The 72,089-nt window shown below is 37.8% G+C and overlaps 4 protein-coding genes across 5 annotated transcripts in view; 1 reads left to right on the plus strand and 3 right to left on the minus strand.

Annotated features, from left to right (window-relative positions):
- Positions 1-674: 674 nt before the first annotated feature.
- LOC131973887 (fibroblast growth factor receptor substrate 2-like) lies at positions 675-8,075 on the minus strand. Its single transcript, XM_059336009.1, is given in 8 exon segments — positions 675-1,719; positions 1,721-2,106; positions 2,421-2,584; positions 3,535-3,672; positions 3,875-4,061; positions 4,179-4,270; positions 4,366-4,452; positions 7,704-8,075. Coding segments are annotated over 6 exon segments (1,599 nt in total). The 5' UTR covers positions 4,245-4,270; positions 4,366-4,452; positions 7,704-8,075; the 3' UTR covers positions 675-1,061.
- Positions 8,076-9,697: 1,622 nt separating this feature from the next.
- On the minus strand, positions 9,698-43,655 carry LOC131973815 (receptor-type tyrosine-protein phosphatase beta-like). Its single transcript, XM_059335904.1, has 35 exons — positions 43,609-43,655; positions 41,071-41,291; positions 37,837-38,232; positions 33,997-35,642; positions 31,265-31,526; positions 27,758-28,069; positions 27,296-27,559; positions 26,407-26,670; positions 26,061-26,336; positions 25,687-25,953; positions 24,809-25,075; positions 23,024-23,287; positions 22,103-22,366; positions 21,247-21,510; positions 20,502-20,765; positions 19,526-19,795; positions 18,921-19,181; positions 18,564-18,830; positions 17,646-17,936; positions 16,587-16,865; positions 16,365-16,514; positions 15,152-15,416; positions 14,753-14,859; positions 14,239-14,344; positions 13,516-13,593; positions 13,335-13,352; positions 13,165-13,246; positions 12,578-12,668; positions 12,402-12,478; positions 11,851-11,985; positions 11,611-11,733; positions 11,306-11,469; positions 10,984-11,119; positions 10,392-10,512; positions 9,698-10,296 (listed from the first exon to the last, which is right to left on the minus strand). The coding sequence occupies exons 2-35, from the start codon at positions 41,120-41,122 to the stop codon at positions 10,274-10,276; spliced, it is 8,106 nt and encodes a 2,701-aa protein (XP_059191887.1). The 5' UTR covers positions 41,123-41,291; positions 43,609-43,655; the 3' UTR covers positions 9,698-10,273.
- Positions 43,656-50,694: 7,039 nt separating this feature from the next.
- LOC131973100 (leucine-rich repeat-containing G-protein coupled receptor 5-like) lies at positions 50,695-61,856 on the plus strand. Its single transcript, XM_059334951.1, has 10 exons — positions 50,695-50,756; positions 53,191-53,262; positions 55,796-56,011; positions 56,797-56,868; positions 59,802-59,870; positions 60,011-60,082; positions 60,203-60,274; positions 60,524-60,589; positions 60,779-60,882; positions 61,714-61,856. The coding sequence occupies exons 1-10, from the start codon at positions 50,695-50,697 to the stop codon at positions 61,854-61,856; spliced, it is 948 nt and encodes a 315-aa protein (XP_059190934.1).
- A 3,058-nt stretch (positions 61,857-64,914) lies between these two features.
- Positions 64,915-72,089, minus strand: part of LOC131973225 (zinc finger C3H1 domain-containing protein-like) — a 28,636-nt gene continuing 21,461 nt past the window's right edge. For both annotated transcript variants that reach the window (XM_059335162.1, XM_059335161.1), the window contains exons 23-35: positions 71,214-71,402; positions 70,088-70,325; positions 69,878-69,983; positions 68,845-69,043; positions 68,666-68,763; positions 68,486-68,590; positions 67,777-67,881; positions 67,555-67,693; positions 67,048-67,148; positions 66,759-66,860; positions 66,596-66,635; positions 66,259-66,321; positions 64,915-65,624 (exon numbers count right to left, since the gene is read on the minus strand). In XM_059335162.1, the coding sequence (XP_059191145.1) occupies positions 65,448-65,624; positions 66,259-66,321; positions 66,596-66,635; positions 66,759-66,860; positions 67,048-67,148; positions 67,555-67,693; positions 67,777-67,881; positions 68,486-68,590; positions 68,666-68,763; positions 68,845-69,043; positions 69,878-69,983; positions 70,088-70,325; positions 71,214-71,402 (1,662 nt within the window). In that variant the 3' untranslated portion in view covers positions 64,915-65,447. The remainder of the gene's footprint in view (positions 65,625-66,258; positions 66,322-66,595; positions 66,636-66,758; positions 66,861-67,047; positions 67,149-67,554; positions 67,694-67,776; positions 67,882-68,485; positions 68,591-68,665; positions 68,764-68,844; positions 69,044-69,877; positions 69,984-70,087; positions 70,326-71,213; positions 71,403-72,089) is intronic.

Here is a 72,089-nt window from a genome sequence, read left to right on the forward strand (position 1 = left end):
TTGAAAACTACACTGTCAGCAGAATGGCTTCAAAATAGTGAGAGTAATTTTGGAGCTCAGTGTACAAAATGAGCTTCTGTGACCTCTAGGATAATCACAGCCTGGTGAAAATTTACAACCACAAACTAGAGACCCAGAGCATTCAGAGGATGGATGGCTTTCCACACAAGACTGACAATAAGGGGGAGCACTAGTGCTTGCCATAGAATCGCCCCAAAATACAGAAATCTACAAAATGTCAAAGGTTTCTCAAACCAAATCACAGCATGGATGTTCCTCAAGGTCTTGGCGTCTTAATGTGGAATTCTAGAGGGATTTTTCAACATTTTTATTAATTTTTCAGTAAAATGGTTAAATTTAGCCCACAAATGTGTGTGTAACAAATGGTATGACACCCAAAATGTGGGATAAACTTCATATATACTCGTATCATAATGTTATAACCCTCATAGTTTAATTATTTTAACTTTTTTTTTTTTTTACAGATTTCTGACTATGAGATGTCAACACATTGCTGAGCTGCATCTCAGATGAATCTTCGAGCTTTCACATGATCTACAACACTTCTGTGTTCCCTGAATCAGTGGACTGATGTGATCAGTGAAGATAATAATCATGAAGTCGTTGTTTGTTGTTGTTGTGAGGTGAAGTGACAGATGAGCAGAGGTTACAAATAAAACAGAACAGACATTTATTGTGCCAGACTCTACTGTACATACTGAGACAGAACGTGTACCGTGTGTCCGCAGATACTGAATACAGCAGCATGTAGTGAATCATATAAAAGGCTAAATGGAATGCTTTGTTCAGTAATACTGATTTGTACCATATAAGAGAGGAATGAGTCACCACCCCGTCAGAGGTATTACATCACCGCACCAACAAACCGATATATGGCGAGTACCGAGGTTCATTGTGACGGTCCACCTGAGCAGGTGACCTCACAGGAAGTCATTAAGTCATGTCAGACGTGGTCAGGTGTGTCCCTGCATCTGAGAATGTAAAGAAGCTCTGTCCCTTCGGTCAGACATTAAGGCGAACAGGAAGTGGGCGGGGGCGTGTCACGCGGTGCTTTTGGTGGGCAGCTCTGTGCTGTTGTGTCGCGTCTTGCGTGAAGTGCCGTCGTCTCGCGGCCGGGCCCTCTGCAGGTTGGACATGGCGGCGGTGCGCTCGATGTCGATGAGGGCGTAGAGCTCGGTGCGGCGCGTGGGGGTAGTGGGGGGCAGCGGGGAGGTGGGGGTGCGTGGCGTGTGGGGGTTGCTGCCGTCCGAAGCGCCCTTGCTTGCCACGCTGTTGTCCATCTCCACCTCGATGTAGTTGAGTTTCGGCGGTTCCGTGTGACCCGGCAGCAGTGGCCGGCGGAAGTCGAAGTTAAAGATGGTGGGACCGTCTGTGCGGCGCCGGGCCGTGTCGGGCCGATGAGCGCTGAGCGGCGCCGTTGACACGTTCTCCGTGTTGACGTAGTTGTGCGAGGACTCGAGGGCGGCGGACAGCGGATGGGAGTAGGAGTGGTGCAGCAGGCCGTGGTGCGGGTGGTGGTTGTAGCCGTTGAGGGACGGCGTCTTCAGGCCGCCACAGTTGTTCTCCTCCTCCTCCGAGCTCGGCTTCCTCGCCTCCCACACTGGGGGCAGCGCCGGGAGGTTCTCGTAGTCCAGCAGGGCGGTGCGCCGCTGAGCCGAGTTGTTGACATTCTGCAGGTCGGGGGTGAGGGGGGGGCGGGCGGTGGCGACGAGGAGCGGAGGAGGAGGAGGAGGAGCCGTTGGACAGCGGGGGTGCGGGCTCAGCCTCGACAGGCACCTCGCCGGGGCTTTTAGTCTCTTGGGGGTCCTCGGCCTCTTTGGCCTCCTGCTGCCTCTTCTCCTTCTCCATCAGCTGCCTCTGAACCGGCGTGGGGCCCAGCACGAAGCGCACGCCCTGTGGCTCCAGCAGCACCTGCGGCTCCGGCGCGGCAGGCGGAGCCGGCAACTCGGCGCGGACCCTCGGGGGAGGCGGGGGCGTCGGAGGACACTGGGACTGTGGAGAGGTGGGACTCTCCAGCGGGGTGGTGACGGTCAGTGGGCTGGGCTGGTCCTCCAGGAGCCCCGTGGTGTTCACATAAGTGTGGACCTGCAGAGAGAACCACAGCATCATCACCATTAGATGGACATTTACAGATATATCTGTCCTTGTTCCGGATGTTCAGATCCTTAATTCTGACATAAAACCACCAAACACTTTATAAAGGTTTAAAAAATATATATGTAATATACAAGCAAAAAGCACAGAAATAATTGTTAAAATTAAATAAATAAATGTTTAAATAAGAAAATATTTCTGCATTATTTTGTCATTCTCTACAGATTTAGTTTTAATGACTCAGTGACATACAGGACATTTATTTAAATTAAAAATAGAAAATATAAAAAACACAAATGTCTCACCGCTTCGTCAGCGACCAGCAAAGGGTGTGTGGACTCTTCTCCCACAGAGGACAGACGGGTGGACGCCACAGATGGGTGACGGCTGGACGGGTGAGATGGCGCCTCACCCAAAGACGGGATCCTTGTCACGCCGTTAGGCACCGTGGGCACCGAGTACCCCAGAGCTACACAGAGACACACACAAACAGTACTTTAATAACTCCAGTTTGAAGTTCAGATTTGAAGAACTGACAATAAGATTTATTTGTTTGTAAAAAAAAAAAAACTGGGAAAAATGATTAATAGTTTAAACTGATTACTAGTTTTTATTATGGGATGTCCAAAAACTGAAAAGGTGTAATTTTTGTCAAAAAATGTCCCATTTTAGAAATGCCTTAAAATGCTAGAAATGGCCCAATTATGCTCTGTTAATAAATGTAGTAGAATAGTTTGTCCAAAAAGAGCAAAAAACCCCAACCATATGATGGGACGTCCAAAAAAACAACCCCCTCAAAAATATAGCATATTGATTTTTGTCAAAACTGGTCAAATTTTAAAATGACTAAAAATGCTTAAAATTGGTCAATTATACTCTGTTGATACATGTGGTAGTAGTAAAGTTTGTCAGAAAAATGTGAAAAAACACCATGTTATGGGATATCCAAAAAGGCCCCCTGAAAAAAAAGTCATACTATAGAATGTCGATTTCTGTCAAAAATTGTCAAATTTTAAAAGGCATAAAAATGAGTCTATTATAGTCTGTTGATACGTGTCATATGAACAATAATCACAATAGTCATTTGATAATAAACCATGAAAATAATCAGGAAAAACATCTGGACGATTCATATTATTTAACAACTGTACGTATTTGATCCATGAGACACACAAGTGATGGATGCATCATCATATCATTCACTGTATTATTACTTACTTGTTTTGAAGGGACAACTACTAGAATCCAAAATATTCACGGCATAGACACTACCATTAACTATTCCTTTACCACACTGTCCACAAAATAACATTGACCATACGTGGTGGTCTGGTTTAGAAAAGAGAACTTTATGGCACTTGTTGTGAAGCAGCATTTCACGTCCTGTTTTTGTCTGTGTGTGTGTGTGTGTGTGTGTACCTGCAGCAGGTGTGTGTGCAGCCTGCTGGTTGGTCTCCAGCACGGCCTCCTCCACCACACTGATGCTGTGACTGTGCATCACCTCCTGCAGCATGTTGAAGATCTCCTCGGCTCGAGAACATTTGAAGGCAAAGATACCTAAGATACAAAACAAACAACAAGCTGTGAGCAGACAGTATACAAACTGTAAACAAGCTGTAAACCAACTGTAAACAAGCTGTCAACAACCTGTAAACAGGCCATAAACAAGCTGTGAACCGACAGTAAACAAACTGTAAACAAATGGTAAACAAACTGAAGGTCAGTGAAGCTGCACAGAGAGCTGTCAAGGGACACGTACCTTGACCCGTCTGGCAGCGGCGCCCACTCTCAAACGAGAACAGGTTCGAGTCGTAGCCATAGCGCCGTAAGCACAGGTAAGGCCACCGGACGTCGTCACGGCGATGGGTGTGGAGGACGAGCTCAGCATCGGTTAGCTCCATCACACCAGAGCCCAACTCGTTCCCATCGTCGTCCACGTTTATCACCTGTACACGTAAAAAAAACAACAACATACAGTCAAAGACAGGTACATCACACTGACAGGTGTTTGTGCGGACAGGTAAACAAGACTGGCTTGTGTGTCCTGACAGTCATGAACTCACCTTGAATTTACTTTGATGATTATCTGGAATTGACTCTTTCTCTGGACAGCTTAAACAGCTACCCATGGCTTCTTCAGAGCACCATCTGATGTCTGCAGCACAACCAACAACACACAGTCAGAGGCTGATAAACAACAACAACAGTCAGAGATAGAGGCAGGTAAAAAACAACAGCAGAGGGTCCTACCTAGATCCTGCCTCCAGTAGCCCTGGTTCCATCCTCAGAGCCTGAGGGACTCTCATGCTTTAGTGGGTCTGTAAACATGAACAGCAGCTGCAGACACAAACACAGAGAAGCTCAAAGACGATCCGTGGGAACACTTCACACAGAATATTCACCCCACTTCAAGCCATATATATATATATATATATATATATATATATATATATATATATATATATTGTTTACTCTTTTTACATTTTACTGACTGTGTCCTTGTTTGTTGTTACACTGCAATACATATAATAATATATATAAAAGTCCTGCAGCTCTATGGATGCTTTTGTGCAGAATAACAGTTATAATGACGATATTCTACATATTGAACTATTTCCATGTTTCCAACCTTTCCTGTCCTCTCCTCTCTGCTCTGTGTAAACAGATTTTCAGTGAAATATTTGTCACATGACCGAATTAATCATGGCTTCACAGCGTTGCTGAGGAGCACAAAATCTCGAAAATCTCATGTTTTCAACAGGATCTGGTTAGTGTGAACGCTTCATTTTTGGACACGTTTTAAATGACTCATGTAGAATAAAGTGATTGACAGAAATATCACAATTTTAAGCTTTTTGGTTACTTGTTTGTAACTGATGATCTGTCAAGGATCGTTGGAAAATTCAAACTTTGGCGATAATGTCTGTTTTTACAGGGTTTTTTTCTACAATAAATTAGATAGATAGATAGATAGATAGATAGATAGATAGATAGATAGATAGATAGATAGATACATACATAGATAGATAGATAGATAGATAGACAGACTTTATTTATCCCAAGTTGGGAAATTACAGTGGATGTTGGGCGAAAGAAAATATGCGTTTCAGTCCTGCCAGGGGCTGGTGGGGTTCAGAGGACTTATTTTAACTCTTCAGTAATATGAAAAAAACAATGTTTTTATTTTCTTTACTAGAAAAAAAGAACATTTGAATGGTTGGAGCTGTTTGTTTTTGTTGTAAACAAAAGATTTGGTCAGAGCTGGGGAGTATTAAATATTACCCATATTTGTGCCTTGACTAAAGACGAGATTCCAAAAAGTTGGGATGCTGTGCAAAATGTAAATAAAAAGTGAAGTTGATCATGTGCTGCTCCTTTCTGATATTAATTCAGCTGAAAACGGCTCAAAGACAAGATATTAAATGTTCAAACTGATAAACTATATTTTATATATAAATAAATATAAATAGATGAACATGCCTCAACTAAGGATTATTTTAATTACTGACTGAACAGCGGATTTATTTTCTCGGTACTTCTATGTATTGTTAAGTCAGTTTTTAAAACTCTATTTTTTATTTAACGTAATGTAAAAACAAGAAAAAAACTTCCAAGTATTTCCTCAAAAACATTTTTTTGCCTTAAAAAATGAAAAAATTGATCACTTATCAGTTTAATAGTTTCTCTTTCTTTACTTTTTAGATTAATTAAATGTCCTGTACCTGCACGTGTCCATAATGTTCACATCTGACTGTATTCATTACTCTGTTCATGTAAATGTTAATCCTGTCATAATTATTACAATATCTACTCTTTGAGAAAAAAATGACACGCAGCAATGAGAATAAATTGATTCACACTGGGAACAGTTTGGATGTAAACAAGCTGCCAGAGGGCATTTAAAAAAACATAATAATAGAGTTTATTCATCAGAAACAGAAATGCCACAGGGACCTTGTCGGCTTTACATTTAGTTTATGAATCCTAACATAATCTGAGTAAACGTATGATGGACGAATGTTTTATAAACTCTTTTAGATGTCACAGAAGCATTCATAACTTAATAACATAATAAGATCTGATTTATCATGCAGACCTACTGTCAATCCAAGTTAATTCAGTTATTAACTCAATAGGTCAGCTACTGTGAATATAAAAAGTTTAAAAGAAAAATATGACTTTATTAATTTCATCTGATGAATAATGTGAATAAATTTAGTTTATTTCCAGGCCCCTGGCCTGCTGTCAGTTTGAAAAGTGGTCCCTGGCTAAAGCATGTTGTGTATTATGCTAAACTTAAATTATTACTTTTCATGTATATATATATATATATATATATTATGTCAATGGTATAAATGATCTTATAATGGCAATGGCATCATTTAGCACAGATATTTGTAGTTAATATATCATCCCAAATATAGATATATGTGGCATCTACTCCTCTCTGTTTATTGTATGTATTATTAACCCATTCTTTCTCTCTCTTTAAAGTTGTATATATCGTCACACTGTTAAAATAATCGCCCTAGTCATTTTTGTCAAAATTGGGGTTTTTTTGCGTAAATCATCTCCTCATGACACCGGCCACCTATGGTAAAATCGCCTACATCCTCATTTGATCAGATCATGTGATTTACCCCTTTAAGATCATCAGAGAGAAGAGCTAGAGGGATATTGTTTAGTTATCAATTTAGTTTATCAGTGTTTTATTGTTGACACTAATATTGGTAACACTTTACTCCAAGGTGTTAACATGACATGGGATGAGTCATGAACATTAATGCCACTTTGAAGTAAAATTAATGCTCATGATACTTGTCATGTCATGTTTCTGACAGGCTTGTGTGACTCTTATGTAGACACCTTCAAAATAAAGTGTTACCATATCTTGCTTAAGTCACAAAGGCATGTTGAAAAAACTGCCTAAGTCATTTATTTCTCTTAAGTTACATAATTTACACACAGTGTTATTACTATGCCAATAGCCATCCTTTGTTACGTCCTTTTAGAGTGAAATGATCAATAAATGTCATATGTGTCACTTTTGGTGAAGTTTTTTTGTGTTTCCTGCAAAACTTGAAAAAATGAGTTAGGCGATTATTTTAACAGTGTGACGATATCATATATATTTATACACACACACATCACAGTAGTGGTTTGAAGTTAACATGTGTGTCTCAGTGTGTTCTTATTAATGACATAAAGTTAAAGTTAAAGCAGTGAGGCCTTATTGTGATACAATGGGACACCATCACTGGTGTTAAAGCTCCCCACACACACAGTGTGTGGTGTGAGCTTCCAGTGCTCCCAGTAAACATTCTGCTGGTTAACTTTTGCTAACTGTCGCTAACTAACCAGTATAAGTAGTAAGTGAGAGTGACTGAGTCAGTAATTAGCCTGGTGTTAGTGTTAGCACGGAGCTAACTGACCTCTCTGCTGCTTCAATAAGCTAACACTGATTTCAGCTAATTAGCTCCGAGGCTAACTCCACTTAGCGTCCCGACAGCAGGAGACTCTTCGGGCTCATTAGCTCCGCTCTTCCGGTGAACACGGTGGGATTTAGGGTCAAACAGAGCCATACTCACTCAGCCGGTGTTCGGGATCACAGCCTCCAAACTTTCCAGACTTTCCTCCGTCAGCGAGCGCAGCACCCCGACGAGCAGCTAGCGTTAGCCCGCTGCTACTCCCGCAGAGCCTCCATCTTTCCTCTGCGCTGCTAGAGCGCCAAAAAAACAATCACAACTTCTTTCAGACGGCTCTAACGTTCCCGGAACACTTCACAACACCCCGAAAAACGGTTTAAATCCATCGGTAGTCCTCCAGGGTTCACAGCAGCGGGGCGGCTCCCGTCCAAATGCACTTTTCTCTCATTAAAAACAAGTTTTGTTTGGTGGGACCGAGTTTCTGATGCTAGCTGCGGAGCTAAATCACTGCAACTCCGTTCAACTTCCGAGAGTTCAATGTGGTGGAGACCAGCCGCTCTGCGCATGCGCCCTGCTTGCGGTCTGGGACGGCCGGGGCCTCTCCCATCGGAGCAGACAACAACTAATATAATTATAACTAACTAACTAATATAACTATAACTGTAACTATACATAGTTATGTCTGGTGGGACCTCTCCCATCAGAGCAGACAACAACTAATATAATTATAACTAACTAACTATTACTAACTAACTAATATAACTATAACTGTAACTATACATAGTTATGTCTGGTGGGACCTCTCCCATCAGAGCAGACAACAACTAATATAATTATAACTAACTAACTATTACTAAAACTAATATAACTATTACTAACTAATATAACTATAACTGTAACTATACATAGTGATGTCTGGTGGGGCCTCTCCCATTGGAGCAGACAACGACTAATATAATTATAACAAACTCACTATAACTATCTAATAACTATAACATAACTATAGCTAACTAACTAACTAACTAACTAACCAACTAACTAACTAACTAACTAACTAACTAACTAACTAACTCATATAACTATAACTATATCTCTTCAGACTGATGGTCTGCCTCTCCCAGCAGAGCAGACAACAATTAATATAATTATAACAAACTCACTAAAACTAACTAACTAACTAATATAACTATAACCAACTATAACTAACTAATATAACTATAACTGTAACTATACAGAGTAATGTCTGGAGGGGCCTCTCCCAACGGAGCAGACACCAACTAATGTAATTATAACAAACTCACTATAACTACCTAACTACCTAACTAACTAACTAACTAACTAACTAACTAACTAACTAATATAACTATAACTATATAGAGTGATGGTCTTCCAGAGTCACTTCCAGCAGAGGAGACAACTAATATGATTTTAACAAACTAACTAATAAAATATAAAAAAGATATAACTATAACTAACAGTGGTAGAAAGTCACTAAGTACATTTACTCAAGTACGGTACTTAAGTATAATTTTGAGGTACTTGTACTTTACTTGAGTATTTCCATTTTATGCAACTTTACACTTCTACTCCACTACGTTTCGAGGCAAATATTGTACTTTTCATTTAGCTGCCAGTTTTAGTTACTTTTCAGGTCAAGATTTAACATGAAATCATGATCAATTTAAAACATTTAAATTAGCCCTATCTTGAGCAAATTAAAATGCTGCTGACATATGCATCAATAGCAATAATCCTATAATATATTTAGAATTTATTAAGAAATCTGAGTAGGTCAGTTCTGCATATCAAGTACTTTTACTTTTGATACTTTAAGTACATTTTGATGCTGATACTTTTGCACTTTTACTTTAGTAAGTTTTGAATGCAGGATTTTTACTTATAGTGGAGTAATTTCACTGTATTAGTACTTTTACTTAAGTATGGGATCTGAATACTTTTTCTACCACTGATAACTAATATAACTAACTGTAACTAACTGTAATTTATTATAAATGAGGGACTACAGAGTACAACAAGCACAAGTACCTTGATTGTGTACTTCAGTAAGTTACTTGAGCTACTTTCACCGGAGCTGAAATCTGATAAAGTTATGGATCAATAATCAGAGAAATAGCATGTTTAATCTCCTTCTGTGGTGTTTAATGATACAGGATGTTGTTTCAAAATAAAGTACAGATAACTTTGTGTTGAAAATTAAACACATCTAAAATGTTATCTTACAAACACTTAACCTGCCGTGGCTCTAAACTACAACATTAATACTCTAAATGAACATTAGAAAAACATATTTTCTCTGTCAGCTTCTAAATATGATTAAATATAATTCTACATTTTAATTTAGGGTTATGTCACATGACACATTTCTGCTCTTCTCGTTGGTTTAGAGCTGAGCTCATCATCATACAGGGTTTTATAAAATCATGTAATGTTTTCTATAATAACTGTTATGTGCAAATATTAAAGCTCATAAAATAGACGATATATAATTTAAAAAGCAGCCGTTATATATATAAACACAAATATAAATACAAATAAACACATTCAATTTATATACAGTTCTTCTTCATTTTATATAAATAAAGTTTTTCTCTCTTTGAAAACATTTGATGCTTCAAATATAAACATATAAAAATAGAATTTCTGTTTTTTCCTCTAGTGTTCAACATACTGATCAGTAGTCAAACATATTGATCAGCGGGTCAATACAATCTTTAACGTCGGGTGCACAGCAGCTCTGTGGAAGAAGATCAATATATTCACATATCAGTTATTTAGACTCAAATGTTTCTGTATGTAACAAGCTGCAGCTGTAATTCAGTGGTCACTCACCTCTCTGGGAGTTGTAGTTCACATTTTCGTAGATGGGACAGAGAAGGTTCTCCTGTTCGCTGCGCAGCTTCTTTGCTCTGAGAACGTCACGAACGCATTGATGGAGGTACGCATACTGACACTGAGGAGGAGGAGAAACTACGTCATAATTAATACTACCATATCGCATCATATAACATAATATAACAAAATAAAATATTCATTCATTCATTATCCTCAACCGCTTATCCGCACTCGGGTCATGGCGGGCTGGAGCTGATCCCAGCTGACATTGGGTGAGAGGCGGGGTTCACAGGTCGCCAGACTATCACAGTGCTGACATACAGAGACAAACAAGCACGCTCTCATTCACTCCTACGGGCAATTTAGAGTCACCAATTAAACCTAAGTGCCGGAGTACCCTGAGAGAACCTGACACAGGGAAAACATGCAAACTCCACACAGAAGAGCAGCAGGCCGGAGTCGAACCAGCGACCCTCTTGCTGTATTACAATATAATATATAATAATAATATAATACATTATCATATAAGGTAAGATAACACATGTGCACTATGGGTCACAAAGCTTTGAGTCATGATTCGGTGCCGTACCTCAGTCTGCACCATGTGTGATCGGTGCAGCCGCAGGTCAAACACGGCGCCGTAGATGTCCAGCGTGTCCTTAGTGTCAAGCTGCTGCAGCACCCGATCCAGAACGATGAAGGTCCCCGTACGACCCACACCAGCACTGACATACACAAAGACACACACACACACCAAATTCCAGTCAGAAAAAACAGTGTGTGTGTGTGTGTGTGTGTGTGTGTGTGTGTGTGTGTGTGTGTGCGCGTGTGTGTATGTGTGTGTGTTTACCTGCAGTGGACCACAGTGTGTGTGTGTGTGTGTGTGTGTGTGCGTATGTGTGTGTGTTTACCTGCAGTGAACCACAGTAGGTCCAGATCCAGGACTCCGGTTCACGTAGTCCCGGACCGTGCGGACGAACTGGATGAGGGATTGCGTCGTCTCTGGGACGCCGTGATCCGGCCACACGGTGTAGTGAAACTGACGGACAAGACGAGTGAAGCTCAGCTGCTCCTCCTGACACACACACACAGACACACAATATAAACAACATATCAACATTCATATTGTTGTTGTTGTGTTTGTAAACATGTTTATGTTGTGTTTTGTAAACGGCTTCAATGTAAACTGTGAATCTAATTATTAAATATAACATACACTGCAGATGTTGAACTCTCGTATCGTCCACTCAGGAAGAACCGACTCCGACAACATCTGGACGATCAGGTCCCCGTAATACAGAGCGTCCTGGTCCAAGGGCCAGTAATGGTCACACTTCACCTGCACAGGTACATCGTCAGGGTCAGGTACAGGTACAGGTACAGGTTCAGGTACAGGTACAGGTACAGGTGAGTACTAAAGAGCCTCCACAGAGTACTCAGTAGTTTGTGTACTCACCCTGCCCTTCTCCACACACTGAGTGACCATCACCACGTTATGGACGTTCTGCTCCCAGACCATCTTCCAGAAATCATCTTTGGTTCCCGGCAGAGGACCCTGTGTCGCCACGTACTCCCGCCGGAAGTTATTCCCCTGAAACAGAGTTCACACAGAGTGTATATACATACATAAATATATACTATATATAGTATGTACTTATACTTCTGTAGTATACTCCCTTTGTTTTAATACCCCCGCGACCTAGAATTATCTTCAACTTACACTGAGGATAACATAACACTTTTTAAATTTTTTTATATTTTAAAAAAATCTGCTTGATTGCAGACTTTCCTGCAACTGTTTGCAACTGTTTTCAGCTTTGGTCATTTTAAATGGCATTTATTATTTTTCTATTATCTGTAACCTCAGTGCCTTACGAATTTAAATAAAGTGTTATATATACTATATGCATATACTTCTATAGTATATACTTTGTACATATACAAGCTGAAAACAATAAATTGGTCTATAGTAGAGTAGTATTGTGTAGAGTAATATTGTGTTCTTACAGGGATGTAGCTGGCGTTGATGTAGTCTGAACATGGATCATCGTCAACATATGATAACTTCACCCTCGTCGAGTCGTCTGGACACAAAAACAGACAGTGACATTGGAGGACTTCTTTTTCTTCTTACATGTGTGTTACCAGGTGTGTGTTCTTCTGCTGTGGTAGTGAACACTTACAGGGCAGGATGTTGTTGTACCGGTTCTTGCCGCGGTTCTCCGGCAGCAGCGCAGAGTCCAGCGGCTGATTACGGCCGACGTCCTTCAGGTCCTGGAACAAAACATGAGCTGATGTTATTGATAATTAGCGAGTCATTAATAAATGGTTTATAAAGCATGAAGTTCATTCATTTAAATTTTTTTTTACTGTGATCTATAATAAAGATTATTTGTTCAAACAATATTGTTTATCTAAATAATATTAATAGATGTTTTACAAAATATTTATTAACCATTTAACAGTTGTAGCTTTATTAACCAACAACAGACTGTAATAACCAGTGTTTATAAGAATGTATTAACATGAATGTAATAACCAGATTGTAATAACCGCTGTGATAAGACTGTTATAATGTGACTGTAATAACCAGTGTTTAATCCGACTGTAATAGCCAGAGTTTGATCAGACTGTAATAACCAGACTGTAATAACCAGCGTTTAACCAGACAGTAGTAACCAGCGTTTAACCAGACTGTAATAACCGGAGTTTAATCAGGCTGTAATGACCAGTGTGTAATAAGACTGTAATAAGCAGTGTTATAACTGACCTCATACTCCTCTGACAGCAGGTAGTGGGAGTCAGCCTGCAGTTTGTTGTAGTGACTCTCAAAGTTCTGAATCTTTATGGGACTGAAGGACAAAAACAGAGAGTTTTAATGAGAAGACCGAAAGAGATAGAGACAGAGACAGTGACACAGGTGACGTTTGTTTTTCTCACCTGGAGAATCGACGGTTTCTGAGGAACAAAAGGATGGAGAGACATTAAATATGAGTTTAAAGGTTGATGAATAACAAACAGGACCCACTTCAGAAGGATCTGAAGAGTCCTCCACAGACAATCTACTGCAGGAGTATCCTAAATGCAACCATACAGAATGTAAAATGTGTAGTATTTTTACCCTCTGACTCCCAGGTGGGCTCCTGGTACGGGTCTCTCTCTCCTCACATTCATTCTGACTGTCGCTCTCTCCTGAACTCTGAAACACAGAAGCATCACACAGGTGAGTAATCTGTTATTGATCCATGTGAGGACAGGAGAGGAGGGTGGAGCAGCAAGTTTACCTGCTCCACTTTCAACTGCACTGTTGTCCAATCAGAGCCTCAAACTCCCCCCACTCATCAAACAAGTGACATAACTTTTTTATTTCATGTCAGTTTGAGCTTTGTCTTTAATAACTGTGTCCAGCAGAGGGCAGCACATTAGTCCTTAGTGATCAGAGTCCATGAAAGCACCACTTGAAACTCAATGCCGGATTTTTTTTGATGATATTCAGCCAAGTAAAACCAGAGATATTGTCAAATATATTTAGTATAAAATGTTGAACTAGATATTATCCTCATTTTACCTGTTATATGTTATATATGCAACCTGTATTAATATTTGCAATATTTAAAATTCTGTGTTTTGAAACATCATTTTCAAGATGAGATTTTATGTTTTCCTTGTTTCTTTTGGGTTCAAAATTTTGATCAAGTAAGTCAAAGTTAAAAATTAATAATCAGGACATATAGGTGAGATTGCGCTGAAAAAAATGATACCAACATGGCATGGTATAGATTTTTAACTGATTTTTTTAACGGATATAATAGCCCAAGATTTCAGAGGATTAATGGACACTCACACTTTGCGTGCCTTCTGCCTGCAGACCAGCAGCGCAGTCACGGCAACCATCATGACGACCAGGAACATGCCGGCACTGACGCCCTCGATCACGCCGCTCATCGGCTCTAAAGGACCAGATGATATCCTCAAACATTCAGTCACACAAACAACTTTCATCAGTTGTCAACATGAAAAAAAAAACTCTGTCTCCTAAAGAGACGTAAAAATCCTACACTGACATTCAGATTTAACCATTATTAATAAATAATAAGCAGACTGGTGGTTTTATTCAGGTCAACATTTGTAAACATGAATCATCTCTGATAATAATAATAATAATAATAATAATAATAATAATAATAATGTGATGTGGTTCATCATATATTTGTTCCTGTTAGATCAGATTATTATTATTGAAATAATCTACTTTTCATCTCTTTCTTGTTCTTTTCTTTATTTCTCTGTGTGCTTCACTTTTCCTTATTCCTGATTTATTAATGTTAAACATTTTATTCAAATATTTCTGATCTCACCTGGTTCAGTGACGACCGGCAGTGACAGGAACGTGTCGCTGTACAGAGAAGACCTGATCTCATTCTGCTCTTCATCAAACAGCTGAGTGAACGCTCGGACACTGAGCCTGCACAAACACATATTAATTATTAATTAAACTACATAAAAGTATATATTGTATGTATATACACACACACACACACACACACAAACACACACACACAAATCATTAATGAATGAATGAACCGAATACTTACAGATAATATAACATGTATATATTCTACCTTAAAATATTAAATATGTGTTTGTTTGAAGAATGATGATATAATAATGATGATACAAATATAATTAATAAATTGATTATTAACATACAACATAAATACTATTATCAAAATTAAAACCTCAGTCACGTCGGGTACCTGTACGCAGTTTTGGGTTTCAGTGGTCCGTCGCAGAATGGGGTCTCTGGATGTGGTCCTGGGTCACTGCTGGTCTCACACGGCCCCCCCAGCGAGTCCATTCCTGTCCCGAGGCTCAGCTCGAAGCTGTGGGAGCTGCTGTCGAGTCCCTCGCTGCAGCGACTCGGGAAGAAATTTGTCTGGTAGGATTTTATGGAACTATTTGATTTATAGTCGAGGTATGAGGGCAGAGGGTGCTGCTGCTGTGGCTGCTCCTCATCCAGTCCTTTAATGAATATAAAAATATATTTTTTATAGATTTTGATTTATGAAGAAAAAAGCTGCTGCTCCTCATCCTAAAAATGTGTTTAGATTCTCATTAAAAACATTTATTTATAAAGAAAAAAGCTGCTGTGGCTGCTCATCGTTCACACAACTTGTACAATATATATATATATATATATATATAAACATGACAAACATTTATTAAGTAACAATTAATTTATATACAGTATAATATATATTAACATAGTCATATCAAATATGTAGTATTATATATATTATCATAGTTAAAGTATAATAGTATAATATATAGTATTGTAGTTATATAAAGTATAATAATATAATATATATTAAGGTAGTTATAAAAAATGAAAGTATAATATATATTATTGTAGTTATATAAAATATATAGTATAATATTTATTATCGTAGTTATATAAATTATATAGTATAATTTATATTATCATAGTTATATAAAGTATAATAGTAAAATATATATAAAGGTAGTTATATAAAATATATATTGTAATATATATTATTGTAGTTTAATATATACTACATTAATATATGGGTCAATGACGTGATCTAACCCAGTGTCAGTTGGTGTAACCAGTCATTTTTTCCCATAAAAATCTGATTATATACAGGAAGATAAATGTGAACTAAAATGAGGAAAAAATACAATGCACGTTTACATTGCAACACTATGGTATGTAACAAATGGTTGTTTTTAGAATATGTTTTGCTCAATATTGATGATAAATACAATGTAGGTGGATGAAGTATTTAATATTTATAATTTTTTTGTGGCTACACCATTTGAAATCTTGCCAACCCTCATTTGTCACTGACCCATATAGTATAATATATATATATAAACATAGTTATGTAGAATATATAGTTAAAATATATATTTACATAGTTAAAAATCTAACATAAACGTGTCTTGTACCGTCAGACTCGGAGACGACCACAGTGAAGAACTTGATGGCGCCGTTGATGTCACTGAACCAGCTGCAGTTGAACCTGAAGAAGATGGAGGACTTGGTGACCACCGCTGTCTGGTCGCTGATCCGGGTACTGATAGGGGGCACCGGAGGACCTGCGGGTAGAACAACGTGTCAGACCTGAAAGACAAACAAGTTCTTGCTATCTTCAGAACGTGTTGACTTACAGTCTATCATGGTGACCACGCTGTCCTGAGCCGCCTCACTGGTCGTCCGGTCCGACATCACCTTCACAGAGACCGTGTAGCGTTTGTGGGGCTCCAGCTGCGTGATGAGGTACGTGGTGGCGTCCTTGCCAGTGCGGCGGGAGTAGACCAGGACCTGCGAGTCCTCGTGCAGACACTCGATGGTGTATGAGTCGTAGTCGGCCTCCGGGGGCGCCCACGAGCACGAGATGGAGGCAGAGCTCTGAGGACGACAGTGGAGGGCCTGGACACGCTCCGGCTCTATGGCGAGACAAATACTCACACTGGAGTACTAGTACTCACACTGTAGTACTAGTACTCACACTGTAGTACTAATACACACACTGTAGTACTAATTCACAAGCTATAGTACTAATACTCACACTGTAGTACTAATTCACCAGCTATAGTACTAATACTCACGTTGTAGTACTAATACACACACTGTAGTAACAAAACATACACACACACACACTGTAGTACCAAAACATACGCACACACACTGTAGTACTAATACTCATACTGTAGTACTAATACTCATACTGTAGTACTAATACACACACTGTAGTACCAAAACACACACACACACACACACACACACACACACACTGTAGTACTAATACTCACACTGAAGTACAAACACAAACACGGTAGTTTTAATACTCGCACTTTAGTACTAATACACAGGCTATAGTTCTAATACTCACACTGCGGTACTAATACACAGGCTGTAGTACTCATACTCATACTGTAGTACTAATACTCACACTGTAGTACTAATACTCACCCTCTAGTACTAACTCACACATTGTAGTAATAACACACCAACTGTAGTACTAAAAATCACACTGCAGTACTAATACTCACACTGTAGTACTAATAATCACATTGTAGTACTAACACACACACACACACACACACACACACACTGTAGTACTAATACTCTTGTACCGGTGAGTGTTTTCTCTGTATTTCTTTAAACTTTTCTTTAAATTGTGTTTTGTTCCTTTGTCTGCGGATCACATAAAGTGTTACACCTACTGGTGCGGATGCTGTTGTGGATGGGCGTGCTGTAGGTGGGCGGGGCCCCGGGCTCAGTGGCGCCACTGACGCTGCGGAGGCTGAAGGTGTACAGGCGTCCGGGGAACATGCCCCTCAGGATGCGGCTGCCGGAGGTGCGGCTGTGATACGGGTTGATGACGGACAGCCGGTCGCGAGGACGCCACTGCAGGTCAAAGTCGTCGTAGTCAGAGTCCACGGGGCCGCTCCAGGTGAGCTCCAGGGACGTGTTGGTGACACCGCCGAACAGGAAGGAGGTCGGCGGACTGGGAGCTGCAGAGGGCGGGAAGAAGATTACTGATGACGGCTCAGACTTCCAGGATATTAGTATGGAAGAATTAATCCTTAATTATCTTTATTCAAGAGCGTAGATTTTTAGTTTAAAATCGACGCTATGGTTTAAAATGCAATAGATAGCAATGTACTTAACACCTCAAAAAAGGGTTAAAGGAACACACCCAAGACACGGCATCCGTCATTTGATTGGTCCACACTCTAGATGTTTCCCTATTGGCTGGTGAAACACACTAATTTAATGGCAGGGAGGGACATCCTTTAGTCTGAGCAGGTACCTCAACCTGAGAGGACATGCTTGTTCTGAGACATTAGACATTAGATTTGAGTGCGCAGACTTTAGATCTGAGGACATATTTGAATGCGAGGGAAATGTTTGTGTTCAAGAAGAAGAAATGTGAGCACAAGCATGTGATTTTTGAGTTCAAGCACACATTTTGAAAGACAGCAGCATAAATCTGAGTGCGAGCACAAAATGTAAGCATGAGAAGGAGCTGTGCCAATGAAAAGGAATAAAATGATGCTCTCAAACTGAAAATCTACGCTCTTGAATTAAGATAGTATAATTCTTCCATACATTAGGATATAATAGGAATAGCATCTCACCAGTTCGTCCCAGTGTGCTGGCCCTGTTGGTCAGCTCTCCACTGAGACTCAGCACCTCTGCACGGTACAGTCGTCCGGGTACGAGGCCTGAGAAGACGAACTCTGTGGCATCAGAGCCCAGCCGCTGCTCGCCGCGCTGAGAGCCCTCGGGGTCGTAGAGGGTCAGCAGGTACCCACTCAGATCTCCACTGCCATGGGTCCAGGTCACCCAGAGAGCGTCAGACTGGTTTCCACTGTGAGCCTTCAGAGACGCTACGACTGCCGGAACTGAAGACGAGATGGAGGGCAAAAATTAAAAAAAAAGCCTTTTTTTTACGAACCTGTGAATCCAAACTAAGGAAACACTGCCCCCCTTACCTGTCCTGGCCCAGACAGCCGATTGGTTGGTCTGCTCGCCGCTATGGGCCACCACCACTGCCCTGTACAGCGCTCCAGGTCTGAGGCCCTGGAAGGAGCACTGCTGACCAGAGGGGTTGCTCCGCTTCTCCTGCAGCGAGTCCTCTCCTTTATACAGGAAGACCTCGATAAGGTTGAACTCTCCATCAGGTGGAGCCCATCGGAAAGACAGACTGGTGGTGGTGTTCTCTTTAACGGACAGATCCGTGACAGCTGCAGGACCTGACACGGATAAAACACAGGAAAAATATTACAACTTCATTATTGCACGCAGTGGTGGAAAGTAACTTTACATACATTGAGTACATTTTGAGGTACTTGTACTTTACTTGAGTATTTCCATTTTATGTAACTTTATACTTCTACTCCTCTACATTTAGAGGCAAATATTGTACTTTGTACTCTACTACATTTATTATGGGGTATTTTTGTGTTTTCTTGTGTCCAAAAGTGAAGTGAAAAAATGATTAGGTGAGGTTGTGGCATGGTAAACCTTTTTTAAGTGGTATATACAAGCAGGACAAGAAGGCTTCAGAGACTCAGAAGGTTAATTAGTGAAGTCTTACGTGTCCGAGCCTCGGCGCTGACCCCCGGGCTGTGGACCCCCCCGCTGGTGGTCTGGACCAGGATCCTGTACTTCTTTCCCGGGGTGAGGTGGTCGAACCTGAACCTTGTGTGCCCGGCAGGCTGAGTGTCGTTTGCCAGCAGAACACCGCGGTCGTCCAGCAGCTGCAGGACGTAACCATCGGAGACGCCCAGAGCTTCCTGCCACCTCACCTGCAGGCTGCAAGTGGATCCCAGGTCCTCCACCTGCAGCTCCGCCACCGCTGACGGCACTGAGGACACATAATACTGCATCAGGTACTGTATGTTGGCACCACAGGTATACCACAGATGGATTTCATTCATCTGTGCACCTTGGACTAGGAGACAAAGTCTGTTAGCTAACTCTGAAAGCAACAGGAGCTACAGCTAGCAACAGACTGAACCCAACAAAGAACCAACTCTTCCAGTTGTTGCCTTGCATGCAAACTAACCATTCTCTTTCTAACCAGGCACCACACAATCACACACAATATACTATGAATCAGATTTTCCACACAGAACATTTTAGTACAGCATAGTACTGTGTAGTAGTGTGGAGCACAGTGTAATACAGTGTAGTACTATGTAGTACTGTGCAGTACAGCATAGTACAGTGTAGTACTGTGAAATACAGTGCATTGTAATTCAGTGTAGTACTGTTTAATACAGTGTAATGCAGTGCAGTATGATGTAGTACAGTGTAGTACTTTGTAGTATGGTATAGCACAGAGTAATGCAGTGCAGTACATTGTAATACAGTGTAGTACTGTGAAATACAGAACAGTACATTTTAATTCAGTGTAGTACTGTGTAGTACAGTGTAGTACATTGCAGTAATTTGTAGTACAGTGTAGTACTGGGAAATACAGAACAGTACATTGTAATACAGTGTAGTACAGTGTGATATAGAATAAAATAGTGCAGTATGGTGTAGGACAGCATAGTACAGTGCAGTACCTGTGCGTCCTGTGGCCGTGTTGTTGTTGAGCAGCTCTCCGCTGACCGACTGCACCGTCACGCTATACGTCTGTCCCGGCTGCAGCGAGCCAAACGTCACCTCGTTGTGGTGTTTGAGGACGGGCCGGACGTCCAGCTGTCTGTCCAGTCTGTACAGGAACACAGAGTACCCGTCCACATCGCCCTGACCGGGAGTCCAGCTCACTTTCAGACTGCTGCTGTCTTCGCTGTTACTGACGTGTATGTTTTTCACTTTACTGGGAACTGAGGAGAGACGGGACATGTTTACATCACAGGACAGAGACCTGAAGCAGCTGGTTCTAGTTATTCAGTGACACTATTTAATCTTTGCCATATTTATATAAACATAGTTATATTATTATATGATTATTATTCATCTTTGATAACAAAAAAAAGATATATGAAAACATGTGGAATGAGATTCACCGTTTTTCGTAAAAATCGAAGAAAAAAATCTGTGATCAAATTTCCCATTGAAAATGATGGGGAAACGTGAAATTTGATTTGAAAAGTTTTCAGAAACACCTCACCTTGGGTCTGTGCCAATCTTTTTTTTTTTTTTTTAAATCATTTTTGAAAATAAACGCCCAACAAACTAACTTAATAGGAAGTTAAGGATATGGCTGTATTGTAAAACTCTGGCACATCATCAACATTTCAGAAGGAATGTTCTAGTTATAGACTGTCCTACAAAGACAGAACAAATATCTCGTCCCCTTCTGACCTGTGCGGCCCTCGATGAACTGGGCGCTCTGGTTGGGGCCACTGAAGGTGGAGACCAGGATCTTGTAGAGCCGCCCGGGTGTGAGCGAGGGCAGGACACATTCTCCCACTCCGCTGCCTAGAGTGATCGGTGGAAACACCTTCATGTCGTTGAACAGCAGCTGCACTTCGTAATGATCCACGTCACCTGGAGCAGCGCTCCACGTCACCCGCAGGTCCTCAGTAGTCCATCCAGCCAGGGCCAGGGACCGGACGGCTGCTGGCACTGCAGGACAAACAGCAGAGGTTAGTCCATCTGCACACAGCTGTAATAACAACCCTGAACTCTCATATGCACTGACTTTCCATATGGACTTATTACTGTTCAATATTTCTTCGGCAATGTGCAACAATTTGTGCAATAAATTGTCCTTCAATGTGCAATATATCTATGAACACTAAATAGCATCATGGCAAATTGAATTGAAGACTGTGCCCCTTACCTCCCTTTCTTGCCTATGTTTTACATTATACCTTATATTTTTTTTCTTTACATTTACTTGCCTAAGTATGTGTGTGTTTATGTTTATATAGTATATCTTTTATGTATTTTATTTATTGTCGCACTGCTTCTGGAGTCAGCTCTTAAATCTCATTGTACATGTGTACAGTGACAATAAAGGCATTCTCTATTCTATTCTATCTAGTTTTTTTATTAATTGTAATTATTTTTTAAACCTGATCAGGCATCTATAAACCTATTCAAGGGTAATTTTGAAATAAAATCAAAGTTAAAATTGAGGCTGACCTTAGAACAGGCTGTTCATTTTACACATCTTTACAAATTTTAGTTTTTCAGAGGGTCAAATGTCACTCACAGGTCCTGCCGTGGGTGGAGGCACTTGTTTCGTACTTCCCGCTCCAGGTGCTGACCAGCACCGTGTACAGTCTGCCGGGCACCAGGCCGTTAAACACACACTCGTGCTGTGTCTTCAGAACCGTCTTGTTCTGCAGGAACATGTTGTTGTGTTTGATGAAGACTTGGTAGAAGTCAAAGTCTCCGGCAGCGTGGCGCCAGTAAACCTTCAGGTAGTCCTCGCGAGCGGCGTGGGTTGCTGTCGGGTTCTGGACTTGTGACGGCTCTGAGAGAGGAGAAGGGTTAAATTACACCCTGAAATACTGAATGAAGACGGACCTGCAGATCGCAACAGTGGTGGAAGAAGTATCCAGATCACAAGTTAAAGTCCTGCATTCAAAACTTACTGGAGTAAAAGTACTAAAGTATCAGCATCAAAATGTACTTAAAGTATCAAAAGTAAAAGAACTCGTTATGCAGAATGGACTCAGATTGTTTTATATATTCCAAATATAATATTGGATTATTTGTATTGATGCATTTATATAAGAATTGTTTTAATTATTTTTTTTTGTAAAGATAGGACTCATTTGAACTACTTAATATACTGTTATGAGGTTTAATTTAAAAAATGTCAAATCACTTTAAATGTATCATGATTTTTTATGTTGAATCTCAACATGAAAAGTAACTAAAGCTCTCAGTTAAATGTAGTGGAGTAAAAAGTACAATATTTGCCTTTAAAATGTAGTGGAGTAGAAGTAAAAAGTTACATAAAATGGAAATACTCAGGTAAAGTACAAGTAACACAAAATTGTACTTTATTACAGTACTCGAGTAAAGTAAGTAAGAGTTGAAGGCAATAGAGTTTATTCTCAAACAAGAATTAACCTGAGTTGATTTCCGGAGTTTCAGCAAAAAATGTATTTTGGGATGTACGTACGCGTCCTCTCCTGGACGAAGGTGTGGTTGAGGTGGGTGCCGCTGCGGGAGGTGATGGAGATGTTGTAGAGGCGTCCAGACACCAGAGAGTTAAAGACGCACTCTGGACTGGATTTTGAAACGGAGACGGTGTGAAGGGTTTTCTGGTGGTCGCTTAGTGTCACCAGATAATTGTCCACGTCCCCTGGAGCCGGACGCCATGACACACTCAGGAAGTCCATACGACCGTTGTTACTGACCGTGACCTCACCCACTGCAGCAGGGACTGAGGGAGGGAGACAGGAGGGGAGACAGGTAGGTACGCATCTAATGAAATGTTTATTATTATTTTGTATCACTTACAGATTAGTTTTGTTTAAATCTCTGTTTATTTTATTATTAAAGAAAAGAAGAATTAAGAATTTGGTCGATCACGTGGAATATTTAATTGAATTGTGTATTTTTTAATTTTAATTTTATCTATAACTGTGTATCAGTACTCACTGAACTGAAACACGGCCGAACGTTCAGTTCTGCGGCCGTACATGAATAAGCCAATGAGCTGAAAATTCAGTTGGATAAAGCTACAGTTTGCAAACTGAAAATTGCAATAACAATTATAAAACACACAGAAATACGAGAGGATTCATTGGAGCAAAACTAGCTTACTGTATCAAACCTTGCTAGCATGAATTACTAGGTTTAATTTTATCCAAAACGTATTAAAACACAAAACACATTTATATATGCAAGATTACTGTGAAAACTGACCTCATGCCTCTTCGGGGGCTAAAACATAAAACATTGAACTCCTTGACGTTATCTTTACAGTATCACTTCACTTGAGTTCGTTATGATTGACAGGATCAAGTCACTTTTCGTCCTTTCAAAATAAAAGCGTCCGTTATCAAAACATGCTTTTGCATAGTACTGCATATATTTTTAATTTTGCCTATGTACGCATGCTGCGATTAATCGATTAATTGATCGTTAACCTTATAGATGCTTGAGTTGGTAGTTGGTTTCCAAACGCCCATCCCTAGTGGAAACATTCAGCTTTCGTTTGAAGAAAAACGTATTTAAACCAGTTTTATGGTTTTTATCATAAAGTTTTGGGAGGAACCTGATAATAAAAACTGTCACGTTCTCACATTATATTTTGGTTTGTTTGATCTCTGAAAGTGACTGAGGAGAAATGTTCCAGCAGTAAAATGATTTAACAATGAAGCTCGTCCTGACAGGAAGTCTGACTGATTGGACCTTCAGGTTGTCTTTTGTTGTTGTCGACACTTCCTGAAAATTCCAGAAAAATTCCTGCTTTTCAATAATATCCTGCTGTTAGACTAACACACACACACACACACACACACACGCACACACACGTGAGCACGTCTTATTGTTTGTTATGTTGTTACATAATTTCTTGTCCTTGCAACAAAGACAATACGTATAAATAAACAGATTTCTAATCTGGAATGACTATAGTGAATCAATAGTCAATAAACAGATGTGAATAATGCATTTAGTGCCTTTTTTATTATTTATTATTATATTATTTGATACTTAATTAAACTTTAATGCAACTCTTAAATGGTGAATAAATCCATATTAAATAAAAAATAAGTATTAAAATATTAAATCAAAATAAAATAATTTATATGCAAAAAATAAATATGTATTTTTTTAAAGTATAAATATATCCATAGAAAATATTTTATAATTATTCGTTTGTATTTTGTTATTGATCTTTATATTTCTACATGTATTTTTCAATTAATATAATTTATTTTTACAGATTCAGTCTTACCGGTGCGTCCCTCTGCCACCGTCTGTCTGGATGTCTGTCCGGCCCTGATGGTGGTCAGCACCACCCTGTAGAGGGCACCGGGTCTCAATGCGTGGAAAGTGATGCTGGTGGCGTCGGCGTCCACGCTCTCATTCTTAATGACGCTGCTGTCGTGGACCAGCAGGACGCGGTACGAGTCCATGTCTCCGGAGGTTCGTTCCCACTGTGCCTGCAGGCTGTCGGTGCTGCCGAGGTTCCAGACCTGCAGCACCGAGACCTGAGCGGGACCTGAGGACACAGAGAGACTTTATACTGCTGTTTCTGCACTCAACTTCCAAGAGTTTCAATTTATTCACTGTGGCCTTGTTTTTGTTTTATATATTGCACTGCAATATATAAAATGTATGTATATATATATTTTTTTTAAAGTCCTGCAGCTAACTGATTATTCACAGTTTCCTTCTATGGAAAACAGTGGATTTTTGGTGATTTTTTTAAAGAGTGAAGCAGCGAGGGATCATGGGAGTTGAACATGAAAAAAAAGGTAATGGGAAAAAAAATTAGAAAAATATTATTTTTTCTTCAGTTTCTTGTTCATTTTAATGCGTGGTACAACTAAAGGTACATTTGTTTGGACAAATAAGCTAATATCTAGCTATTTTCTATGGTTTTCTTGATGATGATTTTGGTTATTATCAAGAAAACCATAGAAAATAGCTAGATATCAGCTCTTAAATTAAACTCTTATGAGCTATTTTTGTTGTTATCATTAAATTTGTCCAAACAAATGTACCTTTAGTTGTACCACACATTAAAATGAACAAGAAATTGAAGAAAACAAGGGTGGTCTAATAATCTTTTTTCCATGACTGTAGTTGTCTGGATTGAATCAGACGTACTGGTACGTGCGCTGACAGAGGCGGAGTTGCTCAGGTTGCCAATGTTTGTGGTCACAGTGATGGTGTAGCGGCGTCCCGAGGTGAGGAAGTTAAAGGTGCACTCTCTGGCCTCCCAGGGCAGGACCCTCTGAGCCACGGTGGCAACAGGATCCACCTCCTTGAGGACCACTGTGTAGCCGTCCCACTCGCCAGCCGGCCGACTCCACGAGACGCTCAAAGTGGATTCATCAGCATGACGTACGACCAGCTGCTGCACAGGACCAGGAGCTGCAGAAAATGATGTATTATCACACCGTATATTTTATTATTTTCATTTGAATATATTTTTTCTGGATGTGTAAATATCACTCAACATGAATAAAATGTGAACTGACCCAGACGTCCGCTGCAGAGCGCCGTGTTACCCAGAGTGCCGCTGTGAACGGTGACCTCGGCGTCATAAAGCCGGCCCGGCACCAGGCCAAGTTGGAGCGCTGAGAAGGCATACTGTCGGCTCAGTTTACTGATGGTCCGGTTCACCAGGACCACTGAGCCGTTCCTTAGCAGGATGCTGTAGTTCTCCCAGTCTCCTCTGGGCGGTGACCAGGTGAGCCTCAGCATCCCGCCGTTACCGCTGGTCGCCACGGAGAGAGACGAAACCGGCTCAGGGACTGAAACAGGAAGGGGGACATTAAAACAGAGACGACAGACTGAGACACCTGTGGTGGACATGTGCGCTACCTGTCCTCCCACTGGACCTGGTCTCAGAGCTCCGTCCTCCTGCCGTGGTACGGACTCTCAGCTGGTAGCTGCGACCGGGCATCAGATCCTCAAAGACCACCTGCGTGACATTGGGAAGTAGGCGGCGCTCCTGGGTGGTTGAACCAAGAGCCGACAGGGTCACCAGGTATTCGTCCACGCCCCCTTCAGGTGAGACCCAGGACGCCTGCAGACGGTCTGAGCTGCCAAAGTTGTCCAACCTCAGATCTGAGACCAGCGCGGGGACTGCAGAGGTGAAAGAAACGTATTAATTATTATTGTTCTATTATTATCATTCTTTACTTTGGTTTAATTCTTCTCATCACCACAGAAGTCGATGTGTTTCTCATCAGTCTCATCAGTCTCTCTGATAAGGACAGAAGGTGTGCCTCAGGGCTCATCTCTGGAGCTACTTCTTTTTTTTCCTTTTCTTTTAAAAAAAAATCTCCCCCAAATCTGTTCCGACTGTTTCGACAATTCAAAAATATGATACTGTGATTTAATTAACATTCATTTTAGCTTTACTTTGAAGGCTGTAGGCCTTAAGTAAAGCTGCACATTCATATCAAACATAGTCAACTGTCGACAAACTGTAAACCATCTGAGCCCCCAAACTTAAACAAAGTAAAGACATTCATAAAACACACCTGTTACCTGTACCTGCAGATCAAACAGGGAACAGGGAACAGGGAACAGGAAGCTGCTGATGACAGCATTTTATTGAATAATGTTGATTTGAGTCTGTACCGTTTTTCATTTTCATTGTTTTTCAAACTCTGTCTCATTTAAAACTATTATATTAATCTGAAAACTTTAAGGAAAAGTAGAAGAACAAGCACACACACACACACACACACACCAAAATACCCACCTGTTACGGCCTGTGTGGAGGTGTTGCTCTGCAGGCCTGCAGCCTCTCTTACCACAGTGACGGTGTACTTGGTCCCTGGCTGCAGGCCTTCCAGCTTGGTGGCGGTCTCCGTGTGTCTCAGAGTGACATTCTGCAGCAGAACCTTGTCCTGATCCGTCAGCAGAACCCGGACCCGCTCGGCTTGACCTGGACCGGCCCACCACGAGACACTAAGGCTGTCCGAGGACAAGGACACCACTTGCAGGCCGCATACAGGAGACGGAGCTGCAGGACGGAGACACGTTGGAGGAGTTAACATTCCCGCAGCTGAAGGAAGTTATGTTATTTATGAACAATTTTCAATTAAAATCTAACAATATTTATAGAAATCCCACCTGTGGGAGCCGTCCTGATCATAAATACAGTATAGTAATAACAGTATCATGATTATTATTAAAAGAATAATAATAATAAATTAATAACCTGTGGCGGCAGTCTTGCTGATGGGTGTGGCGCTCTTGTCCCCGGTGGTTGCCACCACGCTGACGGTGTATAGAGTCCCGGGGACCAGCGAGGTGAACCCGGACTGGGGGGCTGCAGAGTCCATGATTCTGGTACTGGTCCTAGACCCGGAGCTGGAGTCCTCCAGAGTCACATCGTACCAGTCCACGTGACCGGCAGACCGAGACCAGGACACCCGCAGACCTACAGGACCAGCATGGACTGCAGACCGGCTCTTACACTGAGCCTGGATCGGGTCCAGCTGGACCTCCAACCCAACTGGAGCCACGGGGTCTGAGACAGGACAGAAGATCAGAGGTCAGTTGGAGCGCCTGTCTAAAGATGTCATTCAACTCATTACATTTTATATTTCCATAAACAATTAAAATGCAATAAGTATCAAAAAATATTATTATTATTTGTTTTTATTTTATTATTATTATTTGTTTTGATTATTATTATTTGTTATTATTATTATTATTATTTGTTATTATTATTATTATTATTATTATTATTATTATTATTATTATCATTATCAGATCAAATAAACTGAATTCCTGAAATAAACTGACAATCTAACCTAATGTTTGAACCCACTGGCTGGATTGAAACATATGTCTTCGATAAAGAAATCACCAAAAAACACTGTTTATCACAGAAAGAAAATGTAAAAACAAGCATTATCATCAGAGTTTTGACTTTCCGACATTCCTTGAATAGATCATCTGTTACAAAAGTTGAAAAAGTAATTAAAACCAAGCTAAAAATTGTAATATTTCTGTCAAAATCACTTTATTCATCATCTCTCATTTAAAATTTGACCAAAAATAAAGCATATGCACTAACCAGATCCTGTTAAAAAAAAAAAAAACATTCTAAATTCTGCTCCTCACTGACACTGTGAAGCCATGATTTTGATTCTGCTGAGACAAACGGTCACATGACAAATATTCACCGAAAATCTGTTTAAACGGAGCAGAGAAGAGAGGACAGGAGAGGCTGGAAACATGGTTCAATATGAGGAGCAAACTTTTTTTCCAATATTTGTTACACTTGTGGGCAAAAAAAATATCGGAGAACTTCAACTCGTGCTTTTTCTTTGTAAATGATGTTTGAGCATGTTTGAGTTGTTCCCACTTCTAGCCATGATTGTGCTGATTCCATAGAGCTGAACGACTTATAGATTTTATATTTTGCGGTAAAATACAAGGCCACAGTTAGTAAAATGTAAAAAGAGCAAAAAACGCCATGAAAAGGCTTGGGGTTCAGAGGGTGTGTGTGTGTGTGTGTGTGTGTATCCTGTGTTTGTGTGCAGCTGAAGGTCGATCAGATTGTTTCGGAGACGTTTCCTTGTGCCAGCAACGGACAGGAAACTAAGCGTGGGGGCGGAGCCTCAACTGTGACCTGCTGTTAATAATGTTTCCTCTCTGAGGACACTTCACTGCTTCCTGAGACATCCTGTGGACAAAATGTCCAACGCTGACAGCACGGAGACAGATGTCCCCTGAGACAGATACAGGTCTCTTCTTAAAGTGAGACAACTAAAGTGTGAAAAGTACTAATACTAAAGTACTCGGCTACAAGTTAAAGTACTGCAGTTAAAAAGTAAAATTCTTTACTTCACAGTACATTTATGTATGTAGATAAGTAAAATAAGTAGACTTAAAATAATATTTGAAGACCTTGACAATTCCCAAAAACAAATTTAGGTGCCTAAAAATTCAATAAATTAGAAAGATCGATAGATGTAAGGATTGAAACATGTGCTGCAGCAGAAACAATGTGAGGAAACAGGAAGTTTCTGGAACAAACACTTGAGATGAAGCTGTTTGTTAGAGAGCTGCAGTGTTATTAAAGGGCTAGTACGCAGGATTTTATATTCAGCAGCTCTGAGTTGATCCTGATCTGTGTCATAAGCCATAGAGACACCTGTCTCCTCTAAAATATGGGTGTATATACATATATATACACACTCACCTGCCACAAGATTAGGTACACCTGTTCAACTGCTTGACAATGCATATATCTTATCAGCCGCATACAAGGCAGCAACTCAATGCATTTAGGCATGTAGACATGGTGATGTCGACCTGTTGAAGTTCAAAGTGAACATCAGAATGAGGAAGAAAGATGATTTAAGTGACTTTAAACGTGGCATGGTTGTTGATGCCTGACTGCTAGACAGACAAACTGCTGATCTGCTGGGATTTTCATGCACAGCTATCTCCAGGGTTTATAGAGAATGGTCCGAAAAAGAGAAAATATCCAGTGAGCTAAAATTCCTTGGTGATGCTAGCGGTCAGAGGAGTATGACCAGACTGGTTGAAGATGATAGAAAGGCAACAGTGACTCAAATAACCACTCGTTCCAACCAGGTTATGCAGAAGACCATCTCTGAACACACAACATGTCCAACCTTGAAATAAATGAAGACAACACCAGTTGCCACTCCTGTCACCTATAAACTAAATAATAATAAATATAATAATAAATATAACTACAACTACAATTTGCACAGGCTCACCAGAATTTGACAACAGAAGATTGGAAAAACAACATGAAAGCATGGATCCATCCTGCCTTGTATCAAGAGTTCAGACTGCTGCTGCTGGTGTTATGATGTGGGTGATATTTTCTTAGCACATTTTGGGCCCCTTAGTACCAACTGAGCATGGTTTAAACACCACAGCCTCCCTGAGTATTGTTGCTGACCATGTCCATCCCTTTATGGTCACAGTGTACCAACTTCTGATGGATACTTCCAGCAGGATAACATGCCATGTCACAAAGCTCAAATCATTTCAAACTGGTTTTCTTGAACATGACAATGCGTTCACTGTTTTCCAATGGCCTCAACAGTCACCAGATCTCTATCCAATAGACCTTTGGGATGTGGTGGAACGGGATATTGGCATCATGGATGTGCAGCAGACAAATCTGCAGTAACTGTGTGATGCTATTATGTCAGTATGGACCAAAATATCTGAGCAATGTTTCAAGCACCTTGTTGAATCCATGTCATAAAGAATTAAGGCAGTTCTGAAGGCAAAAGAGGGTCCAAGCCGAGACTAGCAATGTGTACCTAATGTAGTGGTCGTGAGTATATAGTTAATCTGGACCCTGTGAATCTGAATTGTGTGAATCTCAATTTTTAATCTAAACTGTTTAATCTGAACACTGTAATCTGAACACTTTAATCTGGACACTTTAATCTGAACTCATTTATCTGAATTATTTAATCTGAACTGTGTGAATCTGAACTCTAATTCTTTGAATTTTGTGTTGCAGCAACAGATGTTTCTGTCAGAATAACTTAATTTTAATTTAATTGTATGTTAAATAAACTGTTATGATAATAAAGATAAGTCAGTAACAAAAGCTATTATTATAATTAGACTATTAAATATAGTAATATATTTATATATATTTTTATAATAATAATAAATAAATAATAGTCATAATGAATATATGAGATACTCTGCTTCTCACCTGTGTGCACCGACGTGGCGCTCCTCTCTCCGTCCGTGTTTGAGACGACAGTTAATGGGTACAGAGTCCCTGGCTGCAGACCAGCGAGACGACAGGTGAAGCTGCTTGCCGACGCTCCGTCCTGGTCACAGCGAGCAGATGCCTGCGGGGCACCATCAGCGATCAGGCTGAAGTTACAGGAAACGCTGGCGCTGCTGAACGACACGGAGACAGAACCGGAGGTCGAAGTGACGTCTGTGATGTTCACAGAGCAGAGGGAGGCCTGAAATGAGAAGTGACGTCACAACAGGTAAGCCAGAACTACATTCTTAAAAATAAATAAAAGAACAAGTAAAATATGAAAGATTAAAATAATAAAATGTGCATAATATAAAAGTTGGGGGTCACAGCCTGATAATCAATATTCAATCACAGCGTATCAGAGAGTACTTCTGACAGTAAGATCCATATGTTTCCAGGGTCAGGTAACTTTGAGGCTGAAACATCGGTGTGGAAAAAAAGCATTATATTTAATATTTAATAAAAATAGTTATATTTATAATAATAATAATATAATAATATTAATAATAATGTATTATGTATATTTTATTACATATTTTATTTAATAAGTATTATATATATTTAATCTTTAATCAATTAATAAATATACTGATTATTATCATTATTATTATACATTCATATTTTTATGTATTTTGTTTAATACATATTAGATACATTTCATTTTTAATAAATTAATAAATACACTAAATTCCAGCTACATTTAAAACCCTGCCTCCTTATTACTTATTACTATTATTCATTTAATATCTAATAAAATCAAACTGTAATAATCCTACTGACAGTTTACTAAAATTAAAAAAAAATGGCTGCTGTGTTATTTTAAATCTACAGGAACAATGAAGGCATTATCTTTTATTTTTTATTTATAGTGTATGTTAGCCCTGACCGTTGATTTCCAGGTGTTTTGAGCAGGTAGCCTTCTGATTGTACTCAAGGCATGAGTCACTCACCTTGTTTATGCTCCAAAATAAAAATATCCAGCATGTTGCACTGCAGCTGAGCATTGCGGCCTCTGATTTAAATCCATCCGTTTAAATAAGAGAAAATACAAATGGTGCTGATGAGCTGACATACCGAGAATATAAAGTGATGAAGATCTGTCAGTAATTATTCAGTTTGTCACATCTGCAGCCTCCTCAGTTGATGGAGTCTCACTGCTGTTCATATAAAAGCTGCAGATTTCATTAATCAGTCAGTCCAAACTCGATCTTTAAACTTTGGCTGCGCTGTGAACAGACCCTCGCCCCACCCTGCCTTCCTTCCTGCCTGCCTCCAACTTTCTCTGTTGACCTTTAGCTTCAAACTGAGCTCCATCAATCACAACATCGCTATTGTTACAGTGGAACTAGAGTTAGAGCGCCAGACAAAGGCTCTTATAATAGAAAAGCTTCGAAGAGAAACAACTCCATATTGAATAAACATTCATGAGTTTGATCAATATTTCAGTTCTAAGAAACTCTTTATTATGTCCGCACCGCAGGAACCGGCGTTCTTGGAAAGTCATGTTCAGGGACTTTCCAGAGGCTGTACTCTTCCAGTACAGGAGGAACCATGAGTGACCGAACATTACAGTGATTGGTTGAACACAGCCAATGCAGCACCAGCAAACGCCATTTTTAAAAACCTGTTATCTACAAAGCACAGCTGGTAACATAAAGAAGGGAAGAAAACAAATGGAGTGACAGTGAAGTCCAGACTTTCCTGACCAGATATGTGTTTTACTGCCAATTGGCAAACCACATGAGGAGGAGGATAAAACACCAGCTAACCCTGAAACTAAATGAGAACTCCACAGAGCTGACAAACAAGTCTGTCAAATTTGTATCTTTTACCTCCCAGAAGGGTTCAGATCAACTCTCTAAAGAGGAAAAACCAGGATAAACTGCAAGTCAGTTATCTGCAGTCTTTAACTGGAGTGATGATGACACTGTCATGTCAGTTACACTCTGCAGAACAGCTGGTTACATTTTGTGCAACCAGCATTAGGCTATTAAAGTAACCACAGAAATCCCTGTTCTCAAATGTAACCTTGTGCTCCACATTTTAGCTTTAAATATCACCTGGCGCGCCACAATTTAAGCTTCAAATATCACCTGGAGCGCCACATTTTAAGTTTTAATTATCACCTGGAGTGCCACATTTTACCTTCAAATGTAACCTGGTGCTCCACATTTTCAGCTTTTAATATCACCTGGCACGCCACATTTCCGCTGGCGCGCCACATTTTTAGCTTCAAACATCACCTTGAGCACCACATTCCAGCATCAAATGTAACCTGATGCTCCACATTTTAAGCTTCAAATATTCCCTGGAGCGCCACATTTTAGCTTCAAATATCATCTTAAGCGCTACATTTTAGCTCCAAATATCCCCTGGAGTGTCACGTTTCAGGTCAAATTTCCCCTGGAGAGCCACATTTTAGCTTCAAACGTCACCTGGCGCACCACATTGTTTTCTTGTTTAAAATAAAAAATAAAAAAAAGATTTCAGTCCTATGTCCCGACTCCCAACAACATTGTGTGTACTCTGAGGAGATCTATCTACAGGATTCCCAAACTGCTGTCCATGCGTCATAACAAAGATTAATGGGATTGAAAGTAGTTATGATAATGCACCACAATAACAACACAGCAGCAACCAGATTTCAAATGTAAAGCAACAGGAACACTTACAGTTGTAGCGGTTGATCCTGAAGTCATGGTTTGAGGTGTAGTTGTAGTCGGAGGAGCTGTGGTGGTCGTGGTTGTTGTTGGAGCTGCAGGTGGGGTACTGGTAATGGTGGTTGGAGTGATGGGTGGTGTGGTTTTAATGGTTGTTGTTATGACTGCAGTTTCAGTGGTTGTAGGTGCTGTAGTTGGTTCGGTTGGGGTTGTAGGTGCTGTAGTGGGTTCAGTTGGGGTTGTAGGTGCTGTGGTGGGTTCAGTTTGGGTTGTAGGTGCTGTAGTTGGTTCGGTTGGGGTTGTAGGTGCTGTAGTTGGTTTGGTTGGGGTTGAAGGTGTGGTCAAGGGTTCGGTTGTGGTTGTAGGTGCTGTAGTGGGTTCGGTTGTGGTTGTAGGTGCTGTAGTGGGTTCAGTTGGGGTTGTAGGTGCTGTGGTGGGTTCAGTTTGGGTTGTAGGTGATATGGTGGGTTCATTTGGGGTTGTAGGTGCTGTGGTGGGTTCAGTTTGGGTTGTAGGTGATATGGTGGGTTCATTTGGGGTTGTAGGTGCTGTGGTGGGTTCATTTGGGGTTGTAGGTGCTGTGGTGGGTTCACTTTGGGTTGTAGGTGCTGTGGTGGGTTCAGTTTGGGTTGTAGGTGTGGTCATGGGTTCGGTTGTAGTTGCAGGTGTGCTTGCCAGACTCGTAGTTGTCACTGTTGGAGCTGAGGTGGAGATCCTTCCGGCTGTGGAGGATGTAAGTGGAGCGTCTTCATTGGCCACTGAGACTTTTAGATGAACTGTAGAAACTGTCAGCAGTGTCGCTGTTGGTGAAGATTGGGAAACATTCTGCAGGGCTTCAGGGGTTGACAGTGGACGTGTGACCGTGGTGGATTTCGATGTCAGATCCGCTGTTGAAAGTGAGTGAGCCGTCATAGGTAGAGGTTCGGTGGAGGTGGAAGCAGGTGAAAGGATCCTGTCAGTGGTTGAATGTGCTGTATCAGTTGTGTTTTGGTTCAACTCTGTAGATAAACCAACAGTAGCACCAGAGGTGACCTCAGACGTGACCTCAGATGTGACCTCAGACAAGACCTCAGCAGTGACCTTATTAGTGATTTCGGAGGTGACCTCAGTCGTGACCTCAGTCGTGACCTCAGTAGTGACTTTGGATGAGAGAAGATGAGTGGCGTTTGTCTCTGAAGAACCTGTGGAAGAAACCAGAGTCACAGGAGCAGATCGAGTCTCAGGATCTCCTCTTTCGGTGGAAACTTCTCGCAGTCCTGACGTTGTCTCAGCTTCGGTTTTGAGCAGAAGAATGTTTGTTGCTGACGAACTCTCCGAGACGTCAGTACTCTCCGAGACAGACCTGTCAGTGGTGGACACAGCTGGACTTAAGGAGACAACATGGCTGCTGTTTAGAGGCGACAGCTCTGTGACTGAATCATCAGGGCTGAAGTCTGCAGAGACCGACCTCCTTGTTTGAGGTTTGGAGATGTTGTTCACATATGTTATTGGACTGTGGACCTCTGAGGTTGAGAGGTCTCTGGTGGTCCAGAGGGTTTTCGCTGTGTCTGATGATTGTTCGTCAGTGAGGGCAGGACTTGTGATGGTGCCGACAGTGCTGGAGAGTCCCAGTGGTTTATGTGTGGAGGAATAAAAAATGTTGGAGACAGAAGTGGAGTCTGAAAAATAAGGAGAAATATACAAATATATGTCAAGAACAACTTGGCTTAGTTTTACCTTCAACACCTTTTACAAATGAAAATAATTCCTCTAAACTGACTTGTTTCACATGTTTTTAACCCTTTGAGACCTGCCACCAACTTTTTGTCTTTTAGAAGGAGCCTTAGTCTTAATGCTAGGAATACATTTTTACCAACATGACATAATAACTGATATGTCCGTCTGACCTCCAGATATTTGAATAAATTGGGTTCTAAGGGAACCCGCAAGTCTCCTCTTTACAGACATGCCCACTTTATGCTGATAACATGCAGTTTTCCTCCTGCAGTACAATGTGCAATTTTGTCTTGTGAATATTTGTGCATTGTGGGGTCCCTTAAAATTCTGATCCATAAATCGGGTATGACTGGAGAGCTGAGACTTTTGTCGATTCAGTGAGCCAAATTTTATGCATGATGATGTTAGTTAGTAAAACTTGTGTAGAAAGAGCTGTTGTGACCTCTAGGATAATCACAGCTTCATGAAATTTTACAACCACAAACTAGAAACCTAGATCATTCAGATGATGGCTTTCCACACTATGTTGACAACCACTCACCATACAGTCGCTCAAAAGTACAGAAATCTACAATGTATCAACATTTTTAACCTTTTTAAAAAAAAAAAATTTTTATCAATTCTTGATATTAAAAATGGCAAATGTTTGCACCAAAACTGTGGAACAAATGGTATTAGCCCCGAGAAATTGCTGCAACAACTTGTATCTCTGAACTAGAAATTTTTAAACATTCTGAGAAATAAAATACATATTCTTTGTTAGGAGAACAAAGAACAATGTCAATGACCTTCTGAGGAGCACCTGAACAGTTACACATGTGACTCATGTTTAAATGTAGTATTTTTATAGTATTATAGTGATTACTTTAGAACCAACAATATACTGGTGGATAATAGAATGTGATGCAGATGTTCAGATGCAGTGTCACAGAGTTTGTTTTTTATTTATGTGCCATTAAAGAGAGAAGCTGACAGAGAAACGCTGGCTGAGACTTTGACAGGAAGCAGCTCTGACGTTCTTGTTGCCTGACTGAGTGAAACAATGTGAGGAAAGTCCTGAACAAACTCACTTCCTGTTCCTGACAGGTATCATCACCTCAGGTACACTTCAGGAACTCACTGCATTGTTTCAAAAAGTCACGACTTCAGCTCTTCAAACAACATTTAATATAAACCAAGTTTAAAACTTTAACTATCATTAAATATTATTAATATTCAAGCTGTTGTCGTCTCAGCAGAAGTGAAAGAAGAACTTAGAGCATTACTGCAGTAAAAGTAGTAATACTACAGTGTAGAAATACATATACATTATTTACTTGAGTACAAAAGTAGTACAAAAATATCAGCATAAAATACATTTATATACGTATTATTTTATATTATATATATATATATATATATATATATAGTATGTATCTAGATAGATAAAGATATAGATATAGATTATATATATGAATGTTTTTATTTTCTATGTTGTTATTATTATTATTATTGTTGTTATTATTATTATTATTATTATTATCATTATTATTATTATTATTATTATTATATAAATTATAAAAATATACATACCACCAGTGATGGGATGTACCAAAGTACATTTACGCAAGTACCGTACTTAAGTACAATTTTGAGGTATTTGTTCTTTACTCGAGTATTTCTATTTTATGTAACTTTATACTTCTACTCCACTATATTTTGAGGCAGATAACATAAACAATATGATAAATTTAAAGTAGCCTTTTTTTAAAAAATTATATAAGCATATAGCAGTATATCAAGATGTTAAAATGACCCATACCTTAATATATTTGGAATATATAAAACAATCTGAGTAGGTTCATTTTGCATAACAAGTACTTATTTACTTACTTTTGATACTTTAAGTCCTTTTTGATGCTGATATTTTGTACTTTTATTTCAGTAAGTTTTGAATGCAGGACTTTTACTTAGTGTGTTTTACTAGTGTAGTAATTTCACAGTGTGGTATTAGTACTTTTACTTAAGTAAGAGATCTGAATACTTTTCGCATCACTGCATACCACAAATGATACAAAAAATGTATTAATTAAATAACTAATAACACAATTATTGTAATCATACATTTTTGTACAGGTGTGTCGTGTCTCATCTTACCTGTCTGTGGACATAAAGACGTGATCAGCTGATTCCCTCCTGAGTCAACCTTGTACTTTCTCCACTCTGACGTCTGCAGGTTTCCTCCAATCACAACACGTGTCCCCTGTTTGTTCAGGTAGAGGTGAGCATCAGCCAATCCAAATGCACCGTCCGTGTTGTTACAACTCCACGCCGGCGCAGTACTGCAGCCGCTCAGCGTGGCGTGTTGGAGCGGCAGGTGGGTGCTGGGGTCGGCCCACAGACACCTGGAGGACTGAGCGTGGAGCAGCTGGCCTCCGCCCAGCCACGTCCACTGCTGGGTGGGGTCCGTCACATCACAGCGTCCCAGGAGCACCACCTGACCCTGGGCCGAGAGACACAAGCTGTCCGGGGGGGATGAGACGAGGAAACCAGCTGAGGAGAGACAAATAAAACGTTTCTGTGGTGATCAGATATCGTCACACTGTTAAAATAATCGGCTATGTCATTTTTTGTGAAAATTGTTTTTTTTTGCCTAAATCATCTCCTCATGACGCCGGCCACCTATGGTAAAATCACCTACATCCTCAGTTGATCAGATCATGTGATTTTACCCCTTTAAGATAATGGCCTATGTCAAGTGTGTGACTTAAGCTGATTTATTATGCCTAAGTCAAAATAAAATGTGACTTAGGCAATTTTTTGAACATGCCTTTGTGACTTAAGCAAGATATGGTAACACTTTATTATGAAGGTGTCTACATAAGAGTGACATGAGCGTGTCATAAACATGACATGGGATGTGTCATGAACATTAATGACACTTTGAAGTAACATTAATGCTCATGATACTTGTCATGTCATGTTTCTGACAGGCTTGTGTGACTCTTATGTAGACACCTTCAAAATAAAGTGTTACCATATCTTGCTTAAGTCACAATGGTATGTTCAAAAATTGCCAAAGTCATTTATTTCTCTTAAGTTACATATTTACACACAGTGTTATTACTATGCCAATAGCCATCCTTTGTTACATCCTTTTTGAGTGAAATGATCAATAAATGTCATATGTTACACTTTTGGTGAAGTTTTTTGTGTTTCCTGCAAAACTTGAAAAAATGAGTTAGGCGATTATTTTAACAGGGTGACAATATATAATGATTTTTTATTCTAATAATAATAATTACTACTACTACATGCAACAACTTATTTATCCTATTGAACATGCTAAAATATATTTTCTCCAATATGCAATATCTGTAAAATGCAAAGTACTGTCAGGAAACAAACAAACACAAAAATATACATTTAAGTGATAAATGTAAAATAGCAGAAATGCATGTATATAATGTGGATAGAATGTATGTATATGTCTTATTTTTTATATCCTTATCCTGTATTCTATATCTGTGTGTCTGTATCTTGAGCTGCTGTGACAACTAAATTTCCCCACTGCAGGATAAATAAAGTCATATCTTATCACTTCACAGAACTTCACTAAACTTTAATATTTTTTATCTTTTCATCTTAACTAATCTAAATAACAGTCTAATTTGGATTTATGAGTACATCCATTTTATGCTACTTTACATTTTTTACTTGACAACTTTTAAAACTACGTTATTCTGACAGCTTTAGTTTCTTTACAGATTCAGATTATTAAAAGTAAATATTATGAATAATAAAAAATTATTATCATAATGGATTGTATAAAATAATGAATGTGAGAATAACGGCTTAATAATTATAATACAATGATATAATATGTATTATTCTTCAGAATAAATACTTTACTTTATGTGCTTTAAGTACTTATGATGTGTGATGCTGATACTTTTGTACTTTTACTTGAATTAGATTATGAACGCAGAACTTTTACTTGCAACAGAATATTTCTACACTGTAGAATTAGTACTTTTGATGCAGCACTTCGTCTCCTCTACTGAGATGATTGAATAATAATAATAGTCTCTAAAGATAAAGTCTCATTATTTGAGTTTATTCTGAAGATGCTGATACTTTTACTTCAGTAAAATGTGTAACAGAGAGTATACATTGAATAAATAAAGTACTTATTAATAAAACTGACACCATATAGTGAGTATATAAAACTTTCTTTGAGTACATCATTACTGTGTGTTATAACTGACGGTGCATTTACAGACAGAACTTAATTTATTTAGAATTTATTTTAAGAAATTTTAACAGAAAAGTACTTTGATTAATCAAAATGTAAAACATTTGTAAAAATCGATCAGTTTTAATGTTTTCTGGTAGTAAAAGAAAGAAAGAAAGAAAGAAAGAAAGAAAGAAAGAAAGAAAGAAAGAAAGAAAGAAAGAAAGAAAGAAAGGAGAAGATTGTTAGTTTTACTACTTTTTGTATTTATTCAATATAAACTGAGTAATTTAAAAAGTACTAAGAGAGTTACATGCTGTTTCCTGTGCTACAGTACTCATACTCACTGAGTACTTCTTCGCTCCTTATTATCAGTGGTGGAAAGTAGATCTACTCAATAACTGTTCTTAAGTACAATTTGGAGGTACTTTACTTGAGTATTTCCATTGTATGTAACTTTATAATGCTATTTCACTACATTTTGAGGCAAATATTGTACTTTTTACTCCACTAAATTTAGCTGACAGCTTTAGTTACTTTTCAGGTCGAGATTTAACATAAAAAATATGATAAATTAAAAGTTACTATACACTTTAAAGTCAACAGTATATTAAATAGTTAAAATGAGCATTATCTTTACAAAATTAAAACATTGCTTGCATAAATTAATCAATACAAATAATATAATAATATATTACAATCTGAGTGGGTCTATTCTGCATAACGAGTACTTTTGCTTTTGATACTTTAAGTACATTTTGATGCTGATACTTTTGTACTTTTACTTCAGTATGTTTTCAATGCAGGACTCTTACTTGTAGTGGAGTAATTTCACAGTGTGGTATTAGTTCTTTTACTGAGTAAGAGATCTGAATACTTCTTCCACCACTGCTAGTTAATACGACACCTTTACTGTGTAATCTCTTTTTGAAAAAAGTCGGAAGATGTTTGTATTTGATCAAACACCAAATCAGAACATGTTAGTCTGCTTTCTCCCTGGTCCTGACCCTGGTCCTGATCCTCTCCCTGATCCTGATCCTCTCCCTGATCCTGATCCTCTCCCTGATCCTGATCTTGATCCTGGTCCTGGTCCTGGTCCTGGTCCTGGTCCTGGTCCTGGTCCAGACCACCCTCCCAAGCACCCCTGCAGTACTCACACACACAGCTGGAGCTCAGGACGGAGAGTAGAAGCAGCATCGTAGCGTCCATGTTCCTCGCAGGTTGTCCAGCTTCAGATGAGCAGCCGAGCTGAAGGGAAGTGCGTCTTTGTGAGCAGGAAAAAGTCAGCGAGCAGCGTTTCCTTCTATTCAGGCTTCACGGAGAAGGAGTCGTCGGAAATACCAGAGTCCATCCCACATGTTCAGCTGCTCTGATAAACCTGCAGAGGAAGAACACACAAAACAATGTGGAGACAAACATGTTATTAAAACAATCAGACACTAATTCTTAAATTTTACTTTCAGCCACACAGTCAGAACAGATCCACTGATTCTCTACTCAAAGCTTAATTAAAGAAACATTTCACATTCTGGACAGCAGCCTGCAGGGTAAAAACATTTAGTTTTTCTTCATAATGCTGGTAGATCACTTTAGAAAAGAAAAGAAATCTTTAGGCTAAAGGTTTTTCATCTGAAAGTGAAATAATTCTGAGAGAAATCTGATTCCTGTCTATTCTAAACACTTATTGTTCAACACTTTGGACAAAAGTGTGAAATGAATGTGATGAATTACAATATAATATAGATGAGAGATATTAATGTGAATGCTGAAGCTAAAACTAAAATAAATTGCTTAAAATCTATAAATCTTAAAGTTCAAATGAACTGCTGACTTTATTAGAAATAATAATAATCCATTAGAAAAGCTACGACTCAACACTATTACAATTGTATCTCATTCTCCCTGCTGAGAATCTGCATTTCTAGTATAAATATTCTTCAGGTTTCTAAGAGGTTTTGTCGGCTTCGAAAAGCTTGCGACCTCTTCAGAAAGCCTCACACTATCAGAGCACCAAAGTCCACAGGATCCTCTAAAAAGGGTGATGCCATTTTCCAAGAGAATTGATTGGTTAGTAGGCGGTGCTTTTATAGACACTTATTTCTTATTGAGAAGATAACCTGGTCCTGACCAGGTTATCTTCTCAGCATGAGTTGCCATGGGGATCTAGCCAGATTAAAAGAGAACCACCTTCGTGATACTGAAAACCCAGGGTTAGAGCTGAAGTTACCTCGCTCACCCTCAGATCTACTGGTAAACTGCAATTACAATCCAGGGGTCTTTATTTTGAAAATTCCAGCTAAGCAGAGCCACTGTGAGTTCCCTATTAAGCTAAGTTATCTGAAGTTAAACTGTAAAACTGTAAAAGCTAAGAAGCTAAGAAAAAATTTGTAGTCTTGAAATTTCTGCAACTTTAAAGTAAAAAAATGAAAAAGCAGAAGAAAAGCAGAATCATATCAGGAATAAACTTAAAAGCTGAACGGTTTATGTTTGAATGAAACATGCAAGAGAATAAATATACGATGTTCAGGTAAAGTTCATGTTTTGCTCTAAAACTTTAAACATTCAAACTTATTGTTGATCAAAACTTCTGTCAGATGTTTCATTTTATAATATTATTTTGAACTGAAGATGGAAAACTGTATTTTTAGTTTTTCAGAGGACACAAACAAACAAACAAACAAACAAACAAACAGTTAACTAATTTATAATATATTATAGTGTACAGTTTAGTATATTGTAGTTTTAAATAAACAACATATAAATACAGGAGCTGACAGCTTGTATTAATAAAAGCTGTGAATAAAATTGTTCGAGATGAATGAAGTTTTCTTCCTAAACTTTTTGAGGTTCCTGACATTCTGAAGTGAGATTCTTGTTCCTTACTCCCTCCTGATGACAACGAAAGTTTTTGCACCTTTCTAGTTCCAGTGGAAGTAATGGTCCCCACAAAGAAGTAAAACAACATGGTCCACATAACCTCATAAAGACGTGTAGGTGTGTGTGTGTTTCTGTGTGCGTGTGTGTTGAAAAGTGTTGGAGGAAGCTCCACCCTCAGCGGGAAATCGTGCTGTTTAACCTCGACAAGCCCAGATATAAATACACACACACACACACACACACACACACACACATACACACGAACACACACATCACTTCAGGGGCTACAAAGTGGGGCCCGGGGACCAATTCTGGTCCTCAAACTGAAACAAACAGATAAAAAGTTATACGGACACCCATAAAGTTGGAATAAAATATATTTTTGAATCTCTTTCCATAAAATGATTGTGAAAATGTGATTTATTATTACCAGGTAAAGTGTATATCTTCCAAAAAACTTTATTGATCAATCTCTTACAAATATATCACAATGAAAATGAAACCTCAATTCACAGAGGATTATGTCTGAAAAACAAAATTATTCCAACTTTAAATAAACTCCATCTGGAGAGTTAAATATAAATATATCGGTATAATTAATATCATAACGACACATGATAAATAAACAATAACTATAATGAATAAATGCTAACTATATTGAATTAATAACAAACAATAACTATAACAATAGATAATAAATGTAATAAATAAAAACACTTTGTGGTTGATGGTTTAAGAAAGCAGAATAAATATAATAATTAAATAATAACTATGGTTAACTCTCTCTGTGGTCGTTCTCAGTCTGATGGAGACGTTACCTCAGAGCTGTGTGTCCACTTTGTCCTTTCACGTCCTCACAGAGCCAGGGATCAGAGGTCAGAGGTCGGTGTGTTCAGGGTCCTCCTCTTGCTTTGATTGGTTGAGGAAATGTCTCACTGCAGAGGAAGACGAGGCAGGAAAGCAAGCTGCAAGGACAGGCGGAGAGGAAGAGCTTGACTCACAGGGTGTGGTGTATGTATGTGTGTGTGTGTGTGTGTGTGTCTGACTGTAAATTCATAAATTAAATAGTTTTTCTCGTGTGTTTTAACATGTTCATACATACACCAAAATGATAGTCTGAGGAGAAACAGAAAGAAATCACAGAATTATTTTCTCTGAGGAGGATTTTCCTGCTGATTTTTCCTTATTTTTTTATTTATAGCATCATTTTAGATTTATACACGTATTATTTATTGCTGATTGTTATATGGAAATGTTTGTTTTATTGTTGATTCTATGTACAGCACTTTGGAGACGTTTTTGTTGTTTAAACGTGCTATACAAATAAAGTGGATTGTATTGTATTGGATTGGATTGTATTGGATTATTTTTTTCTTTTCAGGCGTCCTGTTAAATACTGTAAAAAAATATATATATATATAATTTTGAAATAAAGTTTTCTATATTGATTATAACTGCTTTTTTAATTTATTTTTATTTTACTGTGTTTAAATTATTGCATTCTGTTGCACTTAAACAAATTTAATTTCACTGTACTTCTGTGCAATGACAAATAAAACTATTCAAGTCTATTGTATCCCATTCCATTCCATTATATTCTATTCCATTCCATTCCATTGCATTTTATTCTATTCCATTCCATTTTATTCCATTCCATTCTATTCTATTCCATTTTATTCCATTCTATTCCATTTCACTTCATTTTATTCTATTCTATTCCATTCCATTCCAATTTATTCTATTCTATTCTATTCTATTCTATTCTAATCTATTCTATTCTATTCTATTCTAATCTATTCTATTCTATTCTATTCTATTCTATTCTATTCTATTCTATTCTATTCTATTATATCCTATTCTATTCTATTCTATTCCATTCCATTCAATTCAATTCAATTCAATTCAATTCAATTCAATTCAATTCAATTCAATACAATTCAATTCTAATAAAGTGGAATGATCCTTTTAAGCTCTTTGCAGTAAGCATCAGACACCAGCAGGTGGCAGCACAGCGTGCACATATCAGACCCCCTCTACCCCCCCCCCCCCCCCTCCCCCCTCCCCCATCCATCACATCTGTCTGCAGCTGCAGCTGAGATTCAAAAAGGGAGCTGCTGAACTGCAGTTCACTTCCTCAGCAGGTACGAAGATTATGATGAAGTTGATGAAGATGATGATGAAGATGATGCTGGTTCTCCTGTCTGTGGGGGGTGGTGTGGGCAGTGTGGGTGGGGGTGTGAGTGGCGGGTGTCCAGCTGTGTGCAGGTGTGAACAAGTCGGGACGCTGCAGAGAGTCGACTGTGTGAACGTCGGCCTGAGATCAGTTCCCTCCAACCTGAGCAGCTTCACCTCCTCCCTGTGAGTCACACATTATTATTATAATTATTTTAATTATTTAATCAGTTAGTTACACTCTCTAAAATATTTATTTAGTTTAATTTAATTATTTCATCAATGATTTAATGATCTACTTACCTCTAATAACACTCTCATATTTAATTTAGTAAATTAAATTATTTTGGAGAACACTCAAACTGTAATTCACTTTGTAATTTGACAATCAAACAGAAACAGGAAATTTGATGTGATTTCATGTTCCTTTCTCACATTCAAGAAATACTTGGTGCTGTATTTTCCTTCATCACAGAGACAGAAAAGTTAAACTGACTGTACTTGACTGACTGAAGTAAAATAACATGTTGAATGCTTCTGTTAATACAAAAAGAGAAACACTTTTTGTATTGCTTAAAATGTGTTTTAAACAAATAAAACAAAAAAAAAACAATAAACAGATTGTTGAGTGCGAAATAAAAAAATATTTTTAGTAATAGAAATAAAAACAAAATCAGGTCTTCAGAATCGAATATGAACAGATTATAATTTATTCCAGAAATATATAATGTTCATGTTTCACTCTAAAACTCTTTGGTGGATTCAAACACTTGAACTACAAAAAAATAATTTTAAATAACATATTTACCTTAAAACTTCAGATGTTTTATCTTATCACATTTTATTGAATGGAGGAGGGAAAACTTTATTTATAGTTTCTCAGAGAATATCTTCTTCAGAGCACACAAACAAAAAAATAACTTATTATGTTTTATAGTGTAGAATATATAAATACAGAGCTGTTTGAAACATGTTGACACAATTAAATCGGGTTTTTGTTTGAGATAAATTAAGTTTTCATCCTGAACTTTTCGTATTTTCAATAGAATGTTTTTATGACGTACACTGAAATAAACAATAAAAAACACAGAAAAAGTCGCTCACATTTAACAGATTTTATTATCAATATCATTAAAACTGTACGCGCCGTCTTTAGATCCTCCTCTTCCTTTTAATCACCTACTTTTGAAAAAAAAAAGCTAATATTATATCGGACTGACTAATATTAACATCATGTGCAATACAATTTTCACTACAGACTATCTTATGTTCATTATCATGTGCAATATATCTGTATATTACATCCTGGCATGTCATCTGATACTCTACTCACTTTACTCCTTAGACACTTTATTTTTTTAATATTGTTATATTTATATATATATATTATATGTTGTTACTGTGACCTATTTTTTTCACTGTTTTTCCTATATTAGCCTATAATTTGATTGTTTTTGTAATTGTTTTGGAGGGTTTGGAGCAATCTAGAACTAGAATTTTCTTCACGATTAATAAAGTTCTATCTCATCCTATCTTATCTTATCTTATCTTATCTTATCTTATCATATCTTATCTTATCATATCTTATCTTATCTTATCTTATTATACCTTATTAATATACATCATATTGTTTATTAAGTTAAAATAAAACACAAACTATGGAAAAAATAAAAAATAAAAAAACTGTAAAAACATTTTTCTGACAAAGACATTTATAAATGATAAAACTAAAAATAACATTATGACCATAAATGAGTTGAAATTGAAGTTAAAGTAAAAGTAAACATCAGTGACTGATACGTATGTTCATTATTAGCTAGTGTCAGATCATTTCATGTTGTGTGTAAGTTGTTTGTCTTGAGTTATTATTATTAAAAACTGCCTTATCTGAAAGACAAAGACACATTAAACGTACAGTGGCTCACTTATTTAAGAATATTGATTTCAAATACAATAAACGGTTTAGTGACAAAGTTAAATAATTGCAAATAACAGACAGTAAAACAACAAGAAGAGATTTTTAAAAAAAAACCATAATCTTACTCATTGTTTTTTCTGTTTCACTTGTTTCTATCTTTAAGCTGCTTTTATAAAATATTGAATGAGCTGTTTGTGATTTTTATTGAGACATCTGGAAAAAAACTAAAAATATGTTTGACCTTTTTATCCTCATCTTCTTATAAAATACTCAAATAGGTGAAAAAATATTTTACTAAATTGTAAAATTGTTAAATGTCTGTTTAAACAAAGACTGAAATTTACTTATTGATTTATCCTTTTTTTCTTCACTTATTTTTCATTTAACTATTTTCTAATAATGAAAATGACATATAAAACCAGTAACTAACTTTTTTATAATAAATTACTTGAACTTATTATCTGTGTAATAAAAACGGCATCACTGCTTGATTTCGAAAAAGTTTTATTTCGTTTTTGTCTTCGTCTGGATCTGATTAATCTCTTTAATCCTGTAAATGTCTCAACGTCTCAAGTGTCATTAATGTCTAATGAGACTTTAATTAGTACTTTCTTGTTGTTAATTAAATTAATGAATCACATATGTACTGTGTTTGTAACCTTTACTTCATCCTGATGGAGAAAGAAACAAAGAAACACTAATAATTGTAATGTTTTTGTATATTGTTTTCAATAGCAGTTTGATTTTAAAATGACAATTTTGTCCGAACTATTAAATATTACATATGCAAACCTTTACTTACCTTACATTTTTTTCTTCATAATAGTATCATTATGTGAACTAATGTCAGTATTCACACAGTAGAGTTTTCTTATTATGTTAATAAAATAAATTAAGAAAAAAATGTGTGTTAATAAAGTAAAACTCAGTAATAACTGATATTTATGTAAAAATCACTGGAACAATACAAAGTTACTGATTTTGTTCAAGTATAGATTTATTAATATTTGTATCTATATTTTGAAATATCCACATGATGTGTGCTGTCAACTTAATGTTTAGCTGTGTTGTCAAGTTGATGTTTTAGTGTGTTGCAGGGCTGGACTGGGTCATTTTTGCCCATATATATAATAACCATATCACTCCACACTACACTACATGTCGGCTACATAAAACAGCCCTCATCCCAGGGAGTCAATCAAAACACACTGTGGAAAAAAAACCTGTTGTTTTTACAGTAAAAAACGGCAGCTGTGGTTGCCAGAACTTTACCGTAATAAATACGGTAGAACTTTTTTAAAGATAGGCAAAAAGAAATTGGCACTGTTGATTTCACGTTTAAGATTGCCATTTTGCTCCATTTTTTACCGTATAAATAAAAAGTTTTTCCATCAAAAGAAACGCTGTTCTGCCATATAATTGACGAGGAAATACTTTGTAAATGCTGCATAAATATTACAGTATATTTATGTTAGAGATATGGTGTTTAGTACATTTAACAGTTAGGAAAAAGGTTTTTTTTTTTTTTTAGATAAATGCAAAAATGATAGATTGTATATATATTACAGTATATTTTTGTTACAAACACAGTGTCAGTGTATTTTACAGTGGAGTAAAATGTAAAAATGTAAAAAATATTGTTTTGGCTGGTATATATATTTACAGTGTTTCATTGTTAGTGAAACTGAATTAACCCATTTATCATTTTACGGTCTTTTACTGTCATGGTTTAGCAGTTTTTCACCATAAAATCTACAGACATTTTTAACAGTGCACAGGAAGTCAGGATGAAAAACTTTCACTATTTAATATAAATGCAATAACATGAAGCACAACAAAGAAAGCCCATAGGCCTGCAGGAAAATATGAAAGAACACACATTAACAGTATATTGGAAACTCCATTGCTCACTGTAGAGCATATTCTACTAATGTCCAGGGAACAATTGTTAACATATCCAAAAAGACCCTTTAGGTGCGCAAATTACCCTGCAGAAACAGAAATCTTCTTCTAGCACATTAAGCATTAACATTCCCACACTAATATCATAACCTTCACATCTAACTGCTAGTCTGTTTATCACCTCCAAATCTATCAATAACTGATCAACTGACACTTATAAGCTTCTCAACACTTACAGGACCAACCGACATGCAGTTATGACAAGGCGCTAGAGTGTTAAACTGCTAACAACAGCAAGCTAGCATGTTGCTGTGCCAGTCAATGAACTACAACCAATTAATCAATTAAGTTAAGCTGAGTCTGGGACTATTTTGGCTGTTTATTAATCCTTTTCATTCTGTCTGTGTATACCACTTAAAAAAATGTTTACCACGTCATGTTGGTATTTTTTTTTCAGCACAACCTCATCTGTATGACATGAAAGTTATTTTTTCACTTTGACTTACTGGATCAACAATTTGAACACAAAAAAAACACAGAAAAAAAACCATCAGATTTTTGAAAATTGTTTTCTTTTACTTACAAACCACAAACTTGCTTAATGAAGAATTTTAAATCTTGTAAATGTGGACACAGGTTGCACATAAGAGGTAAAATAAGGTTAACATCTGGTTTTGTATTTTTATGCTAAATGTATTTGACCTTATCGCCGGTTTTACTTAACCTTAATCATCAAACAAAAACTGACATGGAGTTTTAAGCCAGTAATTTAGAGGGAAATTGAGACACTGCTTGGTTTTTATGTTGTGATGTCATGAAGAAGTCATGTGAATTGATCATGTTGGTGTGATTGGTGACTCCAGAGGATTAAACTCCATTAAAAGTCCAGACGGACCAAACTTACTGTCATCAGTGCACACACATAGACTGTATAAAAATACACATAGTGGAGACAGAAACTTTCCTCTATTCCTGTGGTTTTGCCCCCTGGCTGCATGTGCACCCAGTACCGTTTGTACACAAGACAATCAATCAATCAATCAATCAATCATCGAACAACCTTTTTGTTAGACTCATTGGCCAATGGTCAAAAAACAGTTAGTGGGAGGGCCCCCTCCATCGGCTGTCAATCAATCAATCAGTCACAGCACAGACAAAATAAAAAAGAAACTCATAGGAGTCACTGGAAAATTATGTGAAAAACAAAGGACAAGCCCTCCAGACAAATGCTGCCAAATGCGTTAACTAATGTTTAGCAGCTGGACCTTACTGAGCATTTGTAGCAGAAGTGGCTGCACCAACAGCAGGTGATGATGGAGGAGTTAGCCTTTAGGGAATTAGGAGAGCGAGGCGGAGAGATGGCAGCATTCAGCAACATGTAAGAAGCGATAAATGGTTCTCTGCCTGGGTCAAATATCATAAAGTCAGGTTAATAACTCTATTTTGTTAGCTTGATAACTTTTTGAACACAGTATGTGAAGTCTGCTACATCATCAATGTGTTGTGTATAGACGGACAGCAGAAGGGCCCAAAGACACCTCGGCCCACTCCCTACTGTTTTATTAGCCACCGGGCAATCAATCAACCAAAATATAAATAAAAAATGAATATATATATATCATCTGCCTTAAAGGCCTGCTGGCCCACTGGGCATTTGTCTTCAAGTTCGAGTTCAAGTAATTTGTTCATGTCTTAGTCTGTCATCAAGTTAATGTTTAAGTCTTTCATCAAGTCAATGTTTAAGTGAGTCGTCAACTTAATGTTTTATTGTGTCATCAAGTTAATGTTTTAGTATGTTGTTCTCAGTAGTTCAAAGACGTGCTCATCGAAATTCTTCCAGATATATCCAAAATCTTAAAAAAGAAAAGTTTTTGAAACCAACATGATGGATTTGTTATTTAGAGACGTGAGTATGAACGAGCTGACGGAGATCTCCTCACACGCCTTCAGGAGCCTCCACCTGCTCCACGAGCTGTGAGTAACACTAATATCTTCTCATTATTCTTTTTTTATTCATAAACTAAAATATGTTTTTAAAAAAACACACACACAAAGATGTTTTAACTCCAAACTCTGAAGCTTTGAAGTGCAGAGTGATAGTTTACTTTTAGTTTCCAGTGCTTTCATTCTGATGTTTTTATGTTTAGATTGAAAATATATATATATATATTTTTTTTAGATAAAGTTTTTTTTTTTAAGGATCTCTAATTTAAACTCTATTTCTCTAAATCTGTTTCTGCTTTATAGATTAAAATTTACAGATTATTAGGTTGACTTCAGACTCACGGGGTGAGTGTCAGAGAGAAACAAACCAGTTTTACATATTATGAAGGTAAATGTTTAAAAAAAATCAAAGATAATAAGGACTTAATGTGAAGAACAAAAATCTGAACTGTTACTATAACTTCAAAATAAATGTGTTCTGAATGCGAAGTCACAGAAAAAAACTAACAGATTTTACTTACATTTACTCTTTACAAACAGCTCAGTGAATACAGCCTCTCTAATCAAAGCAGCTCTGACTCCAAAACAACCAACTCTGTAACATGCACAGCACATAAATCAGTTGTTTCACTTTGAATGATGTTGCAGTGATGAGTTTTGGGATGACATTATAATTATGTGAATGTTTCCTCCAACTAGATTTAAAAAAAAAAAAACCTCAGTCAGTAACTTTAACTTTATACTTTTACTCCACTATATAATAAATATAAATACTTTTTACTGCACTACATTTATCTGACAGTTTAAGTTAATTTACAGATTAGATTCTGATATCTAAATATAATCAATAATAAATTATGATATTTATTATTAAAGATAACAATTATCATTGATAATATAAAGTCATTCAAATTATTCTGCAGAATGAGTATTTTTAGGATGCAGTTTTGGTAATTTTACTGCAGTAAAACCAGTGGTGGAAGAAGTATTCAGATCTTACTTAAGTAAAAGTACTAATGTACGCAATAATGTGCTGCCCACTGCTACTTGTGTATAAAAAGGGGGATAATTAAAATAATAAATCTGAATCTTAAATCCTACTACCACACTGTGAAATTACTCCACTAAAAGTAAAAGTCCTGCATTCAAAACTTACTGAAGTAAAAGTACAAAAGTAAAAGTACTCATTATACTGAATAGACCCACTCAGATTGCTTTATGTATTCTAATTATATTATTAAATTATTTGTATTGATGCATTTATGTAAGCATCATTTTCATTTTTAATTAAAAACAAAAACATCTTATCACTTTCAATTATGACTTTCATGTCAAAAATAACTAAAGCTGTCAGCTAAATGTAGTGGATAAAAAGTACAATATTTACCTTAAAATTAGTGGAGTAGAAGCATGAAGTTACATAAAACTCAGAAAACTTCCTCTGATGAAACTATTAATTGTGTTTCATGCTTTCAGCCGTCTGGCAGGAAACAGTTTGAAGAAGATTTCTAAACACGTTTTCAGACGACTCGTCAGGCTAAAGCTGCTGTATGTACATAAACACACATGTACACACATATACTGTTTATAGACTACAAATACACCAATTTATGTAAATAGTATCTATTTTAACTTTTCGAAATCTTTCTGAATTAAGATAGAATAATAAAATCAAAATGTTTCAAGGCGCTCCAATAATAAAAATGAATAACCCTTTAAATTAATTTTATATGTATTAAGAACAGCAGCATGTTTGTTTGTCCTTATAAATAAATAAACAACATCAATGAAGTGTTTTTATGATTCTCAATGATTCTGTAAAAGAACAAGAAACTTTCATGATCCAAAAAGTAAATATACATTTTTTATATAAAAAAAAGAATAAATACATATACACTTACATTGATATGATGTAAAATTGGATGTATAAAAATAAATTGACAGTAAGGTTAAAAAGATTGAAAAATATCTTGTGATAAAGAGAAAGGGTCTTGTTAAAAAAATAAACCAGTTTAACAAACGATTTTATAATGTGCTGAGGAGAAAAGTTAAAATCATCATTCAAGGTTTTGTCTTTTTGTTTATAAATAAAGAGTTTAGTAAACAATTAGTTATATTGAAATAAAATCTTAAAAAAGCGCATTGTTTTTTAGAAGAAAAGCAAAAGTTTGTTTGTTTTATTCTATTGTAAGAAAACTCTCAAATGAAATTATTATTAACTGATATAATTTGACCACATTATTAATAAGGATTTGAATACTGAATTTAGAAATAAATGTCAAACTTTCTCATAATAGTTTTAATTTACAAAAATCATTTAGATTTTATAAAAAAAAAACAGTTCAGTGTCATGGCTTTACTGGAAACATCTGAAATTCCTGTATGTATACCCAAATGTAATATATATATATATATTTATATATATATATATATATATAAATTTGATAATTGTCTGGTCACACAGAACTCTTCAGAACAACCATCTGAAGCAGGTTCCCTTTGAAGCACTGCAGAACCTCAGGAACCTGCGTTCTCTGTGAGTCCAAATCTCTCTTTTTCACTCACACACACACACACACACACACACACACACACACACACACACACACAGACACACACACACACACAAACACAAATAATAATAAATAAAATAACTAACTAAACAACAGATGTGATTTGAATCTCTTAAATTGCTCTTAATTTTCTGTTAAAATCGGAAAAAAATGATTCAGAATGTTCTAAAAGATGCAATAATCAAATAGTCTTTTATATGTGTATATTATAAAATAATCTAATATATAAATGAATAGTTTATCTACATAAACAGATATCTTTGTTTTGATTTATTTTCCAAAATCATGTTGTTTTTTAGAATCAGTCAAATTGTTGTTGGTTTGAAATTTAAATTTTCTTTAGTGTGTTTTTTAGTGTGTTTTCTTGTGTTGGATGAGTAATTAGTGGTCTTTTTGATGAGGTGGTCTTGAGTCTCGAGCACTCAGAACTCAGAACTGTCTAGATAAGCCCTTTCATAGAACCGTTTCATGCCGCGGTATTTACGGCTCTGTAACGTCTCGCCTGCACTATGAAATCACAAGAAGCGGGATGCCAGGATCAAGTGATCCCACTAATTTTCCACCTCCAGAGGTAGTCACAGAGGTGGAAAATTTTCGGGACTGTTGGGAGCGGGACCACTATGAATCGGCCGTCCCGTCAAGGCGGAATATTTGATGTTGCGAGTGACGTTAAACACGCACCTCCCTCTTGGTCCGACAGTCATCGAATCACTGTTCAGCAGCTGCACAACAACTGCGGCCACCGTCGCTAACTGTGCACAGCATTCTCCACTTATTGTAAACAAACTGGCATCGCTAACTGTGCACAGAGTGTCCGGTGCTTGTTGTAAACAAACTGGCATCGCTAACTGAACACATACTGCTGCAGTACATACACACTGTACTGCTACAGAGCTAACTGTGCAGCCTATTAGCACTGTGCTACTGTGCAGCACTGCTGCTGCTCTGTTTCACGTCACTATCGTCTCCTGCCACCTCGTTCCATGACGCCGGACTGCACCATGAAAGTGCACAAATATCAGGCCCTCGCGGGATCACTATGAACGAACGCCCTAAGGTGAAAAGCCGGCACAGATCTCTCCAGCAATATAGCGGGACATTTGCAGGACCGCACTATGAAAGGGCCTAATGGCTTCCTGAAAGAAGATTTAAAGTAGGAAAGTTCTAATACAGAATACGTTGTTTGGTTCTGAGCGTCTCATGTTGCCGCGGCGTGAAATAACGCATGAAAAGCAGAAAGTTCGCAGTAAAAACATGTGAAGTGACTGAAGAAGCTGGCTTGTAAATTCTCCACCATGTTGTGAAAGCAGCGAGGAGCTCCAGACGCTTTAATAACCGACAGTTAACAGTGTACAGTTAACACCTCGCTCCTGTTCACAAGTGCCAACTTCGCCTCCACACTTCACACGGAGCGGGGGAGGGGGAGTTGGAGGGGAGGAGGGGGGTGGGGGTGGGGGAGGAGGAGGTGAAGGAGGAGGTGGGTGTCAGCACGCTGCCAGCTGCCAGTTTGTGGTCGCTCCTCAAGTCTTTGTCCATAAATGACAACCAGGCCGCTGAAGAATGTGAAGACCTCCCTGATCGACTCACAACAACCTTATCCTGAGTTAACTTCACACTGTCAACAACAACAACATTTAATATTCATCTCATTTAAACCGAGTTCACATCAACAACAACAAAGGTAAATTCTTTTAAATTCATATTCAAATGATATTGAGTACAGAACACTGTTCACACAGTCTTCACAACAACAATAACGATTAAACAATTTAAATTCCTGTTGAATTTATCATGGTGATAGGCCCCGGTGCAAATATTTTTTTTGTGCCCCATAAACCCCCCTTAACACAAGCACATGCACGCACACACACACTTGGACACACACACAAACAAACACACACACACACACACACACACCACAGCTACTCGAGAGAACTGCTATTGTCACCATCAGGGGTTAAAGTGGCCAGAACACTCAGGAACTGCATTCCGGCAACTAAGATAAATAAATAAATGAAAAGATTCTTTAATATCAACGGTCGCGCAATGCTTTTTTAAATTATTCTTCCTTCCTGGGCCCCTGACGGCGTCTGGGCCCCACTGCAGCTGCAGCCTTTTGCGCCGTCGATATTTACGGCACTGGTGTCTGCACAATAAAATAACAGTCATGTTTCGCTTTAAATTCAAATTATCAATGGGGAAATAAAAGAAAATTTAGAAACAGCTAAAAAATAAAAATGCAGATTGAATCACTTGAAGTGATATAAATATTAAAACTATGATACAATAATAATAATATTAAAAATAAACTATTTTTAAAGTAGAAAATGCCTCATAGTGCTTCGTGTAAAAAACAAATAATCACTTTACAAAAAAACAAACAAATCAAGAAAAATACTAAACAGCACCAGTGTAAAAAAGACATAAAAAATGTATATATTGCAGCTTCAAAAGCATCATTACGAGTGTTTTAAATAAATTGTTATCTCTTTGCAGGCGTCTGGACGCTAACTTCCTGTCCCACGTGCCGGCGTCCTCCTTCAGAGGACTGCGTTCTCTGCGCCACCTGTGGCTCGACGATAACGTGCTGACCGCCGTTCCTGTTCGGGCCCTCAGGGACCTGACGGAGCTGCAGGCGCTGACGCTCGCCGTCAACAAGATTAGCCGCGTCCCAGACGGAGCGTTCAGCTCGCTCACACAGCTGCTCGTGCTGTAAGTCACTTATTATTATTACAAATATTATTATGACTATCCTGATTATTATTATTAATAACAATTTTATAAATATTATTATTATGAGTTTACTGATTATTATTATTAATATTATTATGATTCTACTGATGATTATTATTAATAGTATTATTATTATTATTGTTGTTGTTATTTTAGTATTAATATAATACTTATTTTGACTATTATTATTCATAGATTTAGATTTAAATAAAATTATTTTTATAAATAATAATATTAATATGTCTTTATCCAGATCTGCTGTTTGTATGCAGGCTTATTCACATGAATTAACACCTTTTTTTGATCGATGAATTGTTTTGTTTCACAGAAACGACATTTAGTTGTTGTTGTTTTTTGTCTGAGTTGTTTTCAAGAAAAATGATCAGAGGATTTACATAATTAATCATTCTTTTAAAAACTTAAAAAACCTAATACAAATGAAAGATGAATTGAAAGGCTAAAACAGACTGAATGAAGATCAAAATAACCGACAGGAGAGCACCCCTACAGGAGGTAAACAGAACTGATCACATGGTTCCATTGAGGATCAAAGAGAAATGAAAAATGCAATATTTTACATCATTTTCTTAAATGCAAACTGATTTTTGAACATTTGCAAAAAAAAATTGTGTCAACAATACAAGATGTTAGAATATTTTTAAAAACTAACTGTACTGCAGTACTTGTTTGCAGTAATATTTGTTCATAAGTATTTTTACTTTGTTTACTATTGTCCTGTTTTATATATATATATATTTTTTAAGACATCTCCATGACAACCGCATCCACTCTTTGGGCCGGAGGAGTTTTGACGGACTGTACAACCTGGAGACACTGTAAGTTCATCTTAAATACACTCACTATAATAATACTATTATTATTATTATTATTATTATTTATAATAATCATCATCATCATCATCATCATCATCATAATACAAACTAATTCAAACTAACTTTTCTTTTTGATTTAAACAATTTGTTTGTTTTAAATTAAAGACTGTACTTTAATAAATAATGAATAAGACAAATTCAGATCAGAAAAATAACTTTTCCCTTTGTCATTTTACACATTCATTCTTGAAATATTAAATCTTATTTTGGGGTTTGGAGCCAAAGGCAAACAAAGTAAATAAAAACGGAATTATTTTATTTAAATGAATAATAAACAGCATTTAAGGACCAAACATTAAGACTTTTTCAACTTTTTGAGACATTAGTTAATGTGTGTTCATTTTCAACGTATAAAAAGTGACAAAAACATCTTAAACTTTAAGGAGTCGAGTCAGATCATTATTTAAATGGATTCGTTTCTGTGTTTTTGTTAATTTGATAATAAAATTAAAATACTTCAGTATACATTTAAAGTGGAATAAAAGTGATATTTGAGTGTTTCTGAGAATCGTTGTCTTTAATCCTTTAATGGAGCCACCAGAAGAGTTCAGACAAGCTCACAGTGTGTGGTCGCAATTACCTCCTCTACTGCATGTGCTCAGTCAGCCTGCTCCTCTTACGCTCCTGTCCTTCTTTAAACACAAAGAAAATGTGAAATCTGATCATTCTGATTATTCCAACATCACACAAATGCAGCGTAGATTCAACATTAACGAAATTATGATTTACAATGATCCATTTCTGATCTGATTCCTTTTAAACTTATTTAGTACACTCATAATTGATGTTTTTCCACTGACAAACTGAATACTATTAATTAAATGATCTCCATTATATATGTCATATACCACTTATGCTATACTGTTTATATATCTGCATATATTTAAATATATTTATTCATTGATGTTCATACTACTACATGCAACAACCTGTTTTAACTTATTTAACATGCTAAAATATATTTTCTCCAATGTGCAAAACAAACAAACACACACAAAAAAAATTAATAATAAATGCCAAATAACAGAAATGTATGTATAGAATGTAAAGAATGTATGTATGTGTCTTGTTTTTTATATTCTTATTCTGTTTTCTATATTTATGTTTCTGTATGTTGAGCTGCTGTGACGACTAAATTTCCCCACTGGGGGATAAATAAAGTCTGATTTTATCCTATCTTATCACATTATTATTATTATTATCATTATTATTATTATTATTATTAATAATAATAATAATAATAATACAATAATAAAATAGAATAGAAAAACAGCAGAAATACACCTTTAAATTGTTAAAAGTAAAATTTTAAATCATTATATATATATATATATATATATATATATATATATATTATTTGTACATTATCAAATACAATAAAATAATTTTTATTAAAGTTGATCAGATGTATCTAGAAATGAACACAACAAGAATAACTGTTTTTTAATAAATGATATAAAATGCATAAATTAATTAATAATGTGGTAACATTAGTGTTAAAATAAATATAACTGTAATATCATTGTAAAACAAAATAACATATTTTCAGAAACAACATTTTTTGGAACAAAATCTAAAGTTTATTAGTGATGTTGAAGTTTTAAAATGTTGTAACATCACTAATGTGACTGATGTCTCATTTTAATCATATTTAAGTGATACAGGAAATTATCAGACAGATGATGGTTTAATAAATTAGAATATAAAAAACACAATTTTAATAATTAAATTCAGGACTTTTAGAATTTTTTTAATGTCTGATGGATCTGAACAAGGCTTTTAAAAGACAAGTGTATGACGGTGTGTGTGTGTGTGTGTGTGTGTGTGTGTGTGTGTGTGTGTGAAATCATCTGGCTGACATTTATCTAGATTGGTCTGTAACTGCGTAGATCTGTATGAGATAGATCCGCCTGCGGTCGCTTTGTTTCTCTGCAGACGAACGAACGAACAGACACACACACACACACACACACACACACACACACACACACACACACACACACACACACACACACACACACACACACACAGAGTCTTTTTATTTAATCAAAGCCTTGGAGGTCTCTGTAAAATGACTTCCTGTAAATCTTCCGTTATCAAAAGTTCCATTTTATATTTAACCGCTTTGGTGAAAAAAACACTTTAAACAAAAAGTAAAATTACTTTAACTCTAAAAATCTGTACGAAGAAGGTTAATTTTTAATAAATCTGCAGTTAATAATAATAATAAAAATAATAATAATACATTCTTATTATAGAGCGCTTTACATGGTACTTAAAGTACCAATGCAGTTACAAATAAAAACAAACTATTAAAATCAACAGCATTGGTAATACATTAAAAGCAGTTCAGAAGAGGTGAGTACATTTTTGGAAGTTGGGTGGATGTGAGCAGTTTCTGATGTTTTTAGGGAGAGAGCTTCCCAGGTTCAGCTTACGGACTTTTTTTTACACCTGTGACCACATCACATCAGAATTACTGCAGAACTAATCACTTCAGGATGATGGATGCAGCTGGGTGGGCTCAGACAGACAGACAGACAGACAGACAGACAAACAGACAGACACACACACACACACACACACACAATTTACAACCCTGCAAAATTGGAATAATGTTTGATGGAATGTGGTTGACAATGGTTTTTGTTGTTCTTGTTTTTAAATACACATTTTGTTGACACTGTTTCTTCCTTTTGTTTTATTATGTAAAGTGTCTATGGGTAGCATTTAAAGTACTATAAAAACAAAGTGTATTATTATTATTATTATTAGTAGTAGTAGTAGTATTTTAAGAACACTGGCCATGTCTATTATTGGTACTGATTATTGATTAATATTGACATTCATTTATGATTGCTGATGTGTGTCTGCAGAGATCTAAGCTTCAACTGGATCAACAGTTTCTCTGGAGCCATCAAACACCTGAACAACCTGAGAGAGCTGTGAGGACACACACACACACACACACACACACACACACACACACACACACACACACACACACACACAGAGTAAGTGAGAGAGAGAAGAGAGAGATATTAACCCTCCGAAACATTTTAATTATATATATTTTGCTCTGCAGGAATCTTCAGAACAACAACATCTCTGTCGTCCCTGCAGACGCGTTCTCTGGGAATCCGTCCATCAGCACCATGTGGGGACCTTTCATAAAAACCTTCAGCTGTAAAACCATTAATAATAACAATAATAATAATAATTTGCACCTTGTTCTCACTAAAAAGTAATGTAATGTAAACTTTTATGTTTTCAACAGAAACCTAAAGAACAATCCTGTTCACTCTGTGGGACACTCGTCTCTACAGCTGCTGCCCGACCCCCAAACTATGTACGTATCCACGGTCCTCATTATACACACTAAACCTGTGATAATACACACCGTACCTGTATTTTCCCACGGTCCTCATTATATACAGTAGACCTGTGTACACAGATACATTTGAACGAAAATGGAGTCATTTTATTAATTGTTTTGTTTTTTAAAATAATTTTAAATGTGAATGTCGGACAGCTAAAAAACAAATAAAACTGTGTAAAACTGTGTTCCTGTGTGTGTGTGTGTGTGTGTGTGTGTCAGGTTTTTGAGTGGACAAGGTCTCACAGGTTCAGTTGACTTTACGGGGACCAACAGACTGGAAACTCTGTAAGTTTATTGGGTCCTTTGAGGTTTCAAAAATAAAAATAAATTAATTAGTAAAATTAATTATTTATAATTAAATGATAATATGTAAAATTATTTATAATTAAATTATATTATTATAATTTAAATAAATAAATAAAATAAGAAAATGAAATTTGAAGTCTGATTGGTTGTGTTGTGTTTTCTTGACAGGAAGTCAGATCAGCTGTTCACCTTCACCTTCATGGTTCACCACCGTGAAGATGGCAGCAGCAAGAGAACCGCTGTCATGGCAACGTGTTCCCTGGGTGTTCCAGGTGTGACACATCAACACGCAACAATAAAAACACCACAGAAGAAGAAGCTTTTTTAGACCAAACAGAAATCAGAAACATTAATGAATAATGTATCATATTATTCTATTAATACATAATTTATAATATTATTCGATTAATATATAAATAATATATTCTCATAGTATATTATACATAATTTCTTACATCATTCTATTAGAAATGATTTATTATATTAATCTATTATATTATAGATGTATTATGTGTTCATCAGCTGGAGCTCATTTAATGATTTATTATTATCAGTAATAACTCCAGTATTTATCGTATTTAGGATGAAGTGACTAAAGCTGATAAACGCAGTAAAAAGTCTAAAAAATATTTACAATATTTGGAAGAATAAATAAAGATTTTGATTTAAATAACAAGGAAACAAGAAGACTATTATATAATTTATATTTGTTTAATAATATTTAATATATGAAAACATATGTATTAAATGATATTGAATATACATAATTATACAAAAACATTTCATATATTTGAATTTAATAGAATAAATATGTAATATTTTTAAATATATTAACAAATATTAATTAATTTGTATTTGATATACATTTATAATTATACTATAAATATTTCATATATTTTTATTTAATATAATAAATATTTAATATTTACATTTCTGACCTGTCCCCAGCCGCAGGTCCGTCCACATCCTGTCAGGACTCGCTGCCTCTCTGGCTGCTTCACATCATCTTCATCGTCTCCGTCACCTTCAACCTGCTCCTCCTTCTCCTTCTGCTGCTCCCCTCAGCTGCTCCTCTTCCTCTCCTCTGGCTCCATCTTCATCAGGGCAGACGGTCTCTGTTGGTCCAGTAGGGACTCTGATCCAGGACCTCCTGTCCTCTGAGGTATCTTCCTCCTGCTCCTCCTGCTCCTCCTTCTCGGTCTGTGACATCGAGGATGAAGAAGTGAAACAAACATCTGCTGATTGAACTTCAGGTCACAGGACCTCATTACACAGTTTTTAAAGATGATTTTTCTCCTCAAACATCAAGTTTTTATTGAAAAGAATAAATTTTACATTTTTGTGACAGACTGTATAAAGTGTGAATAATGTTAACTGTAGGTTTTAATATAACACATATGCCACGCTCATACCTACTGGGACAAAGACACGGAGGACTGATAATGCAAAACCAGACAAATATACTGAGGAATAAAGAGAAAGGTAGCAGAGGGGAACAAGAGGATATGGAAAAGACCCAAGAGGCACTCACAGCTTCCACATAAGGGCTGTTTCCACTACCGGGCAATACGCGGAATGAGGCGGGTCTCACTCACCGAAACCTAATTTGAATACGAGCCGTCCGGAGCCGGCTTTTGTTTAAACTTTTTCCGTCCCTGTCGAAGAGCTGGGTCTTTTTTCTCCCCTGAAAAAAGCCCGGTTACTGATTAGATAGATCGCTAAGCAGAATGTGACGTAGTACTCTACGCCACAACAACACACGCCATTTGTAAAAGCCAGCAAAGCAGTGTTGCTAACTTAGCAACTTTATTGCCATAATTAGCAACTTAGCTCTCTTAATGAGCAGCGGGGCTGCAGCTTTTTAAGAGGAGTAAGAACAAGTGGAAGAGGCACATTCCTCCTGCAGCAGTCTCTCCCAGCTGCAGTCACAGCGCCGGAGGGGATGTTAACCCCTTAGCATCCAGTCTGCAAATTGCTAATATGCTAACAGTTAGCTCTGTAGCAGTACAGTGTGTATGTGCTGCTGCTGCAGGAGGTGTTCAGTTAGCGATCTCTGTTTGTTTACAACAAGCACCGGACACTATATGCACAGTTGGCGATGCCGGTTAATTCACGATCACTATGTTTATGATCAGTGGAGAAGCTGTGCTGAATTAGCCATGCTGCTTTCTTTATGATCAGCTGCTGACTTTGTGCACAGTTAGCGACAGCGGCCACAGTTGCGTCTCCCGTGTTAAATCCATTGCGACGATCGAAAACCATACGTCACCTCCAGAGTCTCTTAAATCCCTCTGGGGGCCTTTTTGTAGTGGAGACATGCAGAGTGAGCGGACTTTTGAGAGAGTGTGCCTGAGACTTTCCCGGTAGCCACTCTTCCCCCTAAAGGAAACACGGCTGTAGGGACAGAGAGAGCACCAGAAAGAAACCTGTGATGACTAATTAACAGCTGGAGACAGCAACAGATCAACAAGCTGAAACTGACACAAACCACACATACAGGTGCATCTCAATAAATTAGAAGGTCATAGATGTATTTATGACATAAATGAATTCAAAAAGTGGCAATAACACATTATATGGATCCATTACACAGAATGAAACATTTCATGTCTTAATTTCTTTCTTTTTTTCAAATTACAATGATTATGGCTTACATTTAATGAAGACCTAAAATTCAATGTCTCAAAAAATTTTGAATATTACAAAAGACCAATTTTAAAAAGTATGTTTAATATGGAAAGGTTGACCTCTGAAAAGTATGCTCTCAATACTTGGTTGGGGCTATTTTAACTTGAACTACTGGACATGGACTTTTCCATGATATTCTGATGTATTGAGATGTACCTGTACATACATAGTGGGAGGATAAAACATTGAGGTTTAATAGTTAAAAAAACTAAAACAATACGACGTGATGCATGTGCAAAGTTTTACAACTTTTTGAGTATGTTAAAGCCTCCAAAAAGCCAATTTATTTGAATAATGATAATAATAAACATCAATTCATCAATTCCAATAAAGTATAGCAGTCAGTGCTTGGGTCCTGATAAAAACACACAACACATCAGTGAGTCTGATTTACAGGTTACCAAGGAAACCAGCTGTAAACAAACATTATTTATAAACTCACAGCCTGTCATCAGTCATCATTAATGTAAAAAAAAAACAATCTAAAAATACATCAGATCCTTTCTGGAGTCTATCTCTGACCGAGTCCACGTTTATCTTTACAGTCATGGAAAAAATTATAAGACCAGACCACCCTTGTTTTCTTCAATTAATTGTTCATTTTAATGCCCCTTTTCCATGGTTTTCTTGATAATAACCAAAATCATTATCAAGAAAACCATGGAAAATGGCTAGATATCAGCTCTTAAATTAAACTCTTATGAGCTATTTTTGTTGTTATCATTATATTTGTCCAAACAAATTAGTCATACCAGGCATTAAAATGAACACGAAGTTGAAGAAAACAAAGGTGGTCTAATTTTTTTTTTCATGACTGTAGTTACAATTGAACTGTATATTAATGAATTAACTTCAGTTTGTTCATAGCTTCTGTCACTTCTTCATGATAAAAACAGACACCAAGGGGGGTATTACATCAAGGCGGAAATGCATTACTGTGGCTTAGTAGTACTTTAATCATCTAAACTATGACCTTCTGCTGTGGTAAAATGTGTACTTACATCCTTTTCTAGTTTATCTCCAACTTAATTTATTTCCTGTTTAGCTTTTTATACACCATATCAAGTTTTTGGTTTTCAATTCCCATTAGCAGATGACGCTCTTAGAAAGCAAAAGTAGAAAGAACTGCATATTTTTTGTTGTTTTGTTAAACCACAGAGAGGTTCCTGGTAAGGACAAGCAGTACACAAAAGCTTGAATGAGTGAAATTGCTCCATAGCTTGTTAATAAATATTTAGTTTAATTATCAAAATAAATAGAGGGTAAACACTTTGAGCATGTTTTCTGACAGATTTTCTGTTTCGGTAAAGTAAACTGAATATATATATAATATATATATATATATATATATTCTATATAACTGGTGGTTAGATATCTGAAGACATTTTTAAAGACAACAGGACATGTCTCTTTGCTGGGACCTTAATCGTTCATTTTCCCCTCTACTTTCTGTCTCAGCAAACATGTATGAAATATATATATGAGTTTTAAACTGGTGGTTGATTTGATGTTTATTTCTACTTTTAGAGAACATTTTATAGAGTGTAGATGAATCCATGAGGTGAATAAATAATGAACACATGAATCAATAAAAACTCGAGACATTTTGATTTTCTGGTTATAAAATAATTTAATAACATTGAAAAGATGAACATATAAAAAACAGCCGTCTCCTCTGTGATACTCTTTAATCATCATGTGACAAAAAGAAAAACATGGTGCATCAGTCTGTGTCTCTGTGAGTCTCTCACACCAATGGAGAAGAAGAGGAAGTAGCTTTGTTTTTGTTTGATCACTATCAAAATAAAAGTCTTGTTTCCTCAGGAGACAAAGAAAAGACAACGTGCAGATGTTGCAGCATCACTACAGGAAAAAGGCATCCTTCAAGACACACATGGGGGTCAAACAGAACAGTGACACCCCCCACCCCCCGCTGACCCCCCCTCAGGTAAAACCAAACCAAAAAGGGAGGAAATTAACTCAAATGAAAAGTGAGGCATGAATCAGAAATACAAACGGTGTCACTCAGCAGCTCCATACTTACGTACATGACGGACTTAAGACGCTCCAGTCACAGGGGACACCGGAGGAGGGACGGGGGGGGGGACGTCTGTCTTACCTCGTCTGATCTGAACCACCTATCTGTTTATTATTGTGTTTGAGTCTGTCCTGCAGCTGATTGGCTGTGAGCGTCACTCATCTTCTGATGGAGACTCACTCCCACCTGCTGACACCTGTCCAGCAGCCTCCTCAGTCTGTCTGATCTACCTGCTCCTCCTCCTCCTCCTCCTCCTCCACCTCCTCCTGCAGCTTCAAACAGCAGGCGCTGCAGCACAGAGACACGGGGGACAGAGAAGACAGAGGGGGGAGAGAGGATGTGAGGACAGGGGAGGCAGCAGGTGAACATGCATGAATATGTCATTTCCTGCGACTCAGCTGGAGACAGTTTAAAGCTGAAGTTTAAAGCTGAAGAGTAAATCTGAAGAGTAAAGCTGAAGAATAAAGATGAAGTCTACAAATGAAGTCTAAAGCTGAAGAGTAAAGATGAAGTCTAAAGGTGAATTCTAAAGCTGAAGTCTAAAGCTGAAGAGTAAATCTGAAGAGTAAAGATGAAGTCTACAGATGAAGTCTAAAGCTGAAGAGGAAAGCTGAAGTCTAAAGCTTAAGTTTGAAGCTAAAGAGTAAAGTAAAGAGTAAAGCTGAAGTCTAAAGATAAAGTCTAAAGATGAAGTCTAGAGCTGAAGAGTAAAGCTGAAGTCCAAAGATAAAGTTTAAAGCTGAAAAGTAAAGCTGAAGTCTAAAGATGAAGTTTGAAGCTGGAAAGTAAAGCTGAGACACAGGAAGTGACGGAGTGCAAACAGGTCAGGGACAGTCTGTTTGTGTGTGTGTGTGTGTGTGTGTGTGTGTGTGTGTGTGTGTGTGTGTGTGTGTGTGTGTGTTAAGTGAAGGGGGTAAATTACATGTTTCCAAAGGGCAGCACACAGTGGAAGGTTGTTTAGAGCCTGTTGATACAGAAGTCGAACCTGCAACAGAAATAAAGTGACATAAAAGAGAAAGACACACGACACGCCGGAGCATCGAGTCGTTCACAGAAAGAAAAACAAGTCGGAGGTTTTTGTCGAGTTTGAGAAAAACAAACAAAACAAACTGTCTAAACGTCCACACTTTATATAAAGCCTGCAGGGAAGAAACAAGATTCAGTCACATGATCACCAGCAGACCAAAGTCCATTCACTTTCTGATGCTTTTTACAGGAACAGGAAGCAGTCTGTGGCTCCTCCTCCATCACTGACTCACCTCAGATGGCGCCTTTAGCTCGCTCTCCACGGCTATCGCTCTGAGAGAAACAGCACAAACACGCCGTCAGCGTAACGACACCTTCATCTGTCAACACCTCAGGACGCTTTATTATTGTTTACAAACAGACTCATCTGGCTTCCTGTTCATCAGACAGACTCACATCTTCCAGTAGGCCAGACACCTCGGAGCGTGACCGCTCAGCATCCGCACCTGGAACCTCAGGTGTTCCATGTTCCCGTCCTGCCACTCCTGCTGCAGCAACCTGTGGAGCAACACAGCAACTCAGAGAAAACCAACAACAACAACTAACATAACAACAGTAGCAGACACATCAACAAAAACACGGCTGGATTCATCCTGCAGAGCAACACGGCAACTGAGAGAACAACTAACAGCAACAACAACAAAAGTGGATTCATCCTGGTGTGTGTGTGTGTGTGTGTGTGTACCTCAGGCCCAGCTCCGTGTTGTTGGGCATGGCGTATCTCAGTCTCTCCAGAACCAGTGCATGCTGTGACTGTGGCAGACAGCTCAGGTAAAGACTCACCACCTGAAGAGCCAATCGGGACAAAGCATCTTTAACAGGTGAACTGATGACAGACAGACAGAGGAAGAGACAGACAAAGAGACGGACAGATAGAGGAAGAGACAGACAGATAGAGGAAGAGACAGAGGAAGAGACAGACAGATAGAGGAAGAGACAGAGGAAGAGACAGACAGATAGAGGAAGAGACAGAGGAAGAGACAGACAGATAGAGGAAGACAGAGGAAGAGACAGACAGATAGAGGAAGAGACAGACAAAGAGGAAGAGACAGACAGACAAAGAGACAGAGGAAGGGACAGACAGACAAAGAGACAGAGGAAGGGACAGACAGAGAGACAGACGAAGTGACAGACAGACAGAGAGACAGACAGACAGACAGACAGACAGACAGACAGACAGAGTGTGTCTCACCTGGTTGTGGAAGCTGTAGCAGCTCCAGAACTCTGCTGGGTTAAAAGGAACCTCCAGTCGAGAAGGGACGGTGCTGAGACAGCGATGGACCAGATCTGAGAACAGTTTGGACTGCTGTCTGCTGCTGAAGACCAGGTAACTGAGGATAGAAGGGACAGAGACGCAGCTGATTAAACAGCAGGTAACTGAGGACAGACAGGACAGAGACAAGTGGACACTCACTCGATCCAGAGTTTGTGGAGCTCCTCCAGCTTCATGGCTGATCCCAGCGCTCTCTCGAAGGCGTCCACCGTGTCGTCCACAGAGCCGTGCAGCCATTGCCAGCGACTGCAACAACAAACAGTGATTCAATAATAATAATAATACAAATAGTTATTATTATCATTTAGTTTTACCCGATCTATATAAAATGTGGAAAAAAACAGTCATGGAGAGCTTTGGAGAACAGAAGCTGCAAAAATTCTAAATAAATGTTTCAACAGATTAATAAATGTCACTTATAGTACCAAAAGATTTTTTATTTATTTTCAATTTAAAGAGTGGTGAGCGTTGCAAGGCAGCAATACTTGTTGGACATTGTGTTTGTATTTCTTGCTTTTGTCAAAATGAAAATAAAATTAAGTGATAAAAAAAGCTCATAAAACTAGATTAACAGGAGAAACTTTGAGGTTGTGGTTTTCCTGTGAGGAGTCTAGAATAAAATCCTCCTTAAGATGTGGGATGATTGAATGATTAATAAATGAGTAAACAAGTAAGTAAATGAGTAAGTAAGTAAGTAAGTGAGTAAGTAAATGAGTAAGTAAGTAAGTAAGTAAGTGAGTGAGTAAGTAAGTAAGTGAGTAAGTAAGTGAGTAAGTAAGTAAATGAGTAAGTAAGTAAGTAAGTAAGTAAGTAAGTAAGTAAGTAAGTAAGTAAGTAAGTAAAGGCTGACCAATGTATGAGGTGCAGGTAGGGCGTCTGCTGGCTGAGCTGCTCCTGCAGCTCCCTGAGGATGGGTCCTCTGAGCAGCTCCACAGTAGGGAACCCAAGCACGTGTCTGCAGACAAAAACACACTGTAACTCATCTGAGGACTCCACATGGTGTTCGTCAGGTTCAGGTCAGTGAACGCACCGCAGGACATCCACCGGCTTCTTCTGACTCTGCTGCTCCTCCTCACACAGCGACAGGATGAAGCCTCGGAACAGCGGGGCGATGGCGCTCGTCTTGTCCTGTTAACGACAGTCACCATAAGTCACATCCTGTCACTCTGAGGCCGAGTTCAGAGTGTGTGACAGAACATCTGAGCTCACCTGAGCCATGAGGAAGGTGCACGAGTGGTAGAAGACCTCGGCGTTGTTGGGACACTCTGCCAGAGCGTGGAGCCACATGCTGACTGCCTGGTCGCCGTCCCCCCGCCTGATGTGGAGGTCGGCCAGAACGTCCCGCAGAACGCACGACTCAGGACAGGACGCCAGCAGAGACTCGCACAGAGACACGCCCTCATCAAACCTGCAGGGACACACCACAACAACAATACAGACAGTTAGAAAAACCTACTGACAGAAAGCATTGTTTATAAATATTATGAATAACAGGCTGCACAGTTTGTTTCTATCAGCTTCCTCAATTAAAAAAAAAAAAATACAGATCATGTAAATCAGGTTGTAATGTGGCCCTCTGTCTCACATCAAAACAAAATATATATTCTGCAGAAACTATTAAAAACAGTCTGCTCTGATTTAGACTGTCTGCAACTCCACAAACACTCAAATTGAAATTGAATTGTGGATTAAAAAAAGAAGGATAAATGGAGCAAAAACATGATGTTTGACCTCTAATGAAACTTTAATTGGTTTTATTACAACTGCGTAGAAACATCAGTAAATAAATTAGACCTCCAGAGCACACATTTGCCTAAACTCTGTCTTTCTACACACAAATTATGTTTTTTAATTTTCAGATGAGTTAAGTAAACTGGTTGGTGAGGACAAGAAAGGCTGATGATGATCATGTTGAAGGTAAAATTACAGAACTCAGTGTCGGTATTGTCTCCTCAAGTCTGAATAAACCATCCAGTTAGAGGAGACGTTCAGGAGGAAAGTGAGCGTTTTATTTCTGTTTTTGTTCTTTTTCAGATTTAATAGTGAGCAGAGAAGCAACAGCTGCCTCATGAACCCATCTGATGGGATGTTGTGTGTCTCTGCAGAAAACACTCACAAATCACATTTAAGGTTTGTAACAAAAGCTCAAAAGTTAAATCCAAAAACTGTTTTCCAGCCTTCACCATTTCTGTCACAAGAAAATAATAAATGATGATCACTCTCCAGGTGGTCCCCCTCTCACCTGTCCAGCAGCCTGTAGAGGAAGATGAGGTTGGTGTGCAGAGGAAGGCAGGCCAGTGTCCTCTCACTCTGAGACAGAGACTCATCGCTGCACTGATGGACGGCATCTGAGACGGATAAACAACATCAAATATATAAACGTTAAGTATCATTTAGGGTTATAAATGTAAAATTATTCAATCAGATTGATTATTCTTGGTGTCCTTTGTACCCTGGAAGAGAGCGATGAGGATTGGCAGCGGTGTGCTGACGTCCTGCGGCGTCCTCCAGGGCAGCAGGAAGGACTCCCTGCTGACCAGTCTGGACGGACCGGACTCGGCCGGGTCGAACAGGCTGGACGGCAGCCGGTCGAACTCCGTCAGGTGGATGTAAGAGAGCCAGAGCAGAGCGCGGTCGCCGGCAGTCAGGTGCTCAGCGACGCTCCTGTCGAGGGCGGATTTCAGCGCGTTCTGCACACAAACAGGAAAAAATGTTTTGTTTATCTTCCCCTGGACAGAAGTTATTCACCCTATGAATATTTTGTTTCATTTAAACAAAAAAAACAAACACTGTTTATGGTAGAAAGAAACTGTAAAAAAAAAAAAAAGCCATTATTCTTGGAGTTTGAGCTTTTCGTTCGATCATCGGTTACGAAAGTTTCTGTTGGAAAAAATAACCAAAGCCGGGCTTAAAAATTGTGGTATTTCTTTCGAAATTACTGTTATTCTTTAGGTCTCATTTAACACATGTCCAAAAATAAAGCATAAACCAGATCCCTTAAAAAAAAACTTAAATTCTGTGCTGCTCAGTGACACTGTGAAGCCATGATTGAGAATCGAGAGAAGAGGACAGGAGGCTGGAAACATGAAAATAGTTCAATATATAGAAAATGTGGGGAAACTTTTTTTCACCCCCAACATTCGTGACACTTGTGGGAAATTGGAAAAGTGTTGTGTATATAAATTCCACTTTATTCCAAATTTGAAGATACTAATTTATCAGAGAAATTCAATTAAACTTATGATTTTTCTTTTTTTATGATTTACGTCATTATCATGGTCTTATTCTGGACAAAAGCCATGATTGAGTTGATTCCATAGAGCTGCAGGACTTAGATAATATATTTATATATTTACATTTAGTCATTTAGCAGACGCTTTTATCCAAAGTGACTTACAAGAAGAAAAAAAAATATATATATATATTTTTATATTTTATATACTGCAGTGAAATAAAACGTAAAAAGGGGCAAAAAATGCCCTGAACCTGCTCATTGGGGTTTAGAGGGTTAACTGCACAACCAAAGACCTGCGCATATTCAGAGTCAACCCTAATGTGTTTCAGACAGTTTGTGTCACCTGCAACATAGCCAGAGCGCTCTCCATGTGTCCAGTGAACAGGTTGAGGTGGGCTCTGTAGAGCAGAGCCTCCATCAGCTGGAAGGACAGTCTGTCTGTGACCTCAGGAGATGCTTCAGACAGCAGGAACTGCAGCAGACGCTCACACACATAGTCCTTCCCCTCGAATGAGCTCTCCAACTTCAAATACTGACAGAGGACAAATACCAGTCAAACATCTCATACAGTCTTATTTCTATAGCTACAACTTTAATCTCCTGTCACACTGGTGAACACTTCACATTATGTCCATATTATCTGAAAATTCCTGTTTCAAGTTTCAAATAAACCAACCACTACGGGGTGGTGCAGATGCAAACAAACTGGCATGTAATAACACAACATCAGACTATTGCTGCATCCCAAAGCCCTTAAGTTTCGCCTCCTCTATCCTCTATCCTCGCTTGAACCGGAAGTTCTTTCGCGGGCGCTATCTTTACGACCGTCCCAAAGCCCTTATTTGTGATCGGAGGATAGAGGATAGAGGATAGAGGAGGCATATCGGAGGAGGCACAAGCGAGGATACACGAGAGAATCCTATGCGGAAGTCTTTTAGCGGTGGCCCCGCCCCCTGACTCGTTGAATAGACGCAGCAGCTGATCGGACTGATGTTATACATCAACATCGCTGTAGTTTGATACCGGAGTGAAGACAGATCACAGATTAAACTAAAGTGTGTCACCACAAGTTTTATATTTTATTTATATGATTCACCATGTAATTAAAATCTGTTTTATTGTGACTCTGAACAACAAAAACACCACAAACATATTTCTACATTTATAATAAATTAAGAGAAACATCGCTCTAGAAGTTATTTTCCTTTTTCCTTTTTTT

Source organism: Centropristis striata, chromosome 6 (genome assembly GCF_030273125.1).
Source record: "Centropristis striata isolate RG_2023a ecotype Rhode Island chromosome 6, C.striata_1.0, whole genome shotgun sequence".
Classification (NCBI taxonomy): domain Eukaryota; kingdom Metazoa; phylum Chordata; class Actinopteri; order Perciformes; family Serranidae; genus Centropristis; species Centropristis striata.

Coding starts and splice junctions, on each gene's coding strand:
- LOC131973815 (XM_059335904.1), bottom strand. CDS start 41,122: ATGGACGCTACGATGCTGCTTCTACTCTCCGTCCTGAGCTCCAGCTGT. Junction 17,937..18,563: donor CAGCACACTGGGACGAACTG/GTGAGATGCTAT, acceptor CGCCCTCTGCAG/CTCCCAGTCCGCCGACCTCC. Junction 14,860..15,151: donor AAACCCAAAACTGCGTACAG/GTACCCGACGTG, acceptor GTGTTTGTGCAG/GCTCAGTGTCCGAGCGTTCA.
- LOC131973100 (XM_059334951.1), top strand. CDS start 50,695: ATGAACGAGCTGACGGAGATCTCCTCACACGCCTTCAGGAGCCTCCAC. Junction 53,263..55,795: donor CTCAGGAACCTGCGTTCTCT/GTGAGTCCAAAT, acceptor ATCTCTTTGCAG/GCGTCTGGACGCTAACTTCC. Junction 59,871..60,010: donor CTGAACAACCTGAGAGAGCT/GTGAGGACACAC, acceptor TTTGCTCTGCAG/GAATCTTCAGAACAACAACA.